The 67,923-nt window shown below is 47.2% G+C and overlaps 5 protein-coding genes across 8 annotated transcripts in view; 1 reads left to right on the plus strand and 4 right to left on the minus strand.

Moving 5' to 3' along the window:
- The first annotated feature begins 2,148 nt into the window (after positions 1-2,148).
- Positions 2,149-7,183, plus strand: PNRC2 (proline rich nuclear receptor coactivator 2). Of its 3 annotated transcripts, none has more exons than XM_054395262.1 (3): positions 2,149-2,316; positions 3,373-3,577; positions 4,914-7,183. In XM_054395262.1, the coding sequence occupies exon 3, from the start codon at positions 4,932-4,934 to the stop codon at positions 5,352-5,354; it is 423 nt and encodes a 140-aa protein (XP_054251237.1). In that variant the 5' UTR covers positions 2,149-2,316; positions 3,373-3,577; positions 4,914-4,931; the 3' UTR covers positions 5,355-7,183. The 3 variants fall into 3 exon arrangements, with proteins under 3 accessions (XP_054251237.1, XP_054251238.1, XP_054251239.1); XM_054395263.1 differs by having other exon boundaries at positions 2,149-2,253; XM_054395264.1 differs by lacking the exon at positions 2,149-2,316 and adding an exon at positions 2,637-2,810.
- A 4,480-nt stretch (positions 7,184-11,663) lies between these two features.
- On the minus strand, positions 11,664-19,481 carry SRSF10 (serine and arginine rich splicing factor 10). Of its 2 annotated transcripts, none has more exons than XM_054395236.1 (6): positions 19,343-19,481; positions 16,607-16,711; positions 14,832-14,935; positions 12,770-12,932; positions 12,384-12,434; positions 11,664-12,202 (listed from the first exon to the last, which is right to left on the minus strand). In XM_054395236.1, exons 1-6 carry the CDS (start codon positions 19,405-19,407, stop codon positions 11,905-11,907), a joined length of 786 nt encoding a protein of 261 aa, XP_054251211.1. In that variant the 5' UTR covers positions 19,408-19,481; the 3' UTR covers positions 11,664-11,904. The 2 variants fall into 2 exon arrangements, with proteins under 2 accessions (XP_054251211.1, XP_054251210.1); XM_054395235.1 differs by having other exon boundaries at positions 12,384-12,437.
- Positions 19,482-21,041: 1,560 nt separating this feature from the next.
- On the minus strand, positions 21,042-23,773 carry LOC128977759 (fatty acid-binding protein, liver-like). The gene is made up of 4 exons (XM_054395433.1): positions 23,672-23,773; positions 22,493-22,665; positions 21,922-22,011; positions 21,042-21,144 (listed from the first exon to the last, which is right to left on the minus strand). The coding sequence occupies exons 1-4, from the start codon at positions 23,736-23,738 to the stop codon at positions 21,094-21,096; spliced, it is 381 nt and encodes a 126-aa protein (XP_054251408.1). The 5' UTR covers positions 23,739-23,773; the 3' UTR covers positions 21,042-21,093.
- A 2,170-nt stretch (positions 23,774-25,943) lies between these two features.
- On the minus strand, positions 25,944-56,687 carry MYOM3 (myomesin 3). Its single transcript, XM_054395255.1, has 37 exons — positions 56,581-56,687; positions 56,354-56,428; positions 55,615-55,620; positions 55,156-55,315; positions 53,404-53,561; positions 52,184-52,279; positions 51,060-51,148; positions 49,679-49,723; positions 49,014-49,154; positions 48,014-48,175; positions 47,294-47,435; positions 46,993-47,192; positions 46,099-46,152; positions 45,456-45,583; positions 44,165-44,348; positions 42,812-42,986; positions 41,847-41,968; positions 40,937-41,124; positions 40,338-40,464; positions 39,668-39,846; positions 39,477-39,591; positions 38,790-38,946; positions 38,225-38,334; positions 37,453-37,497; positions 37,183-37,319; positions 34,795-34,939; positions 33,739-33,798; positions 32,613-32,680; positions 32,218-32,328; positions 31,217-31,304; positions 29,557-29,595; positions 28,950-29,055; positions 28,199-28,362; positions 27,169-27,205; positions 27,026-27,048; positions 26,879-26,934; positions 25,944-26,243 (listed from the first exon to the last, which is right to left on the minus strand). Exons 1-37 carry the CDS (start codon positions 56,685-56,687, stop codon positions 25,944-25,946), a joined length of 4,299 nt encoding a protein of 1,432 aa, XP_054251230.1.
- Positions 56,688-63,693: 7,006 nt separating this feature from the next.
- Positions 63,694-67,923, minus strand: part of IL22RA1 (interleukin 22 receptor subunit alpha 1) — an 8,129-nt gene continuing 3,899 nt past the window's right edge. The window contains exons 4-7 of the mRNA XM_054395471.1: positions 67,005-67,189; positions 66,407-66,542; positions 65,820-65,941; positions 63,694-64,617 (exon numbers count right to left, since the gene is read on the minus strand). Of these exons, the coding sequence (XP_054251446.1) occupies positions 63,694-64,617; positions 65,820-65,941; positions 66,407-66,542; positions 67,005-67,189 (1,367 nt within the window). The remainder of the gene's footprint in view (positions 64,618-65,819; positions 65,942-66,406; positions 66,543-67,004; positions 67,190-67,923) is intronic.

Genomic DNA, 67,923 nt, shown 5'->3' on the forward strand with positions numbered 1-67,923 from the left:
CTGCCTGCCCCTTTGATTTAAAAAAAACCCCAAACATCCCCTTTGTGTTCCTGCCCTGAACTCTGAAGGGCTCAACTTTTACTGCAGCACTCAGCTGTTTTCCTGATGTGTTTCAGGGGAAATGTTTTCTGCAGGATTGGTTTATCATGAACATTTCCTGTTCCTCTCTTGGCTATGTGTCAGCCTGGCCCCAAAACAAGATAGAAATAGAAATGGGTAGGTTCAGATTGGATGTTAGGAAGAAATTCTTCTCCATGAGGGTGGTGAGAGACTGGAAGAGGTGGTGGAAGCTTCATCCCTGGAGGATTTTGCAGCCAGGCTGGATGTGGCTGTGAGCAACCTGATCTAGTGTGAGGTGTCCCTGCCCATGGCAGGGGGGTTGGAACTGGATGAGCCTTGAGGTCCCTTCCAACCCTGACAATTCTATGATTTTAAGATCTTGTTGTCGTTGGTTGTTTTTAATATGTAAGTGAGGAAAAAAAAAAAACAAACCCCAAAACAACCAACAGCCCTACAGACCTTGTGCCATCCTTGATCTGAATTGAAAAGTACCTTTCTGGGGAGCAGAATAGCTGCAGATCTGCAGCCAGTAAAAGGCTATTTCTGAATCTCAGCAGCATACCCTGCCTTTAAAACATCTACCCACTGAGAGGAGATGCTGCTTTAGCAGATACAAACACACTAAAGATAGCAGCAAAGCAAATTAAAAAGGGAAAAAAAAAATCTGCTGACGTGGGTTAGAGGAAGATTTGTTCCTGGAGATAATTTGGTGGAATTTCAAAGCTCAGAGTGTTTGGTTACAGCAGAATCTGTTGTCTTTTGTAGCTCAAGGAAAGGATCTCAGCCATAACATCGTGCCAAGAAATACAGAGCAAAGGGAGGAAAACAAAATCCTCTCAGCTCGGTTTGTGCAAACATACAATAAAGAACAGGAACAAAGGTCTGGGTTGGTCCTGTCTGTTAAAACACAGCAAGACTGCAGCACGGCATCCAAACCTCTTTGGTGTAATTACCCTGTTGTCTTCTTAGTGCCCGGGATGGGGTTAGAGCTCTGTAATACTAAGCGCTGCTCACTTAAGAAACAACCTTTGGTTTAACGTAGCTCACAATGCAAAGCACCTCAGTGCACTCCGGCTGTTTGTCTGTCCCTCGAAACACAAACTCTCAATGTTTATTATTGTCTCGAAATGCTTCCTCCTGCCTTGGTGGTGTTTAAACTGAATGTAGTCGCTTTCTGTGTTGGTTTTGAGGTTCCTCTTTTTCGGTCTTTAAAGCCTTGAGCAGCCTTGGGGTGGCCCCTCAGTGCAGGGGGGGACGGGAGGTTTTTGACTGTAAATGGAATTTTCATCCATCCTGTACAGGCTAAAAGGTCAAATCTGGTGGGTATTAGTGTAAATGATCCCTTGAGGTAAAAGAAAAGTGTATTTTTAATGTAAATAAAAGCAGCAGTGAGCCAGTGCCAGGTAGGAACCCTTTCCCACACCAGTTTAAACCTCTGGGAGCTCCTTACGCATCTCCCTGTACTTTGACATGAAACGAACCAACCAACCCACCTCGAAATTGTTTAATTAAAATAGCTTTAAGTTCTTAAACATAAACGTCGGGGCATGGGCTCGACGAACTCTCAAGCTGCTCTCTTTAGCGATCTGAAAGCTGTGTATGTGTGCGGGGGATCTCTCCAGGGCTGGATATTGCTCTTTGTTCGATGAGTCCTTCGCTCCCGGGGACCCTCTCGCAGCGGACGGGTGGATTTGGGGCTTCTTGTTAATTACTTCACCTCTTTGAAGCTGTAAACGACAGCTGGGGCAGCCACCCCCTCCACCTTTTGTTGTGCTAATTCCGGGAGAGGAGGAGGTGGGGGAGGAAGCCGGCTGCGGAAGACAGGGAAACGCTTCCCGGGACCCTCCGGCCCGGCCGCAGCCCTCCAGAGGTACCCAGCCCGGGACAAAAGGCCCCCGCTCCCGACCTGCCCTGCGCGGAGCAGATTCAAACGGCGGCCAGTCTGCCCCGGCCCCGCCCGGCAACAGGCGGGGCTTGATTCTCATTGGCCGAGAGAGCAGGCAGCGCGCTTCTATTGGCTGTAGCGGAGTAGTGCGGGGAGGGAGGAGGAGGCCGCTGGCGTTATACGGGAGAGGGCAGCGGCCGCCATTTTGTGTGGGAGAGAGAGGTGCAGCGGCAGGAGTTGGCGGAGCGGTTCGAGCTGTGCTTGCGGGGAGGGGGGGGGTCGGAGAGTGACGGCGGAGGAGCAGCAGGGTCAGTTTCTAGGGGCCCGAGTGTGTGTCTGTGCTTTTGGGCGAACGAGACGAGCAGAAGTCGGTAAGGGAGGAGCGGTGCGGGAAGGGCCGGGCGCTGCCGCCGCCATGTTGTGCTCTCTGGGCTGCTCCATTGTTGGGGAAGTGGAGCCTGGGGGCTCCCGGCTGGTCGGGGCGAGGGATACGGGGTGGGGGGGAGGTAACAGAGGAAGGGAGAAAGTTTGGAAACGAACAGATTGAGCCCGTGAGGGCCGCTCCGGTGAGAGCAAACAGCAGCTTGGGTTGTGATAATGACGTTATACCTCAGCCTTTCGCTGCTGGCAGTGGACGTGAGCGGCTCTCCCTGGAGCCTTTGGGGAGACCTGGCCTGGGGGTGCAGCTGGCTGCAAGAGTGACATCTCGACTAGGGGGAGGTGGAGAGATCGGAGATTAAAATCTTTATATAAAGATGTAAGGGGAGGATGAGCCGTGGGCTGGACAGGAAATGAGTGTAAGAGTTAATAACTTGGCCGAGGAGGGCGAACGAAACAGCTGAGAGATGAGGAACGGAGCTCTGTGGTAACGGCTGGAGGAGGCTTCGGGGTGCCATGGGTGTCACGGGAAGTGTTGGGACACTCGGGGTCAGTTTCTGTGCGCAGGAATTGAGGGCGGTGCTTTCCTGGGCTGGTCGCACAGAGCCAGGCGGATGAGTTCTCACGGGGTGGTTTTCAGGGAGGGTTTCTTTGTGCTCAGAGAGTGATGCATGGAAGCCCTACTTCCCTAAGAATTCATACCAAAGTATTTTCCATGAATTTTTTTTTTTTGGGGGGGGGGTGGAATGGGGGCTATTAAAACCCCCCCAAAGTTTTTACTTCTCTATTTAAATACTTAATTTCTATAAAAAGCATGATAAAAATGCTGTTATTTCTCAACTGTCAAGTATAATGAAGTTGATAGCAAAGTAAGATAAATAGCATCGGGTCTTGAAAGTTTGCAGCATGTTGTCACCTTGTAAGTTGTAAGAAGCACAATTTTATGGCTTCCCTGAAGTGTTTCAGCCTTTAAAATGATTTTGTTTCCTTCAAATTGGAAAGAGAAGCAGTTGTTGCTTTAGCCTTAATTCTCTTTCTCTTTTATGCAGTGGGACTTCTCCTTTGGAGCTTCTGTGCCGAGAATCCGATGTTGGGCTCGGCTCCTTGGCTGAATACAGCAGATCAGCCCATGAAAACTTCTATTCCCAGCCAAAGAAAGGAGTCCAGCAAAAGGCAGCACCTACTTTTTCAGGCTTGGAAACAAGAAAGGGGACGAGAGTTGGAGAGTGTGGAATCTGAGAAGACAACTGAAAGGTAAATGTGAGTGGGGGGGAATTAGGAGATCTGATGAGTCAGTGGAGAAGGTGCCAAGTGCTGTGTGATAGTATGTGGCTGCCTGGAAGTTAAAAATGTTAGAATCACAGAATGGTTTGAGTTGGAAGGGATCTTAAAGATTACCCAGTTCCAACCCCCTGCCACGAGCAGGGACACCTTTCCCTAGTCCAGGTTGCTTAGGGCCTCATCTAAGCTGGTCTTTAACACCCCAAGGGAGGGGACATCCACAACCTCCCTGGGCAGTCTGTTCTAGTGTTTCCCCACCCTCGCTGCAGAGAATTCCTTCTTTGGTTGTTTGTCTATAAAGCAAGACAGGGAGAGAAAAGAACAGCCTTAGCTTCCCGTGTGCATGGTGTAGGGTCTGGAAACCCACCCATGCCCAGCACAGGATTTGTGGAGGCTCTCACCCACTCCCACACCTGGAGAAGTGGCTCCTTTCCATTAAGAGGCTGTTCTCAGTTCACTTTGGGTTTATCAGTCATTCTTGGGATTTACCAGAACTGGGGAGTGGCTTTATCAGTGCAAACTCTGCCCAGATCTTTGGGTGTAACAGCCTTGGTGTAACTGTCTCTGTGATTAAATTTGTGAGCAAGGTGCCCTTCCCATTCTGCTGAGGAGAAAGGAAGGCGTTTGTGTAGCAGCTGGGCTGCCTGGAGGAGCAGGGCTTTTTTTTTATAACTGGGTAACTAAAGCTGTGATTGTTCATAGAGAACTGGGGTGCAATTCCTGAAGGATGGATTGGTTCATGACATGCTGGTCAGGGAGCCACTGCAGAGTCACTAATCACCCCTTGGGTGATACCCTGGGTAATTATCCAACTCTCAGGGGGTGTCAGATCAGTTGTTTTGGATCATTGAAATGGCATCCAGTAAAAAAAAAAGAAAAAAAGGTTTACTTTGAGTTGATAGGTCAAGGGGGAATGGTTTGAAGCTCAGGGAGAGCAGTGTTAGACTGGAGCTGAGGAAGAAGTTCTTCAGGATGAGGGTGATAGGATTCTGGGATAGGCTGCCCAGGGAGGCTGTGGATGCCTCTTCCCTGGGGGTGGGGTGTTCAAGGCCAGGCTGGATGAGGCCTTGAGCAGCTGAGTCTAGTTGAGAGAGGTGTCCCTGCCTATAGTGGGGAGGTTGGAGCAGATGATCTCTGAGATCCCTTTCAACCTAAGTCATGCTATGATTAATAGAAGTTTTGGTTAGCTTGATTTCAGTTCCTTTTCTTAGAAACTAAAAGTTCTCTGAACTGTAACATGTTTAAACCCCCCCCAAACACCCCAAAAGCAGTAATGCAGAACTCCACTGACTTCTCCCTGTTTTCACAGGTGACATTTAAGTTGAAGATGGGTGGTGGAGAAAGATACAACATTCCAGTTCCCCAGTCTAGAAATACCACCAAGAACCATCAACAACTTAAAGCCAGGCAGAAGAATAAAGACCAGAACTCACAGATGAAGACCTACATGAAGAAGGAAAGAGGACACAGCTGCAATTCATCAGCCAGTGCGTGGCAGGCCATGCAGAAAGGGGGGAAGAGCAATGTTCACTTCCCCAGCAACCAGAGCTGGAGTCCTGCCTTGGCAAATCGTAACCTGTTCTTCACACCTCAGACCAACCAGAACTATGCTGGAGCAAAGTTCAGTGAGCCACCCTCACCAAGTGTTCTTCCTAAACCACCAAGCCACTGGGTACCTGTTTCTTTTAAGCCTTCTGATAAGGAGATCATGACATTTCAGCTGAAAACATTACTGAAAGTCCAGGCTTGAGCTGTAGGTTTGGGTATTTCTAAAGTTGAAATTCACAGGGTTCCCAATTTGAGAGTTGTTGTCCTTCCTAACTCCAGCTGTGCAGGTGTACAGAATCAGACATTCTTGCTGCATGTAGTTAAAGTCACTTGGAAGAGAGAGGGGTGGAAGTTTACACTCCCTCCCCACCCCCCCCCCCATGTTTTACCTCAAGAGTTGTGTGCTGTGTTCACTGTGAAATAGTTTTGTTTTCTCTCTAATCAATCCAATCCAATCCTGAGCAGTCCCCACTTACTGTATTTATTGTCAGAGCAAGTGGGACTGTCTCCCAAATTGACAATTGTGACTACTTTGATAGTGTGGTGTTAGAAAAACAGCTTTTACCTGACTTAATGCAGCATTAGCTGGAAAAAACCCAGGCACTGAAAGCTTTTTCAGGTATTTGGCTGCTTTTCCAACTTGTCTAAAATTTGCTAGTTGAGGAAGAACCCTGCAGAGGGGATTTGAGGAGCAGAGCTCCATGGAGGCACTAGGCAAAGCACAGATAGTTCTTGGTTGTAGCTGTCAGCTTCCTTTAGCACTCCTGAATTGGTGGCCAAGCATTTCAAGCCTGTGACCAAAAGAGATGCAGGAAAGGTCATCAGTGCACATTCCTGAAGGGATAGAAGAGCCTCTTGGGCAGAGCTGTCCCTTGCCTCTCCAGCTTAGCAACACTCGAGCCACTGTGCCAACTACAACACTGCATTGCCAGGTGACTGCCAAAACAAAAAGGAATCCTTTGTGTTCCCTTTGCACTGATGAGTTAAACCCTGCATCTTTGTATCCCTTTTGAACAGGTGGTTAGTTTAGAGCCCTCTCCATCTTGGTTACCCTGTAATAGCTAAAATTCCAGTAGCTCCTGGCAGGTGTTCAAATGTTTCTCTTAGGGAAGACAGAGCCATGTAAATAAATGTAAAACTTTGTAGCATATGTAAATGGATGCCAGGGCTTTCCTGCACAGAAGTATTTTTAGTACAAAACTGCTGAATGTAAGATGACCATGTTGAGTACGTGGCCTGACTTAAAATAATATTTTTGTTTAAAAAAAAAGCTTAAAAAAAAAAAAGAAAAAAATGGACATTTGTGGCTGTGCCCTTGCACGTACCATCCAGTAAACACAAACTTTACTTAGCTGTGAGCTGATTTTTAAGGTAAAGTCAGTGCAAAAGAGGCTTATTTAGGAAGGTTTTTTTTTTTTATAAAATGATTAGGAAAAAATACTAAAAACTGCTTAAGTTTGAGATGATGATGAAGCTTGAGATGTTGGTGTTTGTACTGGACAGGTGTGAGTGATGGGATGGTATCACACCCAGGTGTGCAAAATCAAAGGGAATGTTTTCTGTGGCTTGAGTGCTTCCCAACACCGAAGCACTGAAGCTTTCTGCTTATCAAACACCAATCACATTTATTTTGTCCCCAAGTTGTTGCAGTGTGGGGACAGAGGCAGCTTTGAATGCTGTCACAGTTCAGTTGAGGCTGTAACAGAAACAACTGAACTGCGATGACAGAATCCAAGGTGATTTCAAACTAAAGCAATGACTAAAAAAGTGCTTTAATGCGTTCAGCAGGCCGTGGGATGTTCTCTGAGGGCTCTCAGTATGTTCAACCCCTGTTGGCAGCTGGCTGAATGTTTACAGATCAATTGGTTCAAATCAGGTGGAATTGGCAGTCTAATTTAAACAGGTCATTGTGACCTGGATCCTCACTACTTAATGATCTGAGTCCCAGTTACAATTGTGTCGAGTTCAAATTGTCTATGAGGAATGGTGTGTGTACAAATTGGAAACCAAAATTAAATAAACTAAACTTTTCACCCCCAACAAGGATCTGTTTGTTTGGGGATGGGGAGGGGAAGGTGGGATGACAGCATTCTGGCAGGCCAAGGAGGTCTGTAAAGCTCCTGACACTTCCAGTGGCCTGAAGCATCCCCTTGGCTGGTGAGAACCTGGTTTACTGGGTAAGAATCAGCAACCTGAGCTCCCCAGGCTTGCGTCACAACCACTTCAGGAAGCATCAGGAGGAGGTGGGAGGTTCCTGAGCTTGCAGCCCTCTGGTCCATGCCTTGCCAGTGATTTCTGAACACGGGGCTCAAGGAACCAAAGCAAACAAAGCTGTCCCAGCAATGCCAGGCTGGTCTGAGCAGGTCCCTGTGCCACTTGGGGATGGGTGGCTGACTCAAGGCTAGAGGGGCTCCCTCAGGCAGTCAGTGCTCAGTCTCCACCAGACTAATTAATTAAGTCAGAAGGTGCTCTCAAGTTATAGTCAAAACTTGTACATTTTATTCCCAATTCACAGGGTTATTTGCACAGATGGAACACAAAACTCAAGAGAAAAAAGGATGTGTATGAATAAAACATTAGCATCTTTTGATCAAACACACTACAGGGTACAGAGTCTTCCCTTCCTAGAATAGTCTCATCAGTAAGAGCATCTTTAGACAAATATTATAGCAATGGACTACAGACTTTAAGCAAGTTACAAGATAAATGGAGAAAACCAGCAATTATTAATGGGTGATTATGTCCTAAAAATGGGTAAAATTTATCCCTTTTTTTACTTCAAAATGTTCATCTGCAACATCCCTGCCAAAAAAATAAGAAAACCAAGGAGCAGTGCTGCGATGTAGATGGATCCAATTGCCCTTCTCTGAACAATTTCAAGCTGTTAACCCCAGACTAAACAATAAAAAAAACAAGAAAAAAAAATAGGCAAGCTCTTTGCAAGAAGAGAGCTCCAAATAACATCTGAGAGTTTTCCACTTGGAATAAAGCCATTATACTGTACATTGAAACATCTTTAAAAGACATAGAAAGGAGAACATGGAGCTTTTCAGAGACCAGTCTATTCCAGTCCCTAATTTAAACACCCAGCTACTTAACCACTAAATTTAAGATCTGGAATTCCCAAGTTGGGTGCATGGACTCGAGGTGAAAAAGAAGTTCCAATAGAGCCTTCTGTGACTGCTGAGATCAAATGGATAACGCTGCAGATACTTGGGAGCACAGCCAGATACTTTCAGCAGAAATTATTATTTTTTTTCCACACACTACTTCAATTCTACAAATGTTTGCAGGAATGACAAAATCTAGTTCACCACAGACAGACATAATCCCCACTGTTCTTGAGACTCCAAAAGAAAGATGCCTACACACATGATCTTTTGCAGCCTGCGGTATGTTCTTGCATTCCAGCTGTGCATAACCTGCAGGGAGCTCGCACAAAAGCTCCTGCCTTTTTTTTTTTGTTTGTTTGTTTTGTTTTGTTTAGAGCAGGACTAGGACACCTGCACCAAAGAAGGGAGATGTTATCTAGATGGGCTGTGGCTTGACTTGCTGTGAATGCGTAACCATTCCCTGCCCTTTTGGCCACATCCTGCTAACTCGTCCCCAACTGAAAGGCCCACAGAACAGCTTCTTCACAATTTTTCCATGGGAGCAAGAACTAGGACAACATCTTTATTCATGCACTCTTGAAACATCGTGGGTTTGTGTTCGGCTTTTCTGGCTTGTTCATATACACAAGTCAAGTCAAAGTTTAGTCCTACCTCTGGGAGAGAAAGAAAGAACCATCAGAACGGGCAGACACTACATGACACTTGCAATGAACTGGATTTGCAAAACAACTTTAAACTCTGCTATACACAAACGTCGAGGCACACAACATAAGGACATGCTGACAAAAATCGTTAAGGTAGAGATAGTTACTCGGCAGTCTTCAGTCAGAACCTCAGCCTGGACACGAGTTCTCCTCCCTCCTCTTCCTCCACTTCCTCCCCACTTAGTCAGCTCTAACTCTGGCTGGACTAAAGTCAATCCAGCGATTCCCTGCAAGAGCTACACTTGCCCTAGGCACTGTCAGGTGAACCACTTAAGTGGGATTTTAGCCATGCAGATTGTGCTCATGGAGGAGAGCTGCATAAGGGTGAGGGTCTTCTGCTGTTAGGAGCAGAAAGCCACAAGCTAATCACAGCTCATCTTACAAAGGGGGGTTACCAGAGACAGTAAGTGCTTTTCAGAGTCCTTTTCCTTCCCCAGCTGTACAGACAGGTGCCAGGAGGCAGCTGGATTTCTAGTGTCAGCAGCAGAAGTTTTACCTTCTAGAGAAGCACTGCTGGTGCAGTTTTTGATCTGGCAAATATAAATCCATAAAGCCAGAATAGAAATTGGCTTCTACATGAATTTTAAGATTGGTTTTAAGCAGTCCCTAACCTGGCTAATTATATCTGACTACAGGCACAGGCCAAGTACATCCAGCAGTAACTCCAATTAGACCAAACCAAGCTCCTGAGTCTTATTTTTGTCTCGTACCCCTTTAAAAATGTGAAATACCCTTTTTTTTAACTCAAGACATTAAATGATTGTTTCCTGACTCTACTGAAATACCATAGCAAGGATTTTACTCTGTAAGGGCTGCATAGCTCTACTCCTGATCATGCTCTGGAGTAAAATTCTAAAGCTACAAGAATTCCAGTGGATCAGTATTTCCTTCATTCTTTTTTTCTCTTTTATTACAGCAATGTTTGCTAAATTTACAGCAAGCAGAAAATAAAAGCTGGGTCTTGAGTTAATTTTTTTCTTTTTTGCTCAAAACATCAATGTTTTCAAGGTAGTACACAAGGATTTGTTAAAAAGAACATATAAAAATACCTTTTTAGAAGCCTCTATAAGAAAGGAAATACAAAGTTTTAATCCCACAACTTTTTTTCCCCCCTCTGCTAGAGCTGCACACTACTTGCTACAGTTTTTAAATAGACCTTCTTTGTTTGTTTGCTTTTTTTGCTGTTTTTTAAACTATACATCCAGGAAAGTCTACAAAATGAAAGGAACGTGCATATAAATGATTGCATAGCAGAACATGAACATTAACTGCAAACAGTAAAAGGAAATAAAATAAAAGTTAGAAATCCCTATCAAATGTACAAATATTCTCGGATCAACCTCCCAGGCACGTTCCACTGCTGGGATTTCAAAGCCCTCTGCGCTTCTTTCAAGGCCCTGCTTGGAAACACTGAACCCCAAAAGCTAAACCATTTCTCTAAAAAAGGAGTTTGAAATCAATGTCTTTATCCATTACTATAGGAGACAGTGAGAAACAAAAGGATGGATGCTGGCTTTTGAAGGTAAATAGGGAAAAAAAACAAACCCAAACCCAACAATGCCAAAAGCCATTTTCCTAACAAACGAATTAATTTTGCCCTCTAGAGAAACACTGCTAAGAGTACACAAGGCTTTTAGGTTTTTTTTTCCACATTCAATTCACTAAATATACTGTTATTAGTGATAAACTAAATAGCTAGAGATGCAGCTCTTGTTCATATCCAACTTCAAACATTTGTTCTGAAGTCAACTGAAATCTTGTAACCAAACCACTCCACCTTCTGAGGAAGAAGTGATTCAGGACTTGCTTGCCCCAAATGCCTTTTTTTTTTTTTTTGGATGTGTAAAACCAAGCCTCTGTTACTCAGGAAGAGATGGCTACAGTTTGATACCTAGGAATACACCAACTAACCACAGGAGTCATTGGCATAAAAAGTTTAGTTCTTATATACTGTATACACACAACTCGGAACAATCTACTGATATCTAACAGCAGGAAAACTAAGCAATTTTATGGTTAACTGCTCACTAAAATGTAGAATAGATAGAAAAACTGCATAAAATGTACACACAACCTAATATTTAATTGCTCTGCCTTTTTGCTGAGATCTGAATCGAATTTTCCATTTCAAGGGGTGTTTTTTCCCCTTCCCCTCACATATTCAGTACTAGCAGCCAGTTCGAAAGCAGTGAGGGCTCTATCCTGCCAAGTCACCACACGGCACCATCTCTGAAAGAGCTTCCAAAGACCAACTCTCTCCCCATGGAGTACAGGCAGTGTCAGCACCACCTCTTCAGAAGGCAGGCTCAAAAGAGAAATCTCAACATCATCTCCCCACAGAGCTCCATTTACCAGCCTACTGGTGTCAGTGGGCATGGGGAACACAGAAACCTGCCTCTGAACAACGGAAAACAGAAAACTGCCAGTCTGCATTTCACAGCAGTGTTGCACTACAGCTGTCCAGTTTTGGTTTTTTTTCCTTTTTGATTTTTGTGTGTGTTACCACAAAGCTGAGCATTAGAGAACAAGTTAAACAGTTGGTTTAACTGTTCAGCACAAACTGGTACCAATTTCTCTACGGGTATTGACATTTTTAATAGGACAATGTTGCAAGTTACGATCAATCAAGTCATCACCAATATCTAAGCATTAAAAATGCAAATTTTTACAAAAATATACATAGAGACACCACAACCAAATCAGTAGCTGCCCATGACATGTAACCAAGTGGACATTCTCTCTCTCTCTCTTTTTCTCTCTCTCTCTCTCTGTGGCTTCTCAACACTGTTTTAATTTTAACCATTGTTGGCTACAGGGAAAACTGACAAAGAAAATATTTTTGAGCACTGTTGCAACATCATATTCCTGATAATTTAAGTAAACTGAACTGTGTGTAAATGGATCTTACATGCCTAAAAACAACATGGATACGCTGTTAGTGGCCACTGGACTTGGGACTAGTCCACGACCGTGATCTGGATTTTGACCTAGATCTAGAATGTGATCTTGACTGTGATTTGGATCTAGCTGGTTCTTTTTTTCTCGATTCCTTTTCATATCTTGAGCTGGACTTATAGTGTGTTTTAGAATCTGTTTTAGAGGTGCCTCTAGATTTGGTGTGAGATGCAGACCTAGACCGTGATTTAGCCTTCATTTCTTTCTTGGGCTGTGACTTGGATCGTGATCTTGAATTGGACTTAGATCTTGAAAAAGATCGATTGCGGTGTTTGAACCTAGCAGAATAAAGGGGAGAGAGGAGATTTGAATGTAAAAAACTATTCTTAGACATCTAGTACATTACAAATTGTTTACCTTTTTTTTTCAGGATAATTTTTTTTGCCTTTTTTTTTAACCTATAGTTAAAGGAATACAGTGAACTAGCTTTTAATTTAAAGGGTGTAAAAAGCATTTTACCTATCATTGTCCGAATGGCTTCTGCTACGACGAGGTCTTCCGGTAGGTCTACTGCTAAAAAGGTACATCAGAAAAAGTAAAACGGTGACAAAGAACTAAGCATGGACACAAATGCTTAATAAATTCAGTTTTCAAGCTGTGCATTTGCTTTCAGTTAATTTTCCAGCAAAGCAGAGAACCCTTTTCATTCAGTGTTTCTGATTTGATTTGGCATGCAAGATACGCAACTCCCACAAGTTACTCCCACAGCAGAAAGGGGAAAAAAAAAAAAAAAACAAACCAAAAAGCCAAAAGGATTCAAAGTTTTAGCAATTAGATAGTGGAGTTTCTCCTCCAACAGAGTGCTGTGCAGCTGCAGTCAAACACACACACACCCCCCCACTTACTTTCTGGGACTATAAGATCGTCTATAGCTGTAATCAAAGGAGCGACTTCTAGAGCGTCTCCTTTCGTAACTCCGGCTTCTAGACCGCCTGTATCTGTCATAGTCATCGTAACGAGAGGAACTGTACAGGTTTCTCCCTTCCTTGGCTTTCATTTGATTGGGTGCTGTAAAAAAAAAAAAACAAAACAAACCAAAACATAGCAGTAATAAATATTTTCAGTCAAAAAAAGATGCCCTCCTTTCCCTTTAGTGACACTACTGATCTGTCGATGTGGTATGTAGAAGAGATCCTACAGGAAGGCTGCAGAGGGACTTCTCATGAGGGTGTCTGAGACAGGCCAAGGGGCAATGGTTTGGAGCTGAGGGAATGCAGGGTTAGACTGGAGCAGAGGAAGTTCTTCAGTAGGAAAGTGGTGAGACTCTGGCACAGGCTGCCCAGGGAGGCTGTGGATGCCTCCTGCCTGGGGGTGTTCAAGGCCAGGCTGGATGAGGCCTTGAACAGCTGAGTCTAGTTGAGAGGTGTCCCTGCCCATGGTGGAGAGGTTGGAGCAGATGGTCTCTGAGGTTCCTTCCAACCTGAGTCATTCTGTGATTGCTGTATGCCGTTTGCTTTTTGCTGCTTTGGACAAAAATTATTGCAGCCTTGTGGCCATTATAAATCTTGAATAAAAACCTCAGCTGCCCTCCCCTGGCCCCAAACCAGTAAGAAAGGATTAACATCTTCATAAAACCAGAACACAAAACTGGCTAAGGTGTTTTCAGGCCACCCAGAAACTGCTCTGATGGGCCAAACCTATGACTGAAACATTCTAACATCCCTGAATTTACCCCAGAAGTGAAAGCTAACAGGGAATTAAACACCCATTTTCTTAACTACACAACACCACACATCACACCTGATCCCGAGCCTTGAATGACTCACAGGCAGCTTACACAGAAGCATGGAGAAATGCCACACAAAGAGCAGCCTGGTTTTGGGAGTGCCCCCCCCTGCCAGTACAACAAAGCACAGGCACTCTGGAGCTTGCTTATTAAAATAATTAACAGGGATGAATGAACAGATCAGCCTTCTGTTGTGTCTTCTCTCAGCAGCACAGTTATCTGTCCTTTGCCTGTGATTCCAGTCTCAATCAAACCCAAAGCATTTCGAACACTGTAATTAAACAGCTATAACTGTTATGCTTTAAGTGCTGCTGTCCACAATGCTGAAGGAGATTTGGTTAATTTGTGTTCAGAGATTGGAAATCCAGGGCATATAAACAGGACAGAAACTTGCCCTTTAGAGCAGGTAATTTCCATTGACTTCAATAAAAATGATGTGCATTTGAGGGGAACCTGTCCAGTTGGGTTGTTACTTTGACAGCTTTAACTTAAAGATCTTTAAGGTGCTTTTATTCCCAGGCTGCCCATGAGTACTGTAGTTCTGGTTGAGATGAAGTATGTTTTAGGTTTACCAACAGCATGATTTATTTGGATATAGTATCTGTTTCCATCTATCTAGTAAGAATATCTACACAAATACCAGGTTTAAATAGGTTAACTGCTCTTTTAAGTGAAAAGAGACTTAAGTTATCTCTACAATTCCCTCTTCATGTGTTCCATGTTGAACTGAGATACCATGAAATGTACTTTTATCCCAAAGCCAAATGAAAATGAAGGTATTACCTCAGGCCTGGAAATCAGGCTGCACTGGGAAATGCCAACAGGAATCACTAACAGGCTTCAACACAACATTAGCACTGCAATACACGAAAGCTGGGCTGCTCACTTGGACAGGGAGAATCTCAACAGTCAACTTTTCTTTGCAGAAACACACAGAGCAGTAGAGAAAGCTCTTCAGAACTCTCAGCAACAATCAGATTGTGCTAAGTGACCGTTGTACTTAGCGATCTGGTTTTAATTAAAATGAGTCATTAATAGTTCCTAGATAGAAGGCAAAACACCCACATACAATTCACACAGAAGCAAGGACACATCACTACAGTTAATGACACGTGTAATGCTGCCTGGCATTAAACATGAAGGCTGAAATCAGTCAGATCAAGCAGAGACAAGGCACTTACTCTTTCGATCCCCCTGTGCAAACTGGATTTCTATTTGCCGACCACAAATCCATTTTCGATCCAAATTATGGAGAGCATCTTCTGCATCACGGACATCTTCAAATGTGAGGAGTGTTAAGGTACTTGGGAAGTTGAGAAGTTTACAGATTTGGCATGTTGAATAAAATAAAAACATCCAAGTAATCTTCTAGTTTTACAGGGCTTTGCTTGGTTGGTTTTTAAGTTATTTTGGTCATGCTACAGTACACATTGAATTTATTTTTCTTAACCAGCAGCTATCTGAGAAGTCTGATAATAAAATTCAAGTCTCATAACATGACCAGGAACTTGGCTATCAGCAAGAAGCTTCTTTCCTTCTCCCACTTGTACTTACGCAAAGTAAAAAACCCAGTGGTATCCTTTCCAAAATACAATTGTTTCTAGTCACTCAGTTCTCTCCATTACAGTGAGTTAATAAAATCCAATTCTAAAATTTCAGACTTGGGATAAATTTTGCCTTTTTTTCCACCAACTGATGTTAAGTTTAAATTATGTCACGCCATGGACATGTGGCAGACCTTCAGCAGTCTGAGATAAAAGCAAACACTAAAGCCCTGTGCTGTGGGTCAGGTCAGGTGCTCAGTAACTCTGACATTACTGATTTCAGTCCCTGAGACTGACCACTACTGGAATTCACACACCAGCTATGGGACCTGAAAGAACAAACTGCCTGTCTCCTTGTAGCCACTCAAGTCATCATCAGCATCATCTAGGCAGAACATAAGCTATAGTGTTGTAGGAATACACCTGGAGAACCCCAAACGAATTCAGACCACAGGTACAGTAGCACAAGAAATATGAGAGGTTTTGTCAATGGACCAAACCAGAATCATTCATCAAATCACTGCTTACACGACAAACAGAAGAAAAACTGTTATTCTGTAGGATACATCAGGTATGACTCCTTTAATCTTGGCCACCATTCAACTTCATCTTGACCTTTAACTCTTTAAGTGCTTGTCAGAAGGACTTGTCATGAGATGCTTGGCCAAAAATGACAGATGGCTTTATCTTTTACTTTGAAAAACAACCTTTTCCCCCTTTTGTGGATAAAGCGAAGCTTTGTCTCCCATTATGGCTTGTCCTTCTTCCAGCTTTTCTTTATTTTTTCTTTTCCCAAACTCTCCCTTCTCTTCAAGCCTGATCCTTAAGAGGTCTTTGGCTTGTCTACTTGCCTTAATTGTTGAACTCTACTCTAAAGGTTCTTTCATGCTTTCTCTTTGGGGTCGCCATTACTGTACAGCTTTACATTCTGAGGCAACAACAGAGGACAGCAAATTAGGGGACAATATTAAAAAAAGAAGTTCACCTCATTTTTTTACACAATCTGATTTCGATCAAGTGATTCCAGTTCCCATTTGTTAAATTAACAATGAATACCAGCCATAGATTGCTAAGCACAACTTTTACTTACACACCAGCGATAATAAAAACGTGCTAGACAATTTTGAGGCAGTGATAAAATTTCCATTTAAATCATAATAGTATTAATTTCAGTGACATAAGCAAGCTCTTATATTACTGGACTCGATTTAAGTTTGGCAAAAAAAAAATTAAGGCAAAGAACAATTGAGAGAAGTTAATCTTCAAAAATAAAGCAACGCCACAATAGAAGACACTCATTAGATACAACACAAAATGAAACTGCTTTTTCATTGAGATTTGTTACCTCTTACACAAACTTGAATCTCAAAGGTCAACACCCCTCACTAATCAGCCATCTGAAGAAAGGATATTGAACATAAGCAAATCCTCTGGGACGCCGAGTGTAGAAGTCAAGTGGAACGTATACATCAACTATAGGTCCGTAACGACCAAATTCACGGCGCAAGTCTTCAGACCTAGAACATCACAAACATCCTCAATGATTTTTTTCCCCCACTATTTAAGGCATACAAAACATCCAATTGAAAAAAAATGAGTCACCCTTCCAAAAGTCTGCAGACATAGATCATCGCAAATATCTTCAATTATTCCCCCCCCCACTATTTAAGGCACAAAACATCCAACTGAAAACAAACAAACAAACCCCTAAAAGAATCACCCATCCAGAAGTCTACAGACCTAGAAGATCACAAAAATCTTAAATAATTAAAATAATTATTTCCCCCCACTATTTAAGGCATACAAAACATCCAAATGAAAATAAAAATGAATCACTCTTCCACAGTGCAGTTAACTACAGTGAGAATTTTTTAGTTTCTATGTGAAGCTTCAGTGCCCAGCTGGAGTTGTGTGTTCTAGAATCAAACTACATCTAGGAAGGCTCTTGGCATCAGTTTAGGTGTGTGTTTGGAGAGCAAAATTCTTTGTGGTGGGATGTTTGAAGCGTGGACTGGCTTCATAAGGACATCCGAAAATACTGTGGTAAAATACTGGAACAGGTTGCCCACAGATGTGGTTGAGACCTCATCTCTGGAAACATTCAAGACCAGACCTGATGTGGCCCTGGGCAGCCTGCTCTAGCTTGAGAAGTCCCTGCTGCCTGCAGGGGGTTGGAGAAAATGCCCTTTGAGGGTCCCTCCCAACCCAAGGCAATCTGTGAATGTGACCAGCCATCTTTTTGGAAGTGTTTGGTAGGGGACAGATGTAGCAAAACATTTTTGAGGAATAAAGTGTTGGAGCAGTTGGTTGTTAAGCAACACAGGAGGCTTTTCTCAAACACTCATGACTTGGGATGCTTAAGATACATCCTGGCATTTGGAAACCAGTGTTAAGCAGAACTCTACCACAGAAGTGTAAACTGGTAAGTGATGCACATAATTCAGTGTAGGATGTACCAGCAAAGGTGGGCAGCAAATAAAAAGGAAGATCTAAGATTTATTGCTCTTCCAGTACCTCATCCAACTCTCGACAGTCATTTTCCAACGTGCAAATGTCAACTGTGAGGTCCAAATTAAACAGCTCAGGAATAAACCAGTTACACAAACTCATTTCCATAGAATAATCAATACTTACAACCACATCAGATAGAACAAAACTTGAGTGAGCAACCACTCGTGCCCTTAGGACAGCTTTTCCAAAGAGCTGAGCACAGAACTATTCAACAGATCTGTAAGTATGCTTGGAAAAACTATTGTGTCCTTGACAGAGAGGTTCCTTCATCACATCATCTTCTCTACATATCTTTTTGTATCCTTTGAGGACAATAAGCTCTATGAGAAAGACTGATGTAATGCTATATTTATGTGGTATGAAGAAGTTACTACTATTAACTTTCTCTGTCTCATCAGTTGGGAAAGACTCTACAGTGCATAGTCAGTGATGGCAGAGAGGAACTATGACCACCAGCATCGAGATCTCACAGTGAGACTATCTCCAAGAGGAATGCAGTATCTAATCACAAACTTCCAAAAGGTTGGAAGTAACATTTCTCATTGACTGTTTCTACTGCAAAATAAGCCACTGGAAAGATAAAAGAAAATCCATGAAAAAAAAAAAAGAATTAATTTGAAGCTATTTATGCTTCTGATCACAATAATGCTCTTAATTAATTATTTCCTGAACAACTTTGCTGCAAGCTGCCCAGGCAGCAAGTTTGAAAATTCAGGCTTGCATTTTATACAGCTAGACCTTACTAAGGCTTCCCTACAAAAATTAACAACATCGGAGTGCACCTTCTACATTAATAATGCTCCAGAAACGTTTTACAGTTGATAACAAACACAAAAAGGAGACAAACTGCAAAACAGAAATGAGAGCAATCTGGCCGCTGACTAAAAATTTCCAAGCGTTGAATAAGAAGCTGTGCAATACACAGATTTAAATTCTTTCGGTTCACTACGAGAAGTTATTTCACTAAGCTGCTGCAAACATTCAAGTCCTTACGGAATTTTGCTACAACACAATTAACTACGGAGAAAAAGCATTGTTCTCCCCAACCCCAGTGAGAGTCGTAAGAGGACACAGCACACAACAATTAATGCAATAACATTCCACCCGACCTAGCTGCAATTACCATACTAACGGAACCAATTACGCCAAGAATTTTGGGGACACCCACAGCAAACGCGCCGCTTTCTCCCTTTTAGCAACAATCGCCGTGTTTCAGGAGAGCATTCAAAACTCCAGCCGCTGCTGCGCATCGCCAAGGGGCACAGGCGGCTCTCCCTGAGGCGTGCACGCAAATCCCGCCTCGATCTCCCGCTGGACAAACTCAAACGCGGCTATGAGAGTTCCACTTTCTTCCGGCCCAGCTTTGTTCTGTTTGGACGTTGTTTTGAAACCGATCCTCGTGGAGAGGAGGGAAACAGAGCAGCATGGCGAGAACGGAGGAAAATGGAGAAGGGCGACGAAGGAATAGCAGGGAGAAGGGCAAAGCAGAAGAACGGAGCAGGCCGGCTTCCCCTCGCCTCTCCGCCTATCGCTCCAGGAAGGCCCCCGCAGCCCTCCGGCGGCAGCCACCCGTGCGGCCTAGCGAGCCCGCCAAAGCCTGCGCAGCCCCCGCGCTTCGCTGGCCCGCCCCCACTCACCGGGTGTCGTCGGCCACATTCCGCACGAAGAGCGAAGTGTTGGGGGGACGCAGGTAGCGGGACATGGCGGCGGTGACAGCGGGGGAGGGAGGGAGCGAGCGAGCAGCAGGGCCCAGGCGCTGCGGGAAGCCGAGCGGCTGAGGCGACCCTCCGGAGCTGCACGCAGCGCCACCGCCGCCCGCCCGCCACCTCTCGCGAGACTTCCCGCGAGGCTTCCGGCGAGACGTCCGCGAGAAGAGGGAAACACAGGAGGGAAGGGGGAGGGTGGAAAAAGCAGCCGGCGCCAAAACCAACTCTGCCCTCAGTGCGCATGCGCGGAGCGCTCCCACCGCCCCTCGGAGCCCCTGAGCGGGAGCCGCTTGCGCACGCGTCGTTGCCGCGCGCTTTTCCCGCCGAGGAAAGGGAGGAGCGCGTGAGCTGAGTTCTTTTAGCGCCGGCAAGATGGAGGCTGAGCCTCCGCTGTTTGGAGAAGGAGCGGGAACCGCCTGCCTCACGCAGGCTCCTCTGGGCGCCGTGACTCGCTGCTGTGCGGTCGGCCAGCACAACGAACTGACTCAGCGGCAGGCCCTAGGATGCCCTGTGAGGGTCATAGAACGGCTTGAGTTGGAAGGGACCTTGAAAATCATCTAATTGCAACCCCTCTGCCATGGGCAGGGACACCTCCCACCAGAGCAGTCTGTAGACATCCTGAAAAACAATGGGAACGCCAAGGAGTGCAGTTTGGTGATGGGTAGAAATCCTGTCTGCCAGGATTACCTGTTCAGAGCTTTCTGAATTGGAAATGAAGAGTTTTGAGCACGATCCAATTGAGATTATAAATATTGCTGTGAAGCCCTTTGCAGAATTACTTACTCAGTGTTGTGGGAGAGTGGATCCAGTGCTATTGCCCAACCCAGACCTTGATGGGTTTGTCATCCAGGAATGATCAATTACTTTGGGCAATGGGGAGAAGTTTGCCATCTGATCAAAATCCTTCGGGTTTTGACTGATTCACATAAGAATTGCACTGAATATTTCAACTAAATCTAAGATGGCAGAAGAAGGTCCTTTCAGGGAGGCAGAAGGTCTGCCCTCAGCCTCCTTTTCCTCCAGGCTGAATACTCTCAGTTCCCTCAGCTGCTTGTCCCCAGCCCTGTTCTCCAGACCCTTCCCCATCTTCATTGCCCTTTTCTGGACCTGCTCCAGCACCTCCACATCCTTGTGGTGAGAGGCCCCGGACTGATGGCAGATACTGTATCAAACGACTGTACCAGGCTTTAGGAGCGAAGTGCTGCTGGTAATGAATAATCTCTGTGACAGTTTAGAAACAAACTTGTGATGTCTCTTATTTTGTATCCTACAACTTACTGATGCAACATTTAGTTGCTGAAGACTGGCAGTGTTCTGTGAATTTGTTGCTGGAGGCTGCTTGGTAGTGTTTCACTGTGTGGTTAGCAGTTACCCAGCAACTTCCAAGCAGCTCTTACGTGTTTTTTTTTTTTTTTTTTTTAAGTTTAGTTTATTTTGTTTTGTGGCACAGATGCCTTAAAGCAGCCTCTCCCTGAGTCTTACCAGTGTCTTGATTTCTCTTCTGTTGATCTTATGGGAAGTGATGTGTGTGTGAAAGGGGAGGAGAAATCAGAGTTATTCTTTACTGGGTTTTGTTTGTTTGTGTTTTTTTTTTTTTTTTTTTTAGAGAAAGATCACAGCCTGTGCAAAGTGCACTTTATTTTGGGTACAGAAAGGTGGTACAAGAAAAAAGTGAGCTGTCTTCAAACTTTCTTGCTTCTTCTGACCAGTGATACTCCACCAACAGTGATAGTCTGTAGAAGATAAATATGCAGGGCTTATTATTCATTTAGACTTCAGGAAGCCTATTTACAGCTAGAGGTTTCTGTAATTCATGTGTGAATCCATTTTATCCCACAAGAAAATATATCAGGGAATTGATATCAGAGTGAGAGGAAGTGGCCCTAAGTTGTGCCAGGGGTGGTTTAGGTTGGACATGAGGAACGATTCCTTGACTGAAGGGGTTGTCAGGCCCTGGAACAGGCTGCCCAGAGTGGTGGTGGTGGAGTCCCCATCCCTGGAAGGATTTGAAAGCCTTGTAGCTGTGCTGAGGGCTATGGTTTAGCAGCAGGCTTGGGAGTGTTGGGTTAATGGTTGGACTGGATGATCTTCAAGGGCTTTTCCAGCCTGAACAATTCTGTGAGTCTATGATGCTGTAAGGAGTCTTTCTGCAACATGCTCAGCAGCTAAAGCCCTTCACACTTCAGTGCCTAAAATTATCCCCAGAGTAGTAATTAATAAAAAGATTTGCTGAGCAGGATGCCTTAGATATATGAGCAACATTTAAAGGAGAGTCATCTGAGGCAGCTGATTTTAGTAAGCAGGAATATTAAGGGATGTTGATAGTGATTTCTACTAACTGTGGTTAGCTTGCAACACTGAACTCCTGTATCTGGAGATGATGAAGAATTCTGTGGGCAATGCAGTGTTGTGGGGGCCAGGATGTGTTGAAGGTAAGAGCTAATCAATGCAGGATATTTTTTTTCCCCTTCAGCATTTTTCTTGCTGTGCCATGATATTCTAGCACTTACCTCCACCATTTCATTTCCTTTAACTTCTTGTTCATGAGAAAATTTGTCTGACTTGGAGACAAGCTTCCCATCTACCATGTTCACAGTGCACTGTTGGAGCAGATTTAAACAGGAGAAAACATCTTGAACATAAGATGGAAGTTCTGCTGTGAGGATAGGCTGAGGGAGCTGGGGTTATTCAGCCTGGAGAAGATTCCAGGGGGACCTTAGAGCTGCCTTCCAGTAGCTGAAGGGATCTTACAGGAAGGCTGCAGAGGGACTTTTCATGAGGGTGTCCAGAGACAGGACAAGGGGGAATGGTTTGAAACTGAGGGAGAGCAGGGTGAGACTGGAGCTGAGGGAGAAGACCTTCAGTATAAGGGTGGTGAGACTCTGGAACAGGTTGCCCAGGGAGGCTGTGGCTGCCTCCTCCCTGGAGGTATTCAAGGCCAGGTTTAGAAAAAAGATTTATGTTTGTTGGACTGATAGAAATGTGAAATAACGGAAATAGGAACAGCCAAGTTTCATCTGTATAAAGAAACTGAAATATGAGGATAACTGAAGAGATGCCCCTGGTCCTGAAACAAATTACCTTCATCTTCCTGCCATCCAAAGTTGTGATCTCAGCCTCTTTTCCCAGTGTGAAGGAGTTGGTTATAGATTGTTTGGGTGTTTTGGATATCACAACAAAGTCATTTCCTTTCTGTTGTATTTCTACAATGGGTTTAATATCTTTGGCCATTTTGATAATGTCATCTGGCAGTGCTGTAAAAAAGGGCAAAACAAAGAACTTCTTTGGTTAGCAAGCAAGGAGTTGGTGTCTGCCTGTAGCCCATGTCTGGGGCTAAACTCCAGCAGTTGCTGTGTCACCTAGTGATCCCTCCCCAGCAGAGAATGGGCATCAGGAAAAGGAGAGAAGATCCACAACTTGAAATGAAAATGGATTTAGTGGATTGTTCAGCCTGGGAAAGAAAAAGTTCCATGGAGACCTCCTTAATGGTCTTTCAGTACTTAAATGAGTGAAAAAGAAAGCTGGGGACAGACTTCTGAGCAGAGCCTGTTGTGCCAGGACAAGGGGTGATGGTTTGAACTGAAAGAGGGAGATTTACACTGGAGAGAAGGAAGAAATGTTTTACTCTGAGGATGGTGAGACTCTGTCCCAGGTTGCAACCCAGAGAGGCAACCCCCCCACAGTCAGCAGGGACATCTGCAGCTAGAGCAGGTTGCTCAGAGCCCCAAACCACCTGACCTGCAATGAATGGTTCCAGGGATGGGGAATCTCCCTCCTCCCTGGGCAACCTGCTCCAGTGTCTCACCACCCACACTGTAAAGAATTTCTTCCTAATCTCCAGTCTAAATCTCCCCTCCTCAAGCTTCAATCCATCCCCTCTCATCCTTATCACCATGTCCCTTGTGGTGCTAAGGGCTGTGGCCTAGTGGCAGTGGCTTAGCAGCAGTGGTGGGATTGTGAGCTCTAGGTGAGCATTTGGGCTGGGGTTGTTTAGTGTGGAGAAAAGGAAGCTGAGGGGAGACCTCACTCTCTACATGTTCCTAAAATGAGATAGGAGCCAGATGGGGCTTGGTCTGTTCTCCCATGTACCAAGTGATGAGAGCAAATGGCCTCCAGCTGTACCAGGGGAGGTTTAGGCTGGATATGAGAAGCAGCTTCTTGATTGGAAAGGTTCTCAAATACAGCAATGCAACCAAAGATGTCATGCAAAGGCTGCCTTGCAGCTTGAGCAGATTATTTCAAAGGTAATGAGACACTTACCAAGAACCTTCAGGAAGGCTTCAAGGTTCTCCTGAGCATAGACCTGCCAGGTCCCATTGAATGCCATGGTGGATGATGAGGGCAGTGGTGCTACAAGCAGAGCAAGGCCTCTCCCTGGTCCTTCCCATGATATTTATGGAAAGGGAGAGGCCAGCCCAAGTTGTGAGATGATTGGTTAATTATTAGCTGTGAGGTAACAATTATTAATCATTTATTTGTTCTTAATGATCATAACCTCTAGTTCATTCTGCTTTGACCAGCCAGCTTGGGGTGTTGTGTTTATGGGGGGGGTTACTGACCTCAGGTAACTGTAAAATGTTGCATAGGTTGATTGGTTTTCATTCTGTTAACAGCTTCTGGTTTTGAGATTTTCTGTGCTTTGGATAGAATTCTTCAGACAAAATAACCCAATTCACAATAGGTGGGAGGCAAGGAACTGCTTAATTCTCACATTGTTCTCTATTCTGGGCACTTGGACTTAAAATAAAGTCCACAGCTATTTCTCCCCACATTGTGGACCTCCAATTGCTTGAGAACAGGGAAAATCCTATTGGAATGGGGCAGGCAGCTGGGGCTTTATCCAGCAGATGTCAGTAATGTGCACCTAGAACCAATTCTTTACTAACTCTTGTTAATAATCAATGCATACATGGAAAATTAAACATAAAGGAAACCATGGGACATAGCCTGGAGACTGCAATGAAGTAGGTAAATAGGATGAGTTATTTTTCTTCTCAACAGCTGCACCAAGAATTCATAGATTCATAGAATGGGTTGGGTTGGAAGGGACCTTAAAGATCATCCACTTCCAACCCCCCTGCCATGGGCAGGGACACCTCCCACCAGCCCAGCTTGCTCAAGGCCTCATCCAACCTGACCTTGAACACCTCCAGGGAGGCGACATCCACAGCCTCCCTGGGTAACCTCTCAAGACAACATCTAACCTGACTTTGAACCCTTCCAAGCTTAAAGCCTTCACAACTTCTCTGGGTAGCCTGTTCCAGTGCCTCACCACCCTCATGGGGAAGAATTTCTTCCTAATGCGTCATCCCAATCCAGCTTCTTCCAGTCTGAAGCAATTACCTTTCATCCTCTCACTCCATACCTTTGTCACAAGTCCCTCCCCAGCTCTCCTGTAGCCCCCTTCAGATCCTGGAAGGCTGCTGTTAGGTCTCTCTGGAGCCTTCTCTTCTCCAGGCTGAACAACCCCAACTGTCCCAGCCTGCCCTCACAGGAGAGGTGCTCCTTGCTGTCTGTGCAAACATAACTGTGGATTTTGGAAGACATTCATTGGATTTTGTGTCGTGCAGTGATGTTTCTTAATTCAAGTAAAGGCTACCCGAGGGGTAGGTGACCTCTCCAAGCTAACTTTTATTACTCCATCCCAGTCAGTAATTCTTCTAGTGTAATAGAATTGCTGAACTTTCTCTTACCAGTTCACAATCCTTTTTTTTTAGCATTTAATTTTAAAGAAGATTCCCATCCAAAGAGCCAGTTCTGGAATTCCATTCAGATGTGATAATAGCTGAGTAGTGAGGGAGTGGTACTGATAGTACCTGAGGCTTTCTTTATTTGTATGTAGGGTGTTCCACACATGGCTCTGACAGGTCCAGGTTGATACTGGAGTTACTCAAGGACATAGACCTGATGGATTGGGTCTAGAGCAGGGCCAGAAAAATGATCAAGGAGCTGGAGCACCTCTGCTACAAGGATAGGCTGAGGGAGCTGGGGTTGTTCCCCTGAAGCTGAGCATGTTCCTCACTGCCTTGTTTTCTTCCTGTGTCCCTTAGGTTCCTCCTTCAAGGCCCTGGTTCAGCACAGAGCTCAGGAAAACTACTCCCCAAACATACAGAAGCCAGCAGGATTCCAGATGGATTTATTGACAAGCACACTGAGATGCCACCAAAGGTGTGAGTTTAACAGCAACACACACAATTGTCAGCTACAGGAGAATCAGCTACAGGGAGGGGTTGATACAGAAACACTCCACTGAGAGCCCACCTGCCAGAGGGGAATCCTCTGTCATTGCCCACACAGCTGGACTGGGAGAGAGCTCCTCTGGAAGGTGGGGAGGTGCACACACACCTGTCCATGCACACTTGTGCACACACACTTGTCCACAGCAGAATTCTTTTCTAACAGCTGCCACAATGAAAATTCTTCAATATTACTGAAATAAAAGCAGAGACAGGAGCCTGAGCCTTAGGGCAGAGGCACTGCAAAGCAGCAGCAGGAGTTCAATTCATTTCCAGCTCACTGAGGCTGACTGAATTTATTTAGGCTTTTTCATTATCATCCCACCTGCAACTTCCTCCTCTTCCATCCCCACTGGGATCTCTCCATGCTTATAGACACTGATAGTAACCTGCCCTGTTTCAGAGCCATATTTATTCTTGACATAGATGCTGTACTTTCCTGTGTCTTCATTGCAGACTTTCTCTATGGTGATGGTGACAACTGACCCCTTCACCTCCAGCTTGTAGCGGTCCTTGAAGACAATAACCTTATCATTTTTGAACCAAGTGATTTCTGGGTAGGGATCTCCAGATACACAGCAGGTTAAACACAGGGTCTGTTGTAAAACAAAGCAGAAAGAGGTTATGAAGATAGAAATGAGGAAGGACACAGAGCTGCTGGAGTGAGTCCAGGAGAGCCCACAAAGATGATCCAAGGGCTGGAGCACCTCTGCTATGAGGATAGGCTGAGGGAACTGGGGGTGTTCAGCCTGGAGAAGAGGAGGCTCCAGGGGGACCTTAGAGCTGTCTTCTAATAGCTGAAGGGATCCTGTAAAGTGACACTTAAACAGGCACAATGTGAGTGTGCTGTCTCTTGACAGGATTTTCACTCTGCCTGTGTACCAGTGGGGGGGAATCTGACTCACAGGTGTAAGCAGCAAGTTGGTGTGATGGGAAAACCAGATCCAGCACTTCAAACCCTTAGTCCAATCACATGAAATGGGAAGACAACAAAAGGATCTGGCTGTGAAATAGACCTGGGAAGCAGTAACATCCAAAACCTGCCAGAAAGGGATTTCTGTGCCACAAAGAGCATGTTTGAAAGCACCTCCAAGAGTGTAGGGGGCTGATAGAGGTAATGTGGATGGCACCACTTCACACCTCTGGCCATTGCAGTAGCTCAGAAAAGCTATGGGAACATACAGGAGGGGAAAACAGTTCTCCTCAGTTATTCTTCTGTGTCCAATATTACCTTGTCCTCCATGATGGTGGCAACATCTGGCAGACCTTGCACAACTCTGGCACGATCTGGGAATGAACAAATATAACAAACATGACCTTTGAGTTCTAGTTAGCACTTGGCCTTGTTCCCCAGAAGGAAGGAAATTAATTTACTTACACTTCTCTGCTATTGCTGCTTCCCTGAAAATGAGAGAGAGAGAAAAAATATTCTAGTGGCTTTCTTTCTTACTCTGTATTCTCAGTACAGAAAATTACACTCAAAATAGATTTAGCTGTCAAAATATTTACACAGGGACTTACTTCAGCCTTCTGTGCTCAGCCAGGGCATCTTCAAAGGCTGTAAGGAAGGAAGAGGCTTCAGTGAAAGTTGCCATTTATTGAATCTTAGCAGATTTAACCTAATGCATCAGTGCTGGAATTACAGGAGGCAGTGCACACAGGCATCTGTAATGGTCATCTAGACAGCACCTACAGCTGCCTTCAGCAAGTAGAGCTGTGCTTACATACTGCTGAAAGAAGAGAGATATAGAATATAGAATTTAGAATGCTAGGGGTTGGAAGGGAACTCCAGAGATCACCAAGCCCAACTTCCCCTGCAAAGCAGGACTGTTTAGGGCGGGTCACACAGGAACACATCCAGGAAAACCTCCAGAGAAGGAGACTCTACAACCTCTCTGGGCAGGGCTCCAGCAGCCTCACACCAAAGAAGTTTCTTCTCATTCTAAGATGGAATTTCCTGTGATTGAGTTTATGTGCATTGCCCCTCATCCTGTCACTGGGTATCACTGAAAAGAGCCTGGCTCCATCCTCCTGACAGCCACCCTGCAGATAGTTCTAGGCATTGGTAAGGTCCCCTCTCAGCGTCCTCTTCTCCAGAGTAAACAGCCCAGGTCTCAGTCATTCCCCGTAAGAGAGGAATACAGTATTTCCTTTCCAATGAGAAGTCCAGTGGAGGAATAAAACTCCATCTTAGAACAGTCTTGAAAAACCTTTGTGACCCAAAAGCCACATTCTGCTTTCCAGGATGTCACCTGTAGGCTCTGTTGCTCCCAGAAGCAGCTGCCCTGCAACTCCTCCATTTCCCAGCAGTGCTTCAGACTGTGGCTGTGGCAGCCAGGCTCTCTAGAGGCTTCCCTGCTTTTTGCTGCCCACTTTGCCTGTCCCCATGTCTCCTCTGACTTCTCTGGGCACTTCACTGTCTTTCTTCACCTAATTCCATAGCATGGCTCCAGGGGAGAGGAATCACTGGCCATGATTTGAAGGAATCTTGGAAAGCAGCTCAGCTATAGCTCACTCTTAGTACCTCCCAGCATTACCTGGCTCAGCTTACCTTGTCCAGACAAGTCAGTTGAGAGCTTGTGAGAGCTGTTCCCATCAAATAACTCCAGGGTGTATTTTCCCTTATCTGCATCTGTTGGGTTCAGTATGTGAAGCCAGACCTGGTTCATTGTGCTCCCAGCTTTCAGCCTGTCACGGCTTTCCAGTTTTTTCTCCCTAGATAAACAAATGATATCATCCCAGGAGGGCTTAGCAGAGCTGCAGAAACCGGAGCACTCACTTTTTTGTTTTACTTTTCAGACCTAAACTGCTTAGAATAAGAGAGTGGGAGTCAGGACCTCACTGTTAATTTTATGGACAATTAAGTACTCAGTCACTCTTCAAAATCCCATGAGGCATCTGCCTGTGCTTGTAGGCAGTTTGCCAGAGCTCTGCAACTCACAGAATCACAGAATGGTGGGGGTTGGAAGGGACCTCCAGAGATCATCCAGTCCAACCCCTCTGTCAAAGCAAGAGCACCCAGGGCAGGTCACACAGGAACACATCCAGGTGGGTTTGGAAAGGCTCCAGAGAAGGAGACTCCACAACCTCTCTGGGCAGCCTGCTCCAGGGATCCAGCACCCTCACAGTAAAGAATTTTCTCCTCATGTTGAGTTGGAACCTCCTGGATTCTAGCTGGTATCCATTGTTCCTTCTATTACCTTAAAAAGCCACAGCTTAGGCCCAGGATGTTTAATTTTGATGATAAACAATTACAAGCAACAGTACTCCAGAAGCCTTGCAAATATCTTGTGGGGCCTTACTTGTGATACCAGGTGGTTTTCATGTAGTCTGTGAAGTACTTCACATCTGTGTAGATTTTGATGCCTTCTTCCGTGGGCTGAATTTTCAGAGGTGTGGCAGAAAGAGCTGACAGTGTAAAGGAAAGAATGAAATTGAGGAGGATGTTCGAGAAGACTCGGTTTTGCATGTTGCGCACACGAAATCCCAGGCAACCTGTCACCATTTCTCAATGGAGAGCATGGCTAGCTGAAAGCTGGGTGAGATTTTGCCTCCTGAAGACCCTGAATCTTTTAGCAGCTGGTAGAAGAATGTCACAATCTCTTCTAGAGACCTAGGTCTCAGACAGAAAGAGTACAGCTTCCCCAATTCACATTGCAAGTGAGTTGACAAGGAGCCTGCTGGCATCAAACTGTCACAGAATTCATTTGTAAGTGCAGAGAGTTTTATGTCCCTCAGTTTATTTCCTGACCACCCTCTTGAGAGTTTGAAGGGGCTTCTAACACTAAAGGAAATTGGTGGCATTGCCCTTGATCCAAACCCAGCTCCTGAGCAGTTTGCTCTGATTGTGGCACCCAACCTTTCCCCCCTACCACTGCTACTGGGTCAGCTGGTGAGACAATGACATACCACTGATCCTGCACAGCTCCTTCAGAAGGTCTTCAAAGGCTGCAAAGACAGAAAGATTTGTGTCCATAAATACAATAGTTAGCAAAAGGTAGGTCTCGCACTTATGTTGGGGCAATCCTAGATATCAAGCCAGGCTGGGGGATGATGAGATTGGGAGCAGCTCTGCAGAAAAGAACTTGGGGGTTCTGGTGGATGAGAAGCTGGACATGAGCGAACAGTGTGAGGTTGCATCCCAGAAGGCCAATGGTAGCCTGGGCTGCATCAAAAGCAGTGTGGTCAGAGATGGAGAGAGAAGATTCTGCCTCTCTGCTCTGTTGAGACCTCACCTGGAGAACTGCATCCAGTTCTGGAGCCCTCAGCAAAGGAAGGACCTAGGCCTAATGGAGCAGCTCTGCTAGGAGGACAGGCTGAGGGAGCTGGGGGTGTTCAGCCTGGAGAAGAGAAGGCTCCAGGGGGACCTTAGAGCAGCCTGCCAGTACCTGAAGGGGCTACAAGAAGGCTGCAGAGGGACTGATCCCAAAGGCCTGCAGGGACAGGACCAGGGGCTATGGTTTGAAACGAGAGCAGAGCAGATTTGGATTGGCTGTGAGGAACAAGTTTTGCACCATGATGATGCTGGAACACTGCAGTAGGTTGCCCAGGGAGGTAGTTGAGGCCCCATCCCAGGAGATATTCAAGGTCAGGTTCAATAAGGCTCTGATCTGAAGTATGTCCCTGCTGACTGCAGGGGGGTTGGACTGGATGACCTTTGGAGGTCCCTTCCAACCTAAACCATTCAGGATTCTAAGTCACATCTGGTCTGCCAGGTTAATTTCATTATGTTTAGAATGTGTTAGAGCTGGAGTTAATCTTTTTCTCTTGTGAAGCTCACTGGGAATGGAGTTTTTGCCACTGACTAATTTATTTTTAGATGCTGGGCATTTCTTACTAAATTTAGCTGCCTCTCACTTCCTTAGCACTCCATGTGTGTAACAGACTGCCTCTCAGAGAGCAGATTTATGTCTCAGCTTTAAATGATGGATTCCAGATGTCAGGGTAGGATTTAATCTTGGGAAGCAGAATCTTTTGACTGATGTGGAGCCAAAGTGGCTGTAGCACTACTGAGCTCTCATCTGTGCTGCTTGACAGGATTTATGACACAGTCCCAGCCTGAGGAAGGACTCTGTATGGAAATGACAGCAGAATGGCAGACCTGCAGATTTATTTGCCAATTTCCAGAGCATTTTCAGAACACTGAACTGTGGAGCAGGAATCTGCAGTAACATGGAACTGCTTTTCCACTTGCTGTTGTCTTTAACAACTCTTCTGTCATCCTAACTCAGCCTAGAATGTTTGGCACTGGTGGGAGTTGTAGAGTGGAAGTGGAAGTTTGTTCTCCTGATGCTTTGAAGAGCTGGCTGAACTTCCAGGATTGAAAACCAAATGAGGTGTGGCATGGACAGAATTATGGAATCACAGAATCATAGACTGGTAGGGGTTGGAAGGGACCTCTGGAGATCAAGTCCAATCCCCTTGCCAAGTCAGGAGCACCCAGGGCAGGTCACACAGGAACACATCCAGGTGGATTTGGTAGGAAGTTAGGAAATGTGGTTTTAAATCCCCATTTAACCCCAGGCAGGGGTGTGAATGTGTGGTACTGCCTGATGCAAGGCTCTCTTACCTCCTTTTGTGAGATCAAGTTGGGTGTAGTCCTCTCCTCGCTCATCTGAGACAACTGCTTTGTATTGGCCCTCATCTGCTTTGGTTATCTAGCAAAGAAATATGGAATATTTATTAAAAAACCCCAACAAAACCTCAACCCAAATCCCATCCCCCCCCAGCAGAATGTCACACAGCATTGGAATAGGACAGGATCTGGAAAATGAGGGAATGGCTGGGATTTTCCTCTTCCCTCCCAAGGAATTTAGCTTTGTCCAGTTACCTCTGTAATGAGCACAGTAATTTATTCTTTATTTCTTATTACTAAAGTTCACCTCCAGAACAGGCCACCAGTCCTGATCAGAACACCTGGAAAACTCAGGCTGCTCTTTTTAGCCACTCAAGACCTGTTTGCAGCCACTCCCTGTCAATATCTTACTGCTACTTAAGATCTGTTCAGTGCCTGAGGGAGCTGGGCTTGCTTAGTCTGGAGAAGGCTAAGGAGAGACCTCATGCTCTTTACAACTCCCTGAAAGGAGGATGGAGTGAGGTGGGGGTTGGTCTCTCTAATATCAGGTGATAGAACAAGAGGAAATGACCTGAAGTTGTGCCAGGGGAGGTTTAGGTTGGAGATTAGGAAAAAATTCTTTGCTGCAAGAGTGGTCAGGCATTGGAACAGGATGCCCAGGGAGGTGGTGGAGTCACCACCCCTGGAGATGTGCAGAACACTTGTGGCCATGGCACTTGGGGACATGGTTTAGTGGTCACAGTGGTGCTGGGTTGGTGTTTGGATTGGATGATCTTTGAGGGCTTTGCCAACCTTGATGGTTTTGTGATCCTATCTGACCATAAGTGAAACAATTTCTTCTCTTGAGCTTTTCCCATTGTTCATTCAACCTCTTTCCTTTAGTGGGCACTACCCAGGATGCACATTGAATGGTCACAAAACCAATCCATAGTTTTTCATGTGATCTCCAAAGCCTCAAAGCTGCCTTTTGTTTGTTTGGTTGGTTTTTTTCCCACCTTTTTAATGAGAAGAGTTCCTGTCCCAGTCTGTGGGTCAAACACACCATCTGCTCGAGCTTTCTTGTTGAAGAACCACTGGAAGCTGGTCTCCTTCCTCAGGTTTGTTGCCTGTTTGAAGCCAACATTTAGAAGTCAGTCTCCAATACATTTGATTTCTGCCTGCCTGGCTGTCCTCCTACTACCAAACTTCACTTGCATTACAGAATTGCTACAGAACCTCAGCAACTTCCTTCTTGATCCAAATTTCTGTCCAAGACAAACATCTCTTAGCTGTCATTGCTCCACAGAGGAGCATTGGGTGAGCATTATTCACCCCCTGCTCTTAAAACTCACATCTAAAATTCAGTGCTAAAGGAATTCAGCCTGCAGCTGCATCACGTAGCTGGCCCTACCTTGCAGGTCAGGAGGACTTCACAGTTCTCTGTAACCTTCCATTTCAAGTTCTCTATGAAATGTGGCCCTGGAAAAGAACAGAAATGTCTTTCAGCAATGGATTGCTGCAGCTCTGAGCCTTACCTACAGAAATGCTTCCATCTAGAGGTGGATCCCTGCAGTGCTTCCCTCTGCAGGCAGCAGGCACCCGGTTTAGAGCACCTGCTGATGGCTGCTTCGGTGCTGCCCGTAGGTAACAGCTCTGTGGAGGAATCCTGTCCCAAAATATATTTAATGATGCTGCCTAACCAGGCCTTTGTGAATTGCTTTGCATCAAGCCCCTGTAGGAGCTGATAGATATTTGCCAGCTGAATTGCCATGGAATAAAAAAGCCTTTTACTGCCTGAATGTCTTCCTGATTCTGGAAGGGTAAACTTTATATACCCTGTGATCTGTCCTAAGCACCTCTGGACCTGCAGCCTAGTTGTTTTGAAGGGAGTATTTTTATTCCTGCCAGAAGGAGATCAACTTTCCAGTTGTGGTATTATTTTTTTTTCTCTGAAGCTTTTATAAATTTCCCTATTCATGAATATAAGATGGGGAATAAAATGGAAGTGCAATGTAGGGTTCTTTGAAAAGCATCTAAAGAACCTCCCCTTCTATTCTGCTCTGGGGAGATCCTACCTGGAGTACAACCTCCAGCTCTGGACTCCCATGTCCAGCTCTGTCCAGCTCTGGACTCAATAAAAAATGACAGGGAACTGTTAGAGCAGGTCCAGAGGAGGCCAGGAAGATGATCAGAGGGCTGGAGCACCTCTCCTGTGAAGGCAGGATGAGAGCATTGAGGTTGTTCAGCCCAGAGAGGTTTCAAGGAGCTCCAGGAGAGTTGGGGAAGGACTTTGTACAAAGGCAAGGAGTGAGAGGAAGAGGGGTAATGGCTTTGATTTAGGTGAGACATTGGGGAGAAATTCTTCCCTGTGAGAGTGGTGAGGCACTGGAACAGGTTGCCCAGAGAAGCTGTGAAGGTTCCAAGCCTGGAAGTGTTGAAAGCCAGGTTGAAAGTGGCCCTGAGCAAGCTGGTCCAGTAGGAGGTGTCCCTGCCCATGGCATAGTCGTGGCAAGTCCTCAACCTTCAGCTTATCTTACCCTGCTTCTTCTTCCATTCTCTCCTCTTTGCGTCAGCCTCCTTTGCAACTCTATCAAAACCTGTGAGAACAGCAGTGGTGACAGTCAGCAACCTCCCATCAGTTCTCAGTGTTAACACTTCAGAACTTCCTGATCACAGAAGGTCTTCTCCTCAGAGCTGTGATGTTAATTTCTAAGACATGAGTGCATGAGTTACCCCTGGTCCCCACTGAGAGCCCTGAGCAGATCAGTGCCATCAGTCCTTCGTTGTGGGGATTGCTCAGAACCTAAGGTTTCTTTTCACTGAAAGAAAGGAATCTTTGAAGAGCTGACCCCTCAGGAATTGAAACTGGAGGTTTGACTGGGGAAAAAAAAAAAAGTGGGCTAGAAACCCTGGGATGAAAATCTTTGCAAAGTGAGAAACAAAGAAAGTGGCAGAGAGCATGGAGCTTACCTCTGGTTTACTGCACCTAACTTCAGTTATTTCTACTCCCTTTATTGCCAGTAAATAAAAATGAGCACTTCCACAGCACAATTCATCAGACTCATTTCATGTCCTGCACCCAACACGTGCTGAACCACTCTGTAAAACTGTTCAGGCTTCGTGTTCAGCTTTCTTTGCTGCAGGGACTTGCCCTCCAGTACAGCTGGCACTGGTTTCTGTACTGCATTCAGTGTAATGCAATTAACCACTTGCTGACTACATTGAATTTGCAGCCTGATCCTGCCCTGGGATAAGTGATGGATGTAATAACACATTGTGCACTGCCAAGACACAGACACTTTGCCATAGCAGGATAATATGGAAAACATCTGAGCTAGTAACTAGGAATTTCCTTTAGCAGCCCATTTTTATCATCAGAGACCCAATTTACATGAGCAGAAGCTTCAATTTATGTTAAAGAGAAATGCAGATCATTTCTTACAGGATTCCTGGGCTTTAAATGGGTGCTGAAATTTCTTCTCCCCATTCCCAGTGTGCCATTAGAATTGTTGGAAGTACTCTGAGGCCTTAAATGCCTGGAAAGCTTTCCACTGAGCATGGCAGTCTATATTTGCTCCTGAATTTCCACTTACATTCATCCACAAGAACAAGGGTGAAGTGGTTTTTAGCCTTTCCATCTCGCACCTGGGCTGTGTACATCCCTTTATCATCATCACAGAAGTTCTGGATGATCAGTTCTATGAGACCTTTTTCTCTGACAAAGTTGATTTTATGTGTCTGTGGAAAACAAAGGAAACAAAACCAACTGAATGTTTTTCCCACAGGGGAACTATTGGTCAGATCCTGGCACAGCATCTACTGCAACACTCAGGTGTTACAGTCCTGTGGGGGAACTCTGGCACAGGCTGCCCAGGGAGGCTGTGGCTGCCTCCTCCCTGGGGGTGTTCAAGGCCAGGCTGGATGAGGCCTTGAGCAGCTGAGTTTAGTTGAGAGGTGTCCCTGGGCATGGTGGGGAGGTTGGAGCAGATGGTCTCTGAGGTCCCTTCCAACCTGAGCCATTCTGTGATTCCATGATATCCTGGGGTTCACTTATTGTTTGTGTACAGGGATAGATCTGTGTAGAGGTAGAGTAGGATTTGTGTAGAGGTAGAGTAGGGTTTGGGTAGAGGCAGGAGAGGATTGCTTACAGCAGAACTTTTCTTTGGGACAAAGTTTCTGTTAAAGCCACACAACGCAGCACCTTTATTCTTGTTGGATCTTAGAGACCTTTCAGCTTCCCAGAATCCCTCTGATGTTCATTGTAACAGAAGCACTGCACTTAATTGCAGATCTGTGGCATGTAGTTGCATATTTGGGTGATGAGGACTAACACTGCCACCCTCCTAACATCATGCAAACACTGCTGAACCCTTTCCACATACACCCTGAAACCTGTCAGGTGCTTAAACACAGCCATCATCATTCTGCCTTACTGCCTTGTTTGCTCTGAGCAAATATTGTCCTTACAAAGAGCTCAACAAACATTTTGTAATCAGCCATAACCATGTCAGCTCTCCAGTGCAGAAAAGACAGCTCTTGCAAGAGACAAAGCCTTCAAGAAATTTGCTAACCATTGCTTTAAACCTCCCCAGCATGGCAATAACAGCTCTGAAATCCCCTGGCCCAGTCCTCTCCCTTTGTTCTAGCTGCTCTCTGCGTTCTCTGGGCATTGCCACACTGCATTTAACTGACAGGAGGATGATTTATGTTTTTCTTCATTCTCAACTGTTCTCCCCTCTGGCCCTGTCATTCCAAATGCTTTCTAAATGTTAGAATATTAATTTGATATGGGAAGGCAAGGAAGAGGCTCAAGCAGGTTTTTTTCTATGGATCAGAAGGTTGGGGTGCCCTGTAACACATGGTGCAGTGCTATTTCCAGGGCCTCAGACTGAGAATAAATCACTTTCCTCACTGCTCTTAGACTGTATGAGGTTTAACTGTACTCAGTTCAAAGAAATAGAATAATAGAACCAGAATGTCTGGGTTGGAAGGGACCTCCAAAGGGCATCCAGTCCAACCCCCCTGCAGGCAGCAGGGACATCCTCCATAGATCAGCTTGCTCAGAGCCTTGTCCAGCCTGACTTTGAATATCTCTGGGGATGGGGCTTTAACCACCTCCCTGGGCAACCTGTTGCAGCGTTCCAGCACCCTCATGGCGCAGAACTTGTCCCTAACATCCAATCTAAATCTCCTCTTCTCTAATTTCAAACCATTGCCCCTCATCCTGTCCCTGCAGGCCTTTGGGAACAGTCCCTCTGCAGCCTTCTTGTAGCCTCCTTCAGGTACTGAAAGGCTGCTGCAAGATCTCCCTGAAGCCTTCTCTTCTCCAGTCAGAACACCCCCAGCTCCCTCAGCCTGTCCTTGCAGCAGATCCTGTCTCGTTGTGGCATTTCTATAGCACCCACTGAAGTGAGCTGAGTTTGTGCATCCCAGATGAAGCTGCCTGTGCTGCAAGGGTGACTTTGTGGTGTCAGATGAGTGATGAGTGGCTGAGGTTTGAGGGCAGAAAATTCCCCTCTGAAGGGCAGCAGGATTGTCAGAGGCAGTAGGACAAGAGGAAAGCTGGGAAAGGAGGGGATGTTCACTGGAGGCTTTGATGGCCATAGCACTGAGGAACCTTACACTGTCTTTAAATAACACCATCAGTGCTGCAGCTTTGCTTCACACAAGGGCTGGACAGCTTGAGAATCAGGAAAACCAAGCCCTGGAGTTTTCCAAAACCACACATCAAAATCCATATATTCATAGAATGGTTTGGGTGGGAAAGGACCTTAAAGCTCATCCAGTTCCAACCCCCCTGCCATGGGCAGGGACACCTCCACCAGCCCAGGCTGCTCAAGGTCTCATCCAACCTGGCCTTGAACACCTCCAGGGAGGGGGCAACCATGACCTCCCTGGCCAGCACACATGCCCACTTGCTCTAACTGTGTTCAGCAGGGGGAAGGTAAGACAGAATGAACCCCAAACCAAACAGGGCATACTGGAGTACTTGTAAGCTCCTTGTCATTGAAGATTAAATGCAGCTCTGCATTTGGTGACAGCTTTTCAACCTCCAACCACAGCCTCACTTCTCCTTTCTCCAGAACATCAATGTTCCATCCAGATATCAGCTTGATCACTGGAAAACAAAGAGAACCACAGAGGGGAGTTCACAGAGGCAAGCCACAGCCCTGGGCTCAGCCAGGGTTGTGCCAGGGTTCCCCTTTCAGGCTCCACACACAGAGCAGTGGCTTCCCACTGATCCAGCTTACAGGGGTTCCTGATTTCATGGCTGCGTTTCAATAGCTTCTCCAGATCTGAAATGCAAAGAAGAAGTCATTTAGCTTAGCACAGCTGGGCCAAACCAAATTCATTTTGTTGGTTTAATTGAGTTTATTAATGAGCTTTAGTTACGTCCAGGAGAAGATAATAAAGAGAAAACACCAGGTGGTGGGGAGGATTGGAAAAGGTTGTGAAGGGTCTTTTGACAAGGGCTTGCAGGATGAGAGGGGCTGGGTTGAAGCTTGAGGAGGGGAGACTGAGACTGGAACTTGGAAGAAATACTTTCCAGTGAGGGTGGGGAGACACTGGAACAGGTTGCCCAAGGAGGTCCTGGTTGCCCCCCTCCCTGGAGGTGTTCAAGGCCAGCCTGGATGAGACCTTGAGGTCTAGTGGAGGTGTCCCTGCCCACGGCAGAGGGGTTGGAACTGGATGATCTTTGAGGTCCCTTCCAACCCAACCCAGTCTATGAATCTATGCATCCAGTGTTGATTGTAGGGAAGTTTGAAATCATTGGGATAGTGTAGCTGTGAAATCTGAACTGTGATGGAAAAACAACCTTCCAGAAGCATGGAATCTTAGGGGACTGTAAAAGAAACCACCCCTAAGCCTTCAAGGAATGAGAAACATCTTCCTAATGATGTCATTCCCATAAAGTGAACTCAGTCCCTTACTGTTCCTCTCCAGGAAACTTGACTCTAAACATCCAATCTTAGCAAATTCTGGCCCAGTAGATTTTTGTTCTGGTCAGTTATTAGTTCTTACCTTCTTTTGTTAAATTGCAGCTGGCAGAGATGTCGTCATCCACATCTGTGACCTCCACTGAATAGATCCCCAGATCCTTTTCTGAAGGGTCTTTCAGTTTAAGCTTAGATCTAAAAACCATAATAATTTAAAAAAAAATATTTTCCTCAAACCCAGTGTCTGCTGTAACAGAATGCATTTGTACACCTGGGCCACCCAAGAGGGTGCTCTTTGTCATTTATATGTGACATTGAGGAGCAAGGGAACTTTAGAGCTGCCTTCTAATACCTGGAGAGATCCTATGGGAAGGCTGCAGGGACAGGCCAAGGGGGAATGGTTTGAAGCTGAGGCAGAGCAGGGTTAGACTGGAGCTGAGGAAGAAGTTCTTCAGTAGAAGGGTGGTGAGACTCTGGCACAGGCTGCCCAGGGAGGCTGTGGATGCCTCCTGCCTGGGGGCGCTCAGGGCAAGGCTGGATGAGGCCTTGAGCAACTGATTCTAGTTGAGAGGTGTCCCTGGGCATGGTGGGAAGGTTGGAGCAGAGGAGCTCTGAGGATTCCATTATCTCACTGTGCATGATCTACTCACTTATTGCCTTTCTCCTCAGTCTGGACTCTGTCAGCATCTGGTGGTCCTTTGTAGTCCTTTGACCAGATAAATTCAGAGGAGTCATTCTTTTCAGGTGCTTCAAAAGCCAGGTAAATGAAGCCCTCCTCATCAACTCCAAGTTCAATTTCATTTGTGCCTATATGATGGAAAAACCCGCAGAAGATTCCTTACCAAACACATCAGAGATTAGCTTCTGTACATCCAACTCCACAAACCAGACTGTGCCCAGCTGGAGTCAATTCCTTTGGGCAGTTTGATTTGCTAATCTGCCCCTTGACTGCTCTGCTGAGACCCCACCTCCAATCCTGCCTCCAGTTCTGGTGTCCCCGGTGTAAGAAGGACACAGAGCTGCTGGAATGAGTCCAGAGAAGGCCACAAAGATGAGCCAAGGACTGGAGCACCTCTGCTATGAGGACAGGCTGAGGGGATCCTCCAGGAAGGCTGCAGAGGGACTTTTCATGAGGTTGTGGATGCCCCATCCCTGGGGGTGTTCAAGGCCAGGTTAGATGAGGCCTTGAGCAGCTGATTCTAGTTGAGAGCCATTCTAGGATGTTTTGACTGAGGTTCTGGCTAGGAAACCTGTGGCTGATGTTTCATAAAGCAATTCTTTACCAGAGCCATCACAGGATTCACACTCACACAACCTCATCTCTTTCCCTTTCATACCAGGTTTGGTTTTAGCCACCACAGGATCTGAGGGGAGTGAAGGAGGTCCAACTCCAGCCTTGTTCAGTGCTTTTACTCTGAAAATATAGCATGTGCCTGTCTCCAGATCTGAAACCTGCAGGAAACAACAACAGCAGCTGACAGAAAGCTGAGTGAGAAGCAGCAGTTGGACACTAAGTGCAGATACAGACCTGCAGATGAGTGGTGCCTATGGGCTGCTTATTTATTTGTTTCCATTCTTCTGATCCTTCTTCACACATCTCCACATAGTAGCCTGTAACTGGGCCTGCTCCTGTGTACAGTGGTGCTTGCCAGTGGAGCCTCAGGGATGAGTCTCTTACTTCAGTGCACTTCACATCATAAGGAGGACCTGCTCAAAAGAGGTGCAGGCTGTCAAACACTGGCCTCAAAAATGCTGCTGGGAGCACTTTGAGTGGGAGGTCAGAAAGCAGAGAGGTTTAAGGTAACAAGTCCCTGAGCTAGGCCACCCTGCTTTATCAGGGGGGGCTGGACTAGATGATCTCCAGAGTTGTTTTCCAACCCCCTACCATGCTGGGATTCTGGGATAACAATTAACTGCAGAGAGAGTTTCTAAACTAAAGCATGCAGCAGCTGGTTTGGTGGTGTTTGCTTTGGGTGCTATACAAAGACTTGAAGATATTAGATCCAGATTCTTCCTTCCCTGGAAACAACAGCATTAAAAATGTCTGGGTGCTGTCTCTTCCCTGGAAGTGTTTGGTGCCCTTCTGCACTGGGAACCCCTTTATATAGGCCTAGAGTTCTCAGAAGTCCCTTGGAGTCACAGAAGGGTGAACTGGCGTAGCTGGTAACACTTTTCTGGTGTTTTTGCTCAGGAGATACCTGGCTCTGGCATTGTCCACTCCTCACACTTGAACAAGTCACTGGGATCTGACAGCTGCCCCACACCAGCCATGTTCATTGCACAGGCACGGAATTCATACAGGTGACCTTCCTTCAGGTTGCTGACCTTGGGGTTCAGAAGTGCAAAGAGGTTATTACAACCCTGCGTGGTTGTAGTCTTGTGAGGGGAGGAAGAGAGTCCTAGACTAGAGGAAGTAGAGCAAGTCTGGGGCCAGACTCTTGTCAGTGGTGCCCAGTGACAGGAAAAGGTGCAACAGGCACAAACTGGAAGCCAGGAGGTTCCATCTGAACAAGAAGAGAAACTTGTTTGGTGTGAGGGTGCTGGAGCCCTGGAGCAGGCTGCCCAGAGAGGTTGTGGAGTCTCCTTCTCTGGAGAGACTCCAACCCCCCTGGTCATTGTGACCCTGGGCAAGCTGCTGTGGGTGACCCTGCTGGAGCAGAGGGGTTGGACTGGGTGATCCCCAGAGGTCCCTTCCAACACCACCATGCTGGGCTTCTGTATTCTGTGAAGAATCATCCCAACCCTTGTTAGAGCTGCATTTCCCACCAGGCTTGAAGGTTGTCCCCTGCAGCAATACCGTGTGAACTCGACGAGGGATTGGCTGGGAGTTGACTTCATGCCAGTCTGGCTCAGCTGCATCGTGCTGGTCCAAGAAATAACCCAGGATCTTTGTTCCTCCCTTATGCTTTGGGGCTTTCCAGCTGATGGTCATTTCAGCCTTCCCACAGTGCAGGAGGACAAAGCCACGTGGTGCTGATGGACAAGCTGCACACAAAAGGAGAGAAGAAATGCAGACTTGGGATCTAGGGGCTGGGAATAGCAGTGTAGGTATGGGATGAAGTGAGCTGAGGAAATCTCTGTGTGCTCAGACCAGATGTGATTCTGTCTTTATTGAGGTCCCCTGACACCACTTCTGCAGTGTCAAACACTTAGAAACTGAGCAGATGTTTATTTGGAAGTCACAGGAAAAGTCACAAGTATGGCTCAGGATGTTTCTTGCATGTCTGACAGAGAAGATGGAAGCATTGTGTTGATGCAAGGGAGAGATGGAGGGTGTGGGTGGGTATGGAGGGTTAGACACCCAGAGGAGAGAAGGAAGGGAAGAAGGGAGGAAAGGAAGGGAGGAAGGAAGAAAGGTGTTTGGAAGGAAGGAAGGAGAGCATGAGGGAGGGCAGGAAGGAGGAGGTTGATAGGTTGTGATTGCCCTGGAGAAGTTCACAATGCTGATTGCCAGTTACCAGCAGAACCAAGCACTTCAAATGCCAAATGAAGGCTGAAAATGTAACCCACTGCTAAGTCCAAATGCTAATTAACTCTGTCCACCCTTGACAGGTGTAATTGATGACAGAAGCTGCAGGGCACAAGGAAATCAGCTCCCTGGTGCTTTATTTATCTAGTCAGCATGATTCCCACTCCATGCAGTGATAGCTCAGCATGAGAGCTCCACCTCTGAGGGATTCCATGTTGGTGTCTATGTCATTACTTACCTATGGCTGGCCTCACAACGATGGGATCTGATTCTGGTGAGCTTTCACTCAGTCCTGCCTCACTGACAGATTTCACACAAAAGACATATTCCTTTCCAGGCTTCAGCCCAGGAACAGTGAATCTAGGAGAGCAAATTCAGATGTTTGTGTTTGCTCCAAGCACAGGAGAAGAGGCTCTGGGAACAGCCAGCAAAGCATCTTCACCAGCCATGGTTACTGCCAAACTCATTATTTGCTATTAGAAGTGCAGTGGGGCACAGCAAATGGAAGCCAATAAACCAGAGCACAGATCAGGCACAGTGCTAGAACAAACAGGACTTTTAATGAGGGCTTTTTCTGCTTGACATCTGACTTCTCCCTCCTCCCCCCACAGCTAGAGAAGTCTAAATCCTATGCCTGAGTGACACTGACTTACTCTACTGGAAAGCAAGCAGAAAATGGAATGTGGTTCTGCTGGTGCCACAAGCTCTGGCTACCCTCTGCAGATCCAGAGTCTGTGCAGATCCAGAGTTTGCTGTCAGTCTGCTTTTGCTTAAAAGGGAGACTTTGTGAGCAAACTGAAGCTTGAAGAGGGCAGATTTAGACTGGAGATGAGGAAGAAATCCTTGACAGTGAGGGTGGGGAGACCCTAGAACAGGTTGGGACATTGTGGATGTCCCCTCCCTGGAGGTGTTGAAGGCCAGGTTGGATGAGGCCTTGAGCAACTTGGGGTGGTGGGAGGTGTCCCTGCCCATGGCAGGGAGCATGGAACTGGATGATCCTTAAGGTCCCTCCCCACCCAACCCATTCTCTGAATCTCTAAAATGAAAATCTCAGTTCTAGAGGAGGCTGTGGTGGTTGTGTGCGTGCAGACCTATGTGTGTGCAGTGAAGGAAGCTCTTTTCTTTTTATCTGAAATATGACTCCAACCACAACCAGAAGAATCCAAGCTGTTACCCTCAGCATAGCACAAGAGCTGAACTCACTCATTACAGGTCACAGGTTTGTTGTTGACTGTTTGCCATTCTTCTGTGTCAGTCTCCCGACAGTAAATGTAGTAGCCAAGAGGCTCCAGACCATCTTTTAACTTATCCCACTGCAAAACCACAGATGTCTTGGTGTCTCTGAAAGCTAAAACCTGAGATGGTGGAGGCAGAGTAGCTAAAAAAAAAAAAAAGGGGGGAAAAGAAAAAAGAGAGAAAAATCTTGATAGGAAAATGATAGAAGTTAATAGAGAAGCAATAATCCATAGGGAGTTGGCCTGGTTGCTTCATTCACCTTTGCCAGAGCACTGTTTTCAAGTCAGAGCAAAATCCCAGGGACATTCAGAGAGTCATCAGGGTTGGAAATGGCCTCCAAGATCCTTGAATCCAGCCATGAACCTAGCACTGCCAAGTCCACCACTAACCCATGGCCCTCAGCACCACATCTCCATGGTTTTTAAACACTTCCAGGCATGAGGACTCCATCACTGCCCTGGGCAGCCTGGGCCAGGCTTTGACAACACTTCTGGGGAAGAAATGGTTCCTCTTGTCCAACCTAAACCTCCCCTGGTGCAACTTGAGGCCATTTCCTCCTGTCTTATTCTTGTGAGAAGAGACCAAGCCCCACCTGTCTCCAACATCCTTCCAGGGAGCTGTAGGAAGCCAGAAGGTCTCCCCTCAGCCTCCTTTTCTCCAGGCTGAACACCCCCAGCTCCCTCAGCTGCTCCTCCCCAGCCTGTTCTCCAGACCCTTCTCCAGCTTCCTTGCCCTTCTCTGGCCCTGCTCCAGCTCCTCAGTGTCCTTCTTGTAGTGAGGGGCCCACAGCAGACCCCAGCACTGGAGGTGCCTTTTCCCAGCTCTCTCTTTAGGCTTTGCCACATCTCATGTTCAGCCCCTGACAGCCCACTGTAGAGTACAGGAGAGTGAGACTGAGTCCTCAGCTCTCTGCTTAAGGGAAACGTGGAACAGATGTTGTCAGCTCAGCCTGGGAAGAAAACAAACCCAATCAGCCCTCTTCTGTCTGAAGCCCCCAGAACCACTTTTCAGCAGTTGTATCATTCCCTGCAGCACTGCTCTGTGGAACCTTTCTTACCACAGTGCCTGAAGCAGGCTTGGATTAACCACAGGCTTCAACCCTTTCTGATTTTATTAAATGTAATTCCCTGGTTAGATTTCTACTGCCCTGACCAACTGCAAAGTAATTAAAGAAGGCTTTAAGGATTTCCTGCTATCAAAGCAGCTGCTGTGTAATCACATACCATGAAGTTTAAAGGGAAGGCAGGGCAGGGGAAGCCACATTTTGCTCTCATCCTGCATCTCTTTTTGCATTTCATTACACATTCATGGGCTCATTACCTAGTTTTGCTCCAGCAGTTACAGGCTCGCTGGGCAGGGATGGTTCACTGATTCCATACTTGTTAGCAGCTCTCACACGGAAGCAGTAGGATTTTCCCTCCAGGAGATCAAAGAGTGCAAATCTTGGGGAATTAGCTGGCACCTCCAGATTCACCATTTGCCAGGAGCTGCTGCCTACAAGTGACTGTGAAAGAAAAGGGCATGGTTTGCATCTCCTGATTTTACTCAAGCTTAAAACCTTCCTGAGCAGTAGCAAAGCTGATTTTTACCAGATAGTCCTTGGGGTCACAGAGTCACAGAATGGTAGAGATTGGAAGGGACCTCTGCAGATCATCTAGTCCATTTGTGAAGCTCATACAGAGAGATCACACCCTCTTCCCTTACTATATACCTATGATGATGCTCAACTTGCTCCTAGAAACACATTCATAATATTTATTATTTTTCAGATCACAGAATCATAGAATGCTTTGGGTTGGAAGAGACTTCCAAAATAAGCTAGTTCTGGGAACAGCAGAGAACAAAATTGTCTTGTTTCCATCTAGAAGTATTGCAGTCAAAGACGTGGATTCCCTTCCAACCTGGAGTTCTGTGACTTACAGGAAGGGAGGCTTGGGGATTTTTGTATTGTTTTGTTGGGTTTGCCTTTGTTTTGGGTTTGTTTTAAGAAAACCATCCATCCTAAACCCCCCACAACCCCAAACAAACTAAACCCAAACTCTCAATGATGCATTTCTTGTTGATGTAATTGGGCACTGTGGTGGTTTTGAGGGACAGGTGCCTTTAAGATAACCACAAAGTAGCTTGTTGTTCAAAACCAGGACAGGTATATGCCCCAACTTTTCCTCCTGGGCACCAGAGAGTTCCTTTGCAGCAGAAATGGTACAGCAGGTAGGAGAAGAGTGTGTGAGAGAGATTAGTAGATACTACTTAGCCATCAAAATGATTAGTAGGGAACAGGAAAGTGAACTGTGGTGCCCTGCTTCATGGCTTTCCCACACTTCAAGGTTCACAGGGCAGGAACAGTCTTCCTCTAGAAACTCCTCTACTGTTCTGTGGTGTAAACCTTCCTTGTTTATTCTGTGTTAATCATTACTGCTTGAGCTGGTGTCAAGAGCCAGGATCATAGCTCAAATAAACCATGGGGCTGGAGAGAGGCTGAAGAAGCCACATCTGAGCTGTAGTTCTCCAGTTATCAGCTCAGGGAAGAGCCTGGCCTGTGCTGTGGACCAGCTGAGGAATCAGTGATTCCCTTCTGCAGCTTCCCTTCTCTGTGGTTTTCTTTCCTTACCTTTTCCACATAGTAAACCAGTGGCTCTCTGCCTCTTGGATCTGGTTCATCCCAGGCCAAAGCCACATAATCTTCTCTGACCTCACTTGCATGAACATTGGTGGGTGGCAAGGGAATTTTAATATGTCCTGCAGGATAAATAGGTTGTTCTTTAGTTACAATGAGGCAGGGAAAAAAGTTCTCTTACAAGAGATTGTTTTTTCACTCTAAAGTGAGATTCTTTGGTACAATGAGACTTAAAGCCTTTGGGGACATACAGACAAACCAAGAGTATTTTAAAGCCTGTGCTGCTCAGAAGGGTTTCTGATCACAGAATCCTAGAATGGCTCAGGTGGGAAGGGACCTCACAAATCATCTGCTCCAACCTCCTCACCATGCCCAGGGACACCTCTCAGCTACACTCAGCTGCTCAAGGCCTCATCCAGCCTGGCCCTGAACACCCTCAGGATGAAGGCATCCACAGCCTTCCTGGGCAGCCTATCCCAGAACCTCATCACCCTGGTACTGAAGAATTTCTTCCTCAGCTCCACTCTAACCCTGCTCTGCCTCAGCTTCAAGCCATTCCTCCTTTTCCTGTCTCAGACACCCTCATGAGAAGTCCCTCTGCAGCCTTTCTGGAGGATCAGTGTAAATTCCACCTTACCTTCCAGGTCATCCTGGAGAAGTTCTATTGTCCTGCCTCCATTGTATGGAATAACTGGAATGTCAGAGAGGGCAAAGTTAGGCAGGAGGAGAAGATGCTTGGGGCTTGAAAGAAAGACAGAGCCCAGGCCTCTGACATTTTGTCCTATCCATAACCTCCCATGTTTCATGACACATCCAGTGGGATGCTGTATCTGGGGCTTCCATCTTCCCTGTTCAGAACAACACTAAGCAGGGCCAGCAAGGCAGAGCACAGCAGTGTCACAGGATCCCAGCATGGTAGAGGTTGGACCTCTGGAGATCATCTGGTTCCAACTCCCCTGCTAAAGCAGGGACACCCACAGCAGGTTCATAGAACCATAGAATGGTTTAGGCTGGAAGGGACCTCCAAAGGTCATCCAGTCCAACCCCCCTGCAGGCAGCAGGGACATCCTCCACCAGAGCAGGGTGCTCTGTCCAGCCTGACCTTGAATATCTCCAGGGACTGGGCCTCAACTACCTCCCTGGGCAACCTGTTGCAGTGTTCCAGCACCATCATGGTGCAGAACTTATTCCTCACATCCAATCTAAATCTGCTCTGCTCTCATTTCAAACCATAGCCCCTGGTCCTGTCCCTTCAGGCCTTTGTAGTACCTCTTCAGGTACTACAAGGCTACTGTAAGGTCTCCCCAAAGCCTTCTCTTCTCCATGTTGTTCAGGATCATATCCAGAGTTGGAATCTCTCAGAGGAGGAGAGTCCACAACCTCTCAGGACAGCCTGCTCCAGGGCTCTGGACCCTCACAGCAAAGATTTTGTTGCAGCGATATTAGTGAGGAGCTGGACAATCTTCATCCAGTGCTCCCTGCAGCCTCAGGCTGTACTCAGGGAGCAAACTGTCCTGGATTTAGTACAGACCTGTCACTCTCTTGTCCCTGCTGGAGTCAGAGGTTGTGACTGGATCACTGGGTTTGGAAGGGTGGCTGATGCCCTTCTTGTTGACAGCCTTGACTCGGAACTGGTATGTCTGTCCCTCAGCAAGGCCCAGCACTGGGTATCTGCAGGTCTTCACAGGCTTCTCATTGCATGGGACCCAATCCTCTGACCCAGCAACACACCTGGAATAAAACACAGCCCATGGAATTCCTCTGGGGTTTTTCCACAAGATGATCAGGAGCTTTCTTGCTTTCTTTTGCTCAAAGAGGGTTAACAGACAGACCTTTCAATGTAGTATCCCAGGACTGGGCTTCCTCCATGGTCACTGGGTGCCACCCAGGAAAGAGTCAAGCAGTCTTTATTGACGTCATGGCATTTCAGGTTGAGTGGGGCTCCAGGGGCACCAGCTGCTGCTGCTGCAGCATCTAAAGAAACACCAAGTGACAGTGCTTAGGTTTTCCTCCTCTTTTCACAGGATGATTGGGGTTGGAAGGGACCTCTAGAGATCATCCAGTCCAGCCCCTCTGCCAGAGCAGGTCACACAGGAAGACATTCGGGTGGGTTTGGAAAGGCTTCAGAGAAGGAGACTCCACAACCTCTCTGGGCAGCCTGCTCCAGGGCTCCAGCACCCTCACAGTAAAGAAGTTTCTCCTCATGTTGAGGTGGAAACTCCTGGGTTCCAGCTTGTGCCCATTGTTCCTTGTCCTATCACTGGGCACCACCCAACAGAGCCTGGCCCCTTCACCCTGACACCCAGCCCTCAGATTTCTAGACACAGTAGCTTTATTCTAAGTGTCTAAGGGCCTACAGTACTCCAAGTCATATTTTCCAATAGCTAAATCACTGCTGAAAATAAGATTTGGACATTTTGATGCTGACATCCATGCAAAAAACCACTGGGGGATATTTCCTGGAGTCTGAGGCTTGGGATTCCTTTATGCCAAGGTATTAGGAAGGGAGCTTGGGAGCTTTTGTTGTCAGTAGGGCAGAACCTTGCTTATACCTCTAACAAACACATAAGTGGTCTGCTCCTTATATCCATGCAGGGAGGGGACACGGATAGTGTAGAATCCCTCATCCTCTTTGTAGGCACTGGGCACGGTCAGAGAAGCCTCCTGGTCTTGGTACTTCAGTTGCAAACGTTCAGAGTTCTGCAGCAACTCACCTGTGAAGCACGAGAAGGGCTAAAGGGACTCCATCTGAACTGGCTGAGTCAGGGCTGGACTGTTCAGAATCACAGAATCACAGAATGCTTTAGGTTGGAAGGGACCTTTAAAGCTCAACCAGTCCAACCCCCCCTACAGCCAGCAGGGACATCTGCAGCTAGAGCAAGTTGCTCAGAGTCCCAAACAACCTGACCTGGAATGTTCCAGGGATGGTTCCATCTCCCACCTCCCTGGGCAACCTGGGCCAGGCTCTCACCACCCTCAGTGTGAAAAAAATTCTTGATCCTGTCTAGTCTAAATCTCCCTCTTTGAGTTCAAACCATCCCCCCCTTGTCCTGTCCCAACAGGCCCTGCTCAAAAGTCTATCCCCAGCTGTCTGCTCAGCCCCTGAAGCACTGAAAGGCCACCAGAAGGTCTCCCTGAAGCCTTCTCTTCTCCAGGCTGAACAAGCCCAATTCTCTCAGCCTGGCCTTGGAGCAGAGGTGCTCCAGCCCTCAGATTGTTTTTGTGGTCTCCTCTGGACTCAGTCCAACAGATTCTTCTTGTCCACTGGCTTTAGAAACATTTGATGTTTCCACTTTACAGAACTCAGGCCCCTAACCTATTCTTAAAGCAGAAATGCCATCCCCTCCAAAACATTTCAGTATTGTCCTCCTTTTGCAGAAGAGGAAGCCTACAAATGAAGCAGTAACATCAGGAGGTTGAGAGAAGCTAAGGGGCAGCTCTAGAATCTGGAATTCTAATTCTCCTCTGTGAACATTAGATCACAGCTGTGAATTCAAGGGTGATAGTGATAGAGGTCTGTAAACTTAGCCATGGCATATAAACCATACAAACCATCTCTGAACCAGGCAATGTCTCGTTGGTGTTCAAGTAAGTCAGAAGAGAAGTAAGAGGAAAGAGTGAAAGGCTCCTTTTCTCTTGAAAACAAAGGTTTCAGTGGAAAAGCAAAATCTGCCTCTCTGGCCATAAGGGATCCTAGGAAATAAGAGTAAAAATCAGAGTGATAAAGAGACTTCCCACAGCCTTCCTCCTTGTGCTATTATTAGACTCCATTCAGAGTGGTACCTGAGCCTTGCACTTCCCAGGTGCAGTCAGGCTGATAGGAAAAGCTAAAGCTTGGAAAAAGAGAATCATAGAGGAGTCACAGAATGGTTGGGTTGGAAGGGATCTCAAAGATCATCCAGTTCCAACCCCTTTGAATCACAGAGTCACAGAATGGTTGGGTTGGAAGGGATCTCAAAGATCATCCAGTTCCAACCCCTTTGAATCACAGAGTCACAGAATGGTTGGGTTGGAAGGGATCTCAAAGATCATCCAGTTCCAACCCCTTTGAATCACAGAGTGGAAGGGACCCTAAAGACTGCCTAGTTGCAAGCCCCTTGCAGTGAGCAGGGACACCTTCCACTAGTGCATGCTGCTCAAAGCCCTGTCCAACCTGCTCTTCAAATAGCTTCAGACTATAAAAATGAAATAAATAATCACAACAATCATTTACTCACTTCTGTATATTTCTGAGTCAAATCCAGACTCTTTCCCATAATATTCTGTAAGACAAGAAGAAAATCCATTCAGCAAATCTCATGCCAGGGTTTGCTTTTCCCTCCAAAGCACACAGTGGTGCTCAGCAGGCAATGTTTTCCCCTCAAGCCAGCTCTTAACATGAACCTTCCAAGTGTCATCATATGCTGAAGCACGAATTCATCTGGCAGCTGATGGGCTCCATGAACAGCTGAGGATGTGTCTGAGTGGAAAAGGAGTCATAAACAGCACTGAAAGCAGGAGTTTGGCCAAACCCTTGTGTTTAAACAGCATTCCCAGAGGATGATGTGGGGTTCTTGAAGATTACCAGTGAGAAGGATTTCAAGCTTTAACCAAAAGAAAGGATAACTGCCCTGAGACACTGCTGGAATTCCTGGAGCTGAGGGAAATGTGTCCCATGCTTCACCTCACCTGGCCTGTGGGGACTGCTGGCATCAGAACACAAAATGAAATGATTCAGAGCTGAAAGCTAAGACCTGCTGCACAGCACAGGATGAAACTGAGAAAGTTACTCTTTTTTATCTCTAGAAGCCACAAGAAATGCACATAAAATAATGGCTGCTTTCAGTGAATGCAGCTGGGCAGGAGCAGAGCTCACTCAGAAGCAAAAGAAATGAGGAAAGAAATAGAAAGCACAAAAGGTGAAACACAGCCCCATCCCAGCTCCTGAGGGACCCTCAGAGATGTCCCTGGGGCAAGTGAACTTCTGCTGGAGGAACCACGGATCCCAGAGCCTCTCCCCTGGCATCAAGGACATTCCAGACAGCGTGGGGCCAGGGAATGCCATCAGCCTGCCTGGGGGATGAGGAATGTTTCCAGTGGAGGCAGGATTAAGGCCTTGGTGTAGTCTCTATTTTCAGAGTGGTAAATGCAAACAGCAAAAGGAAGAATCATGTTACTGGGATGGCATGAGGCAGGCTCAGGGCAGGAGGGACAGCCCAGGCCCCCCACCCCCTCCCAAAGAGCAGTGTTTGAGGGCTGCCTGAATCACTCATCAGACCTGATGAAGGACACTCTATTAAGGCACTTAGAGCTGAAGATAGCAGCCCCAGCCAAGGCTTTCTGTGATAGTCCATGGCCCTTATCCTATCATCATCCCTGCTCTGCTCCTGAAGATCCTACCATGGGCAGGGACCCTTCCCACCAGCCCAGGTTGCTCAAGGCCTCATCCAGCCTGGCCTTGAACGCCTCTGGGGAGGGCACATCCACAATCTCCTGGGACTTCTTTCTGCTCTCCACAGACTGTTGTCTGCTCCTGTGATGTGATGTACAGCATGGAAAACACTTTGAAGAATCTAAAGAATGTGACATTTTGTACCCAGAGGAACGTTTTCTACTCACTCCTGACAAGCACTGTAGCAAATGAGTAGGCTTCACCATACTGATTCTTGACTTCCACACTGTACTCAGCAGAATCTTCCAGGGAGCATCTGGAACAAAACAAAACATTTCCCCTCCTCTTTAGCTTTCAGTTATTGTTCATATGCCACAGGACAATCTAAAGGGGTTCCCCTTCAATCCCAGAAACTAGAAGCAGATGTTTGCTGCTTTCCCTTTCCATGACAAGACTTCTGATGACTTAGTGGTCAGGTTGTTCCTCCTGGTAACCAGAAGCAAAACATTTCAAGTAATGAATGTGCAGAAGATCTGTGGAACTCTTTTTTTCCACTGAAGATGTGTTTGTGTCTTTATCATAGGTGTAATTAAGAGCTGAACTGAGGCCATTCTGACTGATCCATCCTAAAGCCCCTGCAGTGTTCCTCATGAGCATGGCCTCAGCTGGAATGAGAAAGTTTTGGCTGTGCCTAAAAAGAGGAGCAAAAATACATCAGGCTCTAAATTATTTTTCAAGATTTGGAAAACATCTTTGCACTTGGGATTGCTTCCCCAGAGGGCTGTAGCACTTCAGGACCTCAGCACCTATGAGGTGAGAGAGTTGGGGCTGATCAGCTCGGAGTAGAGAAGGCTCCAGGGAGATATTAGAGCAGCCTCCCAGTACCTGAAAGGGGCTACAGGAGAGCTGGAGAGGGACTTTTTACAAGAGATTGTAGTGACAGGGCAAGGGGCAATGGTTTGAAACTAGAGCAGGGGAGTTTTAGGTTGGACATTAGGAAGAAGTTATTCACTATGAGAGTGGTGGAACACTGGAACAGGTTGCTCAGGGAGGTGGTGGAGGCCCCATCCCTGGAGACAATCAAGGTCAGGCTTGATGGGGCTCTGAGCTGCCTTACCTAGTTGGGGATGTCCCTGCTTACTGCAGAGGGCTTAGACTGGATGACCTTTAGAGGCCCTTTCCAACCCAAACCATTCTAGGATTCTGTGGTGGCAAAGGTTCAGCTCAGACACAAGACAGTGAAGCCAAGCAGGGGCAGATTCCAGAATTCCCTTTTTATGTTTAGCATAGGCAAAGTGGGAGAGCAAGTCTGGTTCCACTGAAAGAACTCAGCCAGGAGCACAGCTCTTACCTGCTGATCTGCAGGGTCAGCATCCCAAAGGTGTTTTTTATCCTGTATTTCCCTGCTGGGGCTAGGCGAGGATCGATCCGGACTCCGTTCTTGTACCTAGTTGGACACAAAGCAAGCAGCTTAGGAGAGGACAGGGAAACTGCCTGGGGAAATGACCACTCCTTGAAAATGAGCCATGCCAAACGCAGCAGAGGCTCAACAAAACCAGGAGCAGACACAACTCCTTCTTTTACAGGTCCCCCACATCAACCCAAACCAGCCTTGCAGCTAACCAAGATCCCTTCCTATCATCCTATGCCTGCTCCCTCCCTAGGGCTGCTTGCAGGCTGCCTACAGACAGCTCAGTGCTGGCTTGGACAGCTCAGTGCTGGCTTGGTGCTTCCTCCTCAGTCTCTGCTCCCTGCTTTACAGGTTGTGTGAGGGAGTTGGAGCAGATGTCTCCTGCTACTCTGTGTTTACTGGGGATCTGTGGGAAGTTCATGTTCTCATTGGTCTTTGAATAATTCAAAGAGATTGTTCTGGAAGGCCACAGGACATCAGGAGCTCTGATGGTGGTTGCTACAAAGTCATTAATAATCCAAATGTTTGCATAGTTCAAACCTTCCCTGGCAGGAACGGTCAATCACTTTAACAAAGTGATCAAAGTACATCTTGCAAATAGGGTTTTTTAAATTTTTTTTTTTTAGGTTCTCTTTCATTTACTTCCATCCCTCTCTCTGTTATGAACAGTAAATGCTGCAGCCAGGCTCAGTGAATAATATTTCAGACAACCACAGCATTTCCCACTCTTACTTCCTCTCCTGTGGTTTGGTAAATACTCAGAGCTGAGTGAAGGAAGGAGCTGGTGTGGATTTTACAAATGGTAGAAGCAGTAGCAGTTTAATGCTGACACACTCATGGCAGCCACAGCAGCCAAGCCTTGATGATGTGTATCTGTGTGGTGATTTAGTGCTGGCAGGAGGCTCTGGTTTCTGAGACTTAAATCTCCATGAATATTCCCCAGCAGGAGCCCTGCAGGAACATCCACTGCCTCCACAGCGCACTGAACACTTTATGTCTTTACTGCTTTTGATGGTGGAGAACTGAAAGTGTGGTTTCTGAAGCTCTCCCTTCCTTCTTTCTTGCAGGACACAGCTGCTACTCCCCACATTGCTTCCTGAGACGCACGCAGGGCTGTGAAGCACTCAGGCAGCAGGAGCCCTTGCTGCCCTCTGACATACCAAGTGACCTGTGGTGGTGGGGAGGCCAGGACTGTGCATGCCAGCTTCACCTCCATCCTCTCCCAGACTGTGTGTGCTCTGAGGGGGATCCAGAACATTGGTGGTCTCCCTGACCGCAGCTCGATGTATTCCTTCTCCACCTGGGCCTTTTCCACTGCCTGTGACAAGGACAGACTCAGTGAAAGCAAGAGAAGGGCTGGGCAAAAGGGGTCCCTGTGGTAGTGCTTCAGTGGCAGCAGTGGAAGGCTGCCATTAAGACTGGAAAAGACCTCTAAGATCATCAAGTTCAAACATCAACCTAAGACCACCATGCCCACCAAGCCCTACTCTCAAATGCTGTGGCCACACCTGTTCTGAACACCTTCAGGGGTGATGACTCCACCACCTCCCTGGGCAGCCTATTCCAGAGTCTCACCACTCTCACATGAAGAATTTCTGCCTCAGCATCAGTCTAACCCTGCTCTCCCTCAGCTTCAACTCATTTCCCCTTGTCCTGCCTCTAGACACCCCTGGAGGATCCCTTCAGCTATTGGAAGGCAGCTCTGAGGTCCCCCAGAGCCTTCTCTTCTTCAGGCTGAACAACCCCAGCTCCCTCAGCTTGTCCTCATAGCAGAGATTACTTAGGAGTAGAAACCAACACTCAGGAGAGGAGAGCAGCACTCAGGAGAGGAGAGCAGCACCCAAGAGAGGAGAGCAGCACCCAAGAAAGGAGAGCAGCACTCAGGAGAGGAGAGCAGCACCCAAAAGAGGAGAGCAGCACCCAAGAAAGGAGAGCAGCACTCAGGAGAGGAGAGCAGCACCCAAAAGAGGAGAGCAGCACCCAAGAAAGGAGAGCAGCACTCAGGAGAGGAGAGCAGCACCCAAGAAAGGAGAGCAGCACCCAAGAAAGGAGAGCAGCACTCAGGAGAGGAGAGCAGCACCCAAGAAAGGAGAGCAGCACCCAAGAAAGGAGAGCAGCACCCAAAAGAGGAGAGCAGCACCCAAAAGAGGAGAGCAGCACCCAGGAGAGGAGAGCAGCACTCAGGAGAGGAGAGCAGCACCCAAAAGAGGAGAGCAGCACCCAGGAGAGGAGAGCAGCACCCAAGAAAGGAGAGCAGCACCCAAGAAAGGAGAGCAGCACCCAAAAGAGGAGAGCAGCACCCAAAAGAGGAGAGCAGCACCCAGGAGAGGAGAGCAGCACTCAGGAGAGGAGAGCAGCACCCAAAAGAGGAGAGCAGCACCCAGGAGAGGAGAGCAGCACTCAGGAGAGGAGAGCAGCACTCAGGAGAGGAGAGCAGCACTCAGGAGAGGAGAGCAGCACTCAGGAGAGGAGAGCAGCACCCAAAAGAGGAGAGCAGCACTCAGGAGAGGAGAGCAGCACTCAGGAGAGGAGAGCAGCACTCAGGAGAGGAGAGCAGCACCCAAAAGAGGAGAGCAGCACCCAGGAGAGGAGAGCAGCACCCAAAAGAGGAGAGCAGCACCCAGGAGAGGAGAGCAGCACCCAGGAGAGGAGAGCAGCACCCAGGAGAGGAGAGCAGCACTCAGGAGAGGAGAGCAGCACTCAGGAGAGGAGAGCAGCACCCAAAAGAGGAGAGCAGCACCCAGGAGAAGAGACCAATACCCAAGGGAAGAGACCAACACCCATGCCTTGTCCTTATTCCTAATGGCTTAGAGGTCACCCTAACCCCTGGCTAGGTTTGCTGTGCTCTCAGTTTGCTGGTTGGTGTTGACAGGGTCAGTCAGCACCTCCCCAGGGGAGCTGCCAGCTCTGACCTTCCTCCGCAGGGCCATGCGGTCGGCTCTGGCACGCAGCAGTCGGCAGTTCCTTATCACCTCCTTTTCCAGCTTTTCCATCTCATTCCCAAAACGAACTCTCTTTTCTCCCCTCTCTTCCAGCTCTAGGATGGCAGCTTCTCTTCTTACTTTGTAATCCCTGGCACACAGGATGAGAGAAACCCACAGCAATGAGGAGAATGCTTTTGATTGTGTTTTGCTCTTTTTTCTCTTCATTGTTTTTTGGGGTTTTTTTGGGTTTTTGTTTGTGGTTAGTTTGTTTGTTTGTTTTACAGCAGCTATTTGTGGTTAAATCAGCTCAGGGTTAAGCACAGAGATGGCAGCTTGCAAGCAGGGTGGGACCAGTGTGGTCTCTGACATCTCTTCCAAGCAGATCCATTCTGTGCTCTGTTCTGTACTGCCATGACAGACAATGCTTCCATGGCACAAGAAGGGGACCTACTCCTTGACCACTTCAACCCTGGCCAGGGAACTAGGAGAAGGATTAAAAGGAGGAGGGATGTAACAGCAGCCTTCCAGTACCTGATGGGGGAGAGACTGTTTGTAAAGGCCTGCAGCAATGGCTTCAAACTAGAGAAGAGCAAATTTAGATTGGATTTTAGGAACAAGTTCTGCACCATGAGGGTGCTGGAACACTGCAACAGGCTGCCCAGGGAGGTGGTTGAGGCCCCATCCCTGGAGATATTCAAACTGAGGCTCAACAGGGCTCTGGGCAACCTGATCTAGAGGAGGATGTCCCTGCTGACTGCAGAGAGGGTTGGACTGGATGACCTTTGGAGGTCCCTTCCAACCCAGACCATTCTGTGATTCTGTGTTGCTAATGACCCCTTTGGTTGTTCAGCCATCACACAAGGATGGACAGCAGGATCATTACCAAGTTCTTACAGGGAAGAGGAGGAGTTCCACCTGTTACCAGCAATTTATTAATCTGACTCCATTTCTTCTGCAGCCTGGCTCCCCTGAAGCCCTTGCAGGTAAGCAGGACATTAGTCCTCTTTGCCACGAGGAGCAAGGCACTGTGAGTTAGTTTCTTGCATTTTAGCTGAGGTCTGGCTTGTTTCTTTTTAAAGAAGGGACCTTTTGCTTGAAGCTGCTCTTTTTGCCCCCCAATAAAAGGAGCTCTTGATCCAAAGGTGGTGTTGTGTGCAGTGGTGGTATCTGAAGGGGTCTGACTCACTGTGGTATTTCGGAGGTCAAGGCAAGGGCAGCTGCTATGGATAACTCTGCAGGGCTGAAAGTCTCTTCTTCCTCACTTCCAGAGGCAGGCACACATGAAAGAATCCAGACAAAATTCCACAATTTCAGAATCTCAGAATTCAACAAATCTGTGGAGGCTCAGTGCTGAGTGCAGGAAGTCCTGCCTGGACCTGATTCACTTGGCCTGTGCCTTGCTCTGTGGATTACCTGGATTTGAACTTTTTCTTTCTCGTTGTGGAGGTCATCTGCAAGCTCTGCTGCCTCTCTTCCTTTTGCTCCTCCTCTCTGTGGTGGAAGAAGGTTCGGGTTCCCATGCTGGGGTGTGAAAAATGGATGTTCCAGCTGGAATAGAGGAAACCAGAAAGTGGCTTTCAAATGAAGCACCTTAATGGAATCTCTTCAAGTCATCCCCAAGTCCTTGCTTTGCTCTGACATTCAGGAAAGTTCATAAACTACACTCTTCTGGCATTCAGACTAGGAAGGGGATTTGTTTCATGATGCTTCTGTGAACAATGGAGTCAGAAGAAGAAATTAGGAAGTCTTTAAAGGCAGCTGAAGCTGTAACAGAGCAGTAAGTAGGCAACATTTGAGGGCTAGATTTGTTTCTTAGGACTGATCTTATGCTCTGAATCTGGTGGATATCCTGCCAGGCAGTCCCATTAGATCAGACCCCCAATACAGCCTGTAGAGGGATGAAGAGCATCATGAGAAGGGAGATCAAAGGGACATGAAGGATTAGGGACAAAATAAAGTATGGGAACAACAAATAGTGAGATATGGGAGGGAAAGGTTATAAAATAAGGAGGTTACTGGCATGGAATCTATATTGCAGGGGTAACTGATGCCAAATAACCTGTGATCTGCCAGCCAGGTTGTGATCACAGCCTGTTCTGCCACTGCCTGGATTGTGCCAGGGGTTAGCTAAGGCAATGCCACTCTGCAGAAATCACCTGGTGTCTGTGGCAGGTGGAAAATCCAAGTGGATTTTCTGGAGCTCACCAGTTGCTGTTGCCAAAGCAGAGCACTCCTGCAGCCTGTGCTCCCATCTGGGTATCCAGGCTGCTGACAAGAACAGTTGTGGTTCAGGACTTGCAGAGGTTATCCTGCTTTACCCAGGCCTTTGAGTGCATCCTGAGAGATCAGCTGTTTCTCCTTAGGCCTTACAAAAGGGTTGGTGAACCATGGAGAGAACACAGCACCCTCCCCTGTGTTAGCCTTGAAGGAGCTGCTCAGCAAACAGCAGGATTTGTCTCTTCCAACCTGGTTGATTCTGATTCTGATTTTGCCCAGAGAAGCCTTCCCAGAGGGATCCCTCTGCTGTAGGTGAACACAGGGAGCAAGCATCAACTGCTTTGGCTCCCATCCACCTCCTGCATTAGCTGCTGAAGAGCCAGGCTGCTGCTGCAGCCTCTCTGGGAGTCAGCAGCACTCTGCTTTTAGGCACTGACTAACCAGTAGGCATTAAACAGAAGTCAATTTTCAAAGTGTATCCTTCCTCATGTTCTTCTGTCCTGCAGCTGAGCCAGAAACACACAGCACAGTCCTTAAAGTGCTCTGGTTTTCAGGTTGTTAAGAGCTTAGGATGCTTTACAAAGGCACCTTTGGAAGCCTTGCTGGCTAAGATTTGTCCAAACACACTTGTAAAGCTTTCCTGAGCTCATGTTCCATTATTGGTATTTTTCCCTTGGCAAAATTTTCCATCTGGATTTTTAGATTTACTGCTTTCTAATCTTAAAATGACCAAAAAAACTCCAAAACCCCTTCAGTGCAATTTTCTGCTAATGTCAACCCATTGCTTAAAACCCAGTCCATGGAAAAGCAGAGCTGTGCTGGAAGAGCAGAACTGTTGTGGGGAATACAAAACATCCCCAAATGCAGATGAAAAAACACAGAATTCTCATGAAGAGATTGCCTCAGAAGATGTTAATCTTGGAAGAAACAAAGAAATTGTTGGCAAGTAGAAAGGGGAAAAAAAAAGGACAACAAACCAGGATTTGATGGGAAAAATCTCTATAATTCCATAAGACTATTTCAGCTGCAGAAGGACTCCTGCCCAGCAGAGTTTTCTTTCCATTTTCATGACCTAGGTTAATTTTTGCTAAATAATGGTTTTAATTTTTTTTCCCACAGGAAAAAAAAAAAAAAGAAAAGAAAAATCAGTGGTGTTTATTGCAAAGATCCAAAGCTCTGATCTGCTCAACCTTCCACTTCCCAACCCAGGTATCCTTTTTTTTTTCTCTAAACAAAGCAGCAAACCAGAAGAGATTCTTGTGAGAGAACACAAAGTAAATCAGAATTCTCCCAGCAAGAGGGAAAACAGCAAGGACACCTTAAAGCAGACACAGTCCTGAGGCACAATCCTCCTCTGGAGTGCAATTCAAAGTGATCCTCCAAACTAATTGATGCTGCTACCAAGAGCTTACAAAATGTGGCTGTAAACCAGCAGGTTAGTCACAGAGAAACCAAACTCACCCTGTGGAGACTCCGGGGAGAGCTGCCTGTCCTCGGGGAAAGGGAAGGGACAAAGGAGAGTTTCCTTCTCTCTGGTGAGGAGACTAAGAATGACTCTCCCCAAAAGAATGTTCCCCATGTTTTGAGTGCCCATCCTGGAGCCTTAAATATAGCAGCCTGCCGTGCCAGGGCAGTGACAATGGGGAGACCCGGGCAGGGCTGACGCACTCGGAGCTGTTTACTGCGATGGCAACTCCTAACAAACTCCTGTTCAAGTCAGGCAAATCCTTGCCAAACTCCAGAAGCAGAGACAGCTGCCTCCAAAATTCAGGCATCAGGGTGTTATTGGGTTGGTTTATTTCCGCCCCCCCCCCCACTCTCCCTGCTCGTTTGTGAGAGAAGCTCACAAAGCATTTAAAGGAGGAATAATTTAATCTCCTCCAGGAATTTCCCTTGGGCTACCAGGGCCAGCGCTGCATGATAATCATTTACTTTGACATCTCTTCAGTGAATGCCAGCTCCAGCCAGATTGTGTCAGGGTATAATTAGATCAGCAGCTAACAGCAGCTCTCATGTTTTTGGCTGGCTCTGACTGCTCTGCTTTCCTTATTAGAGGCAGCTGAAGGCTTTGCTGCCACAGTGAGCTGCCATATCCAGCTGCCTGTGGTGGTATCTGAGAGCCTGGGGTGGGCTAAAAGAACAGAGGCTGCAGGGTCCCCAACTGGGCTTGCAGCTTCAGCATTCAAGATCAACCCTTCCCACCTCACCAGCTGATGATGGTTGCAGTACCAGTTTGGGAGCCAGATGTTTTACAGCTGTGCTTTGTTAGCTGAGGAGTCAGAGCATCACAGAATCAGACTGGTGGGGGTTGCAAGGGATCTCTGGAGGTCATTTAGTCCAACCTAATACAGGTTTGCCTGGAGCAGGTCACACAGGAACACATCCAGGTGGGTTTTGAAAGTGTCCAGAGAAGGAGGCTCCACAACCCCTCTGGCCAGCCTGCTCCAAGGTTCCAGCACCCTCACAGCAAAGAAGTTTCTCCTCCTGTTTGACAGGGCTGAATAGCTTTGGGTGTAAGCTGTCTGAGGGAAGGGACACTTTCCTTTGGTTTTGAGCCATGACCACTTGCATGAGAAGTTATGAGTGATTATCATCTGTTCTGCTTAGTATTAATAAATTAATTAATGGTGAACATATCCAACCTCTGTTGTGTGTTTTAAAGAGAAGAGTTTTAATTTACACCCTCCTCATGGATGTTGTTTCCAGCCTTTGGGCACCTTTTTCTTACAGAATCCTTGAATAACTGTGGACACAGCTGGCATGATCTCAGCATGGGGAGAGAGAAGATAAACATGGGCATGAAATCCTCTCAGCCAGCCAGTGCAGGCCCACTGCTTAGCACTGGGATCCAGCTGCCAGTTCTGCTGCATTGTAGCTCCCCATCACTGACAGCAACACTGCTAGGCCAGGGTGGCAATCACAGAATCCTAGGGGTTGGAAGCGACCTCCAGAGCCCACCCAGTCCAACCTCCCTGCCAAGCAGGACCACCTAGGGCAGATCACACAGGAACACATCCAGGTGGGTTTGGGAGATCTCCAGAGAGGACAGAGCTGAGATACAAAGTCTGTTTTATCAGGGCCCCTCCACTCTGCTTCACTCTTACCTCCACAATTTGAAGCTTTTAATTTGTTCCTCGAGTAAGATTTTCTTCAAAAGATTTGTTAAAAACTCCTCAGTGATTGATTCATTTTTTTTTTAAATAGCCTTCCACCAGCAGGGCAACCTTTCAGTGCCAAAACAAACAAGGAGCAAACACCAAAGGAGAATGGGGAACCTCAGACCGCAGCAAAATACTCATCCCTGGGCAAGGAGCCCTGGTGAGCTCCCAGCAGAGCTGCTGCTGCTGCTGCTGCTGCTGCTGCTGCTGCTGCGGGGAATGGCGAAATGACAGCTCCCAATTTAGCTGAGAAGACAAAAGAGCAATCCTTGGCTATAGAGTTACCGCTGCCACCTGCTGTGCTGATTGCCTGGCGACAACTGGAACTGCATCGCCGGGACATCTGCCTGGGAATAAGCACAGCCTCCGTGGCAGGGCACTGCTGGGGTTCCTCATCCAGAGCACTGAGAACTGCCTGCTGGGAAAGTCAAGATAAGCCTGGAGCAGGTCTGCTGTTGGCCACAGGTGGCTTCTGTGGGGAGACCTTTGAGACAGTGCTGAAACCCTGCTGTTCATCTGGCAGTGTGCTTGCAGAGAGTGAGAGTGAGATCATCAGATCCTGCTCGAGCTGTTTGCTGGGATGCATGTGGCAGCAAACAAGGTTATCAGGCTGATAATGAAAAGCCTGCAAGCAGGCAGGAGGCAGCAAGGTCAGCACAGGTCGCTGGGGGGTGGGTGAGCACTTGCCTTGCACAGCTACAGGGACACTCAGCAGCCTCTCTTTCCAAGTTTTTTTTCCAACGAGAAACAGTTCTGGAAGGGATGATCTTCCTGTTATGTTTAAGAGGTGACTCAAGAGACAAGAATTGGTCTCCTCCTGCTCAGCATGACAAGGCCTAGAAGGTAAATATTGACTTAGCCATGATGAGAGCAGGAAGCTGTGAGTGCCTCTTAATCACCTCTGCAAGGCTCACCGAGCCTCTCCCCACTGCGTTCCCTCTTCACAGCTGCTGCTTTTTGGGATGGATCAGACAAGGAGGGAAAGGGACAACAGCTGGGTTGGAAGCCTTGAGGATCACTCCAGCCATGGGTAGCCTTTGAATATAGGCAGAGGCAGTGTAGCTTTAAGGTATTTAAGGCACCTGAAGAAGAGCTCAGCCCCCCAGCTGGGGACACTTTGCCCCTTCAGGTACCTGCACACACTCCAAACACCTGCTCCTAGGTTTTCTGTGCCTCAGTTCCCATCTCTCCACCTGTAGCAACAAGATGATTCATTGATTAAGGGCTGGAGATGACCAGACCCTGTGGCAGGGGCTCTGCAGAGGGGTTTGAGAAGGCTTTTGAACAGCAAATGTATTTTATAGCAGCACCTTCAAATGCTCTCCAAAGGTCCCCTTGCCTTCCACTCCACACTGCCCATACTGTGCTCAGGGCTGTGTTTCACAGCATGAGCTAAAATGTGGACCAGGTGGCATTTGGTTATTCCCCAAGCAGCAGCCCTGGGGCTGCTGTTGACAGAAGATATGCAGCCACAGGCATCACTGGTTTGAAGAGCAGCTGCTGTAGGCAAGGAGTCAAGGGGGCAGAAGGTTCCCCCTGGGGTCTCACCATCCTCAGGGACAGCACAGCTGGGCTGGGCAACTCCTGTCACTGCCTGTGCTGGCTTTGATGGTTTGGTTTGGAGAGAGAACATGAAAGGGCTCAAACAACATTCCACAGAAGCTTTGATGATGAATGGTATGAGGTGAAGCTGGCACAATGCAGGTGTCCTGCCAGCTTGCTGCCCAAACCATGCACATATTGATGCCTTTCATACCTTGTGCTCTGCCAGCTCTTCACCACATCTCCCAGTGTGACCTGCTGGCCTCTGAAGGCATGGCCACAGTGCTTTGCTTGTTACTGATGCTGCAGTTAGGAGCTGAACCTTTGCCTCTGAAGTTTCTAAGACTATTCTTTCAATCCTGGGTTGGATCATGACCCCCCCTTGCTTTGTAGGGCTATGGTTTACCCGCAGGATCACCCTAAAGCCAGGGGAAGGTAGCCCTAGGCCTCAGCTTCGCTGGACTGAGAACACAGCCAAGTGTGTTTGTGGGGAGAAGAGCTGAGTTTTGCTTCTGGTTGGCCTTTCTCTGGCAGTGCTCTTCAAGTGAGCACTTCCCTGTCCCACTCAAAGCCTTTCTTCTTCCTACAAGTGGTTTCAGTTCTCTGAACCTGCTGTCATCAGACACTGAGGCTTTGGCACCACACCAGGCTGAGCTCTGCTTCCCCCTCTGTCCCCTGAATCAACCTCCTTCACCTTGCTTTGGGTAAAGGTGCAGCACTGAAGGAATTTGGCTTTCAGTTGACACTGGGCTTGGTTCATTCCAGCCCTGGAGGTGGATGTGCTGCTAAGAGGAGCAGAGGAGGGCTTTGCAACAGTGGCCTCCTCTCTGCCATGCCAGTGGAGCACCTTCCTCATCAACAGCCTCAGTGAGGGTGGGAGGAAGCAGCTCAAGACCTCCGTAGCCTTGTTGATAGATTGCTGAGTGTAGAAGTGTGAACTGAGGGCTGAACTGAGAGAAGGTAAATCCTCACAGTCCTGCCCACATGGAATGGGATCCTTGCTGCTCCATCCCTGAGGGCTTCAAGAGAAGAGGAGGATGTGTGACTGTTTCAGAGAAAAGAAGTGAGCAGCAACTAAGAAATCCACCAGTTCTGGGCTGCAGAGGTGAAAAAGGCTTTGTTTTTTCTGCAGGCATCAAGAGCACAACAGGGCAGGGGAGCTGCAGTTTCACAGCACTGCTGCATCAGGAGCTATTAGCACAGCTCCAGGTACTGCTTTAAAGGCAAATCCTGTCCTTGGAAGCAGCCTTTTGCTTTGCACAAAGCATCTGTCCAAGGGCAGACCTCCAGCATGCACTGACTGCTCTCACTGTGCCCTGCTGCCATTGGTACATCCAAGTCCTTTAGGTCTGCACACATCTGCACCTATTTTTTTTTTCTCAAAGAGTGGAGATATCTTGGGTCTGGATCGTCGGTGGTAAAGATCAAATACAGCTTCTGCTGGGAATTTTTGCTACATTTTCAATTAACTGAGCCTGGAATTCAAACTTCAATCTTTGCTCAGCTTTTTAAGTAGTCCAATCCAGAAGGAATGTGAAGACTATGGAAGAAATGAAGAAGAAAAGAAGAAAGCAAATGCAAGAACATGCAAGGATAATAAAATTCCACCCTAATCCCACACCACTTTCAAGTTCAAGTCTTTGAAGAACATAGCAAGGACAGTGTCATCGTCCCCAGCATCTGGGCACACAGCATTGCTCAGTTCTGTGCAGCTCAGTTCCTCTGTTGCTTTGAGCTGCTCTGGCTCCGGAGTCCCTGGGAGCTGCAGTTTCCTTGTGGGATGTGAATGTGGCAGCAGCCACTGCCCTGAGCTGTCCTCTCCAGGGAGGTTGTTCCTGGTACTGACAGAGGAAAGGAGAGCTGGTAGTGACTCCTCCTCCCTAAGACAGTCTGTGCCAGCTGTCCCTGGGGACACTGCCTGCTGGCTGTAGCATCTTCCTTGCTCCAGCAAGGCCAGTGGCAGCTGGGGTACAGGCTCATTGCTCCCCACCCCTGCAGTCTGCAGTGGCAGCTGCTGCTTTTGCCAGCAAACCAACTCTCTTGTGTCACTGCTGGGCCACAGATCCCAGTTTGGTCCCTGGCCTTTGTAACCCCAATGGCTGCAGCTCTTCTCCAGCCCCTGGGTTGTGAGATTTCCACCTTGAGAAACTTCCTTCAGCATTTGGGTTGGCTTTGAGCCCTCCTTGTCGAGCTGCTCGGTGCCTTCGACGCACATGCCGTAGGTCAGGGACAGATTCCTGCTGGAGGTGGCAGCAGGAGCACTCTGCTCACCTAGCTGAGGAGCATAACAGCAAGGAGCTGTGCTGCTTGCCAAGCTGGGGGGCTGCAGTGTTGGCACAGCCATCTGCTGCTGATAGGCAGTTGCTGGTGGAGGGAAGGACCACGGTGGCTCCAGGGCTCTGCCCAGGAGGTGGCTGGTCTGTGGCAACTGCACTTCAGGGAAGAGAAGTGGAGGTTTGGACAGGCTGATGGGCTTGATAATGTGTTCCACTGTCAGGGTAAGAGGCTGGAATGGTGCAATCCCTTTGAAGTCCTGTTGAAGTCGAGAGACAAACATGAGAGGTCATCCAGAAGCTGTGACTTTGAAGGTTTGCTTTAGATTCTATGATTTTTATTTTTTCTGTGGAGAAATCCCTGTAAAAGCCAACAACAACCACCAGGGATCTGCTCTGGTGACAAAAAGAACTCTTTATTTTTTTTTAGTTATTATTTATTTCTTTCCCTGAGGAATGACTCTTCAGAGGAGCACAGACACCTCTCAGTCCAAAAACAGGAGGAGGAAGAAAAAGTTCTGCTTTAATTTGTGCACAATTAAGCCCAAGTCCTGCTGCATGGCACCAGATTGCCCTTCAGCTCCCTTGGCATGCAGAGCCAGTGCTTGCTGTGGGAGATGAAGCACAGCCAAGAAGGTGCAGGGTTTCAAGAGGACCTAATGATTTAGGATCTCTCAGGTTTTAGCTGCCTATCCTGACCCTTCACTCTGAAGGGGCTTCCTTTGGGGGGAGTTTTTTGTCCTTTGTTGTGAGTCTTTAAGCTACCTGCATGCTGCAGTGATTGCTTAGACATCATAGAACCATAGAATTGTTAGGGTTGGAAGGCACCTTGAGGCTCATCCAGTTCCAACCCCCCTGCCATGGGCAGGGACACCTCACACCACAGCAGGCTGCTCACAGCCACATCCAGCCTGGCCTTAGATACCTCCAGGGATGAGGCTTCCACCACCTCCCTGGGCAACCTGTGCCAGTCTCTCACCACCCTCATGGGGAAGAATTTCTTCCTAACATCCAATCTGAATCTCTCCATTTCTAGTTTTGTTACATTCCCCCCAGTCCTATCACTTTCTGACACCCTAAAAAGTCCCTCCCCAGCTTTCCTGTAGCTGCCTTCAGATACTGGAAGGCCACAAGAAGTTCTCCTGGGAGCCTTCTCCTCTCCAGACTGAACAGCCCCAACTCTCTCAGTCTGTTCTCATAGCAGAGCAGCTCCAGCCCTCTGCTCATCCTCATGGCCCTTCTCTGGACACCTTCCAGCACCTCCAGATCCTTCCTGGAATAGAGGCTCCACAACTGGACACAGAGCTCCTCTCAGCAGAGTGGAGTAGAGGAGGAGAATCACCTCCCTGGCCCTGCTGGCCACACTTCTAAACACTCTCATCTTCCCCTCCCCTCAGCCAGCAGTGCTAGTTAGGGGCATGCAGCCAGTCCCCAGCATCCTCAAGGTTTACTCAACACTTACCAAAGATGTAGGCTGGGCACCATGCTGCTTGATGTATTTGTAGATCACATAAGTGATGGCAGCACACACCAAGCCAGCACAGAAGGCAAGTGCCACGAAGCAGTAGAGCAGCCAAGTGGTGTCTGGTTGGGAGGGAAGGGGACAAGTGGGAAACGGAGCTTTAGAGAGCTGGGTGGGAAGAATGCACAGGAGATTAGCCAGGTGGTGCTCTAGGTCTGGTCTCACAGGACTAGAGACACGCTCTGGTCCATGTGGTGGTGCTAGGTGGTAGGTTGGACTTGCTGATTTCAGAGGTCTATTCCAGCCTCAGTAATTCTGTGACTTGGTGTTTAAATGAGGAAGGTCAATGTTGCTTTAGTATCTCTCTCAAGGCTATGTCCACAGATTCCCAGAACCCTAGAAAGGGCTGGGTTGGAAGGGACCTTCAAGATCTTCCAGTTCCAACCCTCCTGCATGGGCAGGGACACCTTCACCAGACCAAAGCCTCATCCAACCTGGCCTACACCACAAAATTCCAGATGAAAATCCATTCTTCTATGGCTCCAACATCCCAGCTGGACATCTCAGTGAGCAGTGAACCACCTCACCTGCTTGTGTTCTAACCCAGAACACCTGAGGTTTGCTTCTCTTCTGGAAGAGGCAGATATGGACTGTTCCATTATAGTCAGTGTCAGGCTCCAAGTTGGGGACTTCAAATTCTTTGCTGTGCTCACTCTTTTTCCACTATTTAAAAACAAAGGCAATGTCTGGGTTTCAGAAGAGTCAAACCCACAGTTTGCTTCACATCAGGTTGGAAAAATCAGTATCAGAAGTTATTTACCAGTGAGGAGTTGTAGGCCTGTGATAGTTTTGTATATATGGAGGTCTAAATAACTTTGTTTTCTGCTTTGGCTGCGTTTTAATTGTTGCATTTCAGCTCCTTAAAACTTGAACTAAGGAGGTCATTCCCTTTCTTAGTCACCAGCAGTTTTACTTCCTTCTGCTCACACAGTGCCCTTGGAAACTCCACTTTCTTCCCCAGGATTTTAGGGGAATGCTTAAAATCCTTTTTTTTCCCCCCCCTTTTCTGCTGAGAGTCAAAGACTCTAAGACTTCCCCTTCTAAAGGAGAGATCTCCTCCTTTGTGGGTGAGCTCTGAGGTCCCCAAAATGTGATTTACACAAGCAGCCTGAGGCTGTGCTTTACCTTTTGGTGTGTCCTTTGGTTGAACATTGTTAAGTGATAATCAACAGGACCAAATTTGCTGTAGATGTCCTCCACAGTTAGCTGGTGGCCACCCTCATCCCTCAGGGGGGTATAGGGAGGCTGGATGAGGAACTTGATGGAGCGTGCAGAAGGAACAAATCTCACTTCTGGGGCTCCAATAGTAGCTGGAGACAAAAAAAAAAAAAAAAAAAAATAGACCAGTGTCAGGTGTTGAGGTTAAAGCTGATGCATTATCAGCTCAGTTCTTACACATCACCCCAGGCTCACTCTAAATGATCATTTCTGTTCATGCACAGGAAGCTCTCTGGGCTCTGTTTCACTGAGCACAGGAGAAAGCTGGCAAGCAGAGAGATCATCTCCCCCAGGGTTCTGCCACCTGTAGCCTGTGTTTGGCCCTAGAATGCTCACCCCAAGCTTTGCCACTTCCAGAAGGACTTCAGGGAACTGCTTGAGAGAGTCCAGCCCAGAGCCACCAAGCTGCTGCAGGCAGTGGAACCTCTCCTGTGAGGTCAGGCTGAGGGAGCTGGGGCTTGGAGCAGAGGAGCTTGAGGGCTGCCCTCATTGCTGGGGATAAAGATGTGCAGGGCTGGAGCCAGGCTCTGCTCAGGGATGGCCAAGGACAGCACAAGGGGCACTGGGCTGGAGGAGGAGGTGCCACAGGAACAGAAGAGAAAACTTTGTCCCTGTGAGGGTGACAGAGCCTGGAGCAGGCTCCCAGAGAGGTTGTGGAGTCTTCTCTGAAGACTTTCCAAACCCATCTGGATGTGTTCCGGGGTGCCCCTGCTCTGGCAGTGGGGTTGGACTGCATGATCTTTCCAGGTCCCTTCCAACCCCTGACACTCTGCCTTCATGGCAGTTCTTCCTCCAAGCAGTTTGCCTTTTCCTTTTCTCCTCTAAG

This window comes from Indicator indicator, chromosome 33 (genome assembly GCF_027791375.1).
Source record: "Indicator indicator isolate 239-I01 chromosome 33, UM_Iind_1.1, whole genome shotgun sequence".
Taxonomy (NCBI): domain Eukaryota; kingdom Metazoa; phylum Chordata; class Aves; order Piciformes; family Indicatoridae; genus Indicator; species Indicator indicator.

Coding starts and splice junctions, on each gene's coding strand:
- PNRC2 (XM_054395262.1), top strand. CDS start 4,932: ATGGGTGGTGGAGAAAGATACAACATTCCAGTTCCCCAGTCTAGAAAT.
- SRSF10 (XM_054395235.1), bottom strand. CDS start 19,407: ATGTCCCGCTACCTGCGTCCCCCCAACACTTCGCTCTTCGTGCGGAAT. Junction 16,712..19,342: donor AATGTGGCCGACGACACCCG/GTGAGTGGGGGC, acceptor GTGATGTTCTAG/GTCTGAAGACTTGCGCCGTG. Junction 12,933..14,831: donor TGCACAGGGGGATCGAAAGA/GTAAGTGCCTTG, acceptor TTTTTTTTACAG/CACCCAATCAAATGAAAGCC.
- LOC128977759 (XM_054395433.1), bottom strand. CDS start 23,738: ATGGCATTCAATGGGACCTGGCAGGTCTATGCTCAGGAGAACCTTGAA. Junction 22,666..23,671: donor AGCCTTCCTGAAGGTTCTTG/GTAAGTGTCTCA, acceptor CCTTTTTTACAG/CACTGCCAGATGACATTATC. Junction 21,145..21,921: donor AAGGAAATGAAATGGTGGAG/GTAAGTGCTAGA, acceptor TATCTTCTACAG/ACTATCACTGTTGGTGGAGT.
- MYOM3 (XM_054395255.1), bottom strand. CDS start 56,687: ATGGGAACCCGAACCTTCTTCCACCACAGAGAGGAGGAGCAAAAGGAA. Junction 51,149..52,183: donor CTGACCCTGCAGATCAGCAG/GTAAGAGCTGTG, acceptor GTTTTGTTCCAG/ATGCTCCCTGGAAGATTCTG. Junction 29,596..31,216: donor ACTTGATCTCACAAAAGGAG/GTAAGAGAGCCT, acceptor CTGTCTTTGCAG/CCTTTGAAGACCTTCTGAAG.